This window comes from Pygocentrus nattereri, chromosome 2 (assembly GCF_015220715.1).
Source record: "Pygocentrus nattereri isolate fPygNat1 chromosome 2, fPygNat1.pri, whole genome shotgun sequence".
In the NCBI taxonomy this organism is placed as follows: Eukaryota; Metazoa; Chordata; class Actinopteri; order Characiformes; family Serrasalmidae; genus Pygocentrus; species Pygocentrus nattereri.
The window spans coordinates 7,650,994-7,703,581 of NC_051212.1; the positions used below are offsets into that span (position 1 = coordinate 7,650,994).

Below are 52,588 nucleotides of genomic sequence, written 5' to 3' on the forward strand. Positions count from 1 at the left end.
CTATACTATATTATACACATTATATTGTACCAAGAGTCTTTGAGCAAGACTCCCAACACTGCCTTCACCTACCTGTAAAAAATGAGCAAATTCTGAGTCGCTCTGGATAGGAGCGTCTGCCAAATGCTATGATAGGTCCAGTGTGATAATACACCACTGGATCCATTGAACATAAGAATAAGTTCAGTGAACTTCAATGAACTTTACAGTCCCCAGATCTGAATCCAGCAGAGCGCCGTTCAGACGTGGCAGAACAGGAGATTCACAGCAATGTTCATCTGATGAGACTGACACACAGATTAGAGAGAAATCTGTATTTCCTGATAAGATTGATTTTGTTTTTTATTTAAATAAAAGTTATGAGTCTGTTATTATTTAAAAAGAAAAACCAAAAGGATCAGAAATGAAGAAGTCTTTACAGTCTGTTTTGCTCTGGTTTATTAAGGGGGCCGATATTTGAGGAGGGCACGGTACGGAGGAGCCTGCAGAGAAAGTTCTACTGTGTATAAATCCTCAGGAAAACTGCATCAAAACACTTGATGGAGCTTTGAGAATTTCAGTAAATCTGTTTATTTCTTTTGTAGAGCTTAATTTGACATTTAATACAGCTTCATTGAAACTTGAGCGTTTCATGCTTTAAACAGACTGAAATAAAAACAGACAACATGAACACAGAGCTCATGCTAACACACACATTTCCTCGATTTGTTTATTGTTTCCAACTGAACTTAAAAGTCAGCTCAAGCTTATTGATTAAACACTTAGATTTGAGAGTTTAGATGTTTAAAATGTTATTTCATTGGGATTTTGGAGTAAATTTATAATAACTTTAAGCATTTACACAAATCAAAAAGACGCAGAGCTTCATCTTCATATAAAAGACTGAGATTCCCACATCAAGTTCATCAAACTGAAGCTGATATTTTGAGCTTTATGATCATTTCAGTTCATTAAAAGGAGATCTGTGATAAACAGTGTTATAACACTGTTCAACTGACTTACAGAGTTCTCCAAAATGAGTGAATCAAAAATCGTCTATTAATTTATTAGCTTGTTAATTAATTCATTAATTACATAATGTTATAAAGAGTTTAAAACTCTCTATTTATGCTCTGAAATGTTTCAAATGACAGATTTGTTTCTGACAAAAATGATTTATTAAAGAAGTTCACCTCATTTCTGAAGTTTAACAGGTGTGATGATCAGCGGTGCTGAGTTTTTACCTCCATAACTGAGAGAGGGACTGAATAATGGATAGAGTTTCTCAGTGAAAGACTGACCAGTGAAAGAGTAGATATGAGACCTGGACTCAACATCATAGAAGGAGACCAGACCCTCCTCATAATCCACAAACACCCCCACCTTCTGGGGAGCCTGTTTCAGGGAGAGGGGGACAGAAGGAGTGCCCAGAGCTTTATATTCAGTCTCATTTCTCAGCCACACAGTCCAGTATCCATCCTCAGGACTCAGTCTAATCTCCCCCTTCCTGTTACTGGACTCTGTGGTCACTCCTAAATCCCAGTTAGTCTTCCCGCTGACCTGAACCTCATAGTAAAACCTCCCTGAGGAGAACCCCTCCTTTCCCAGCACATTGACACAACAATCAAACCACTTTGGTTTATCAGGGAGATTCTGTCGTTTGTCTCCATCTCTCACTTGTTTCCCGTCATCAGACAGGATGAGTTGAGGATGAGCTGAATCAGGATCCAGAGTCACGTCCACTGAGAGAGAAACACACAGTTTAACCCATTTTAACACTAACCATACTCACACTAATGCAGACTCATATATTTTACTCAATAATATTATGTATCAGTGAGAATCCACACACCTGCATATTGTTGAATTCTCTTCATTTCTGTGTTAGAAGAATAAAGGATGACATCATTTGTTATTAGAATCTATATTGAGCTAAATTAAATGCCTCATTAGTATCGACTACAAACCAGCATTTCATATTAATACTAAGTGACAGTGCAGTGATGCCATGGATGGGAATTTTAAAAGATTAAAAATCTCATAATTAAATATTTAAATGCCGGATTTACACAAACATTCATTTCTGGTATTTGTATCTTGATGAAGTCCTGAATTTTTCTTCTCAGTGTCTCTCCTCTTTAGCTCAGTGATTTCCTGCTCCAGCTCTTTAATGAACTCTTCAGCCTGCCTCTCTGCTGCTTTCTGCTTCTCCTCCATCACCTCAAGCAGCTCCGCATGGCTTCTCTCAATGCAGCGCAGCAGAGCTCTGAAGACCTCCACACTGTCTGCTTTCTCCTTCTCTGAGCTTTTCTAACAGGAGACAATAATGACATTGTTAAGAAAGCAGCTTTCGTACATTAAATGTATTCAATTTACTTTACATTATATGAATCAGCCTAAAACAGTAATAGGGAACAATAAAGAACATAAACACTTACAGAAAGAGATAAATGAGAGTAAAACTGGGAAATTTAATATAAAAGTAATTACTGAAATTAAAACATGGCAACAGAACCATTAGTTGACTTCTAAGTATTCAAGCATTCAAAAGGACAAACACTGATACTGTAGCGTGTTTGAGAGACGTTTCTGTCATGATAGGTTTTGGTTTTGTGTTTCCTGGCATTTATTCACTGAGTTCAGTTTGATTAAGGACTCTTATTGAAGTTGGGCGGAGCTGGGAACCCCCCCCGGAGGGTGTATGTGTGGGCCAAGGGGGAAAGAGGCAGATGTGAGCTGGTGCAGAGAACGAAATGTTAGGCAGACGAAAGCTTCACTGATGTCTGGCGTAGCTGAGGCCACCAACAGCTGGAAAGTAAAGCACCATGACTGGTGTGTCTGTTTTAACAGCAGTGAACACTACAATACTCTGTGATTATCACCAGTGGTGGACAGTAATGAAACAAATGCAATTAGTTTCTGTACTTTAGTATTTTTGGTGTATCTGTACTGAAGTTTCTCCATTTCTGGGTGACGTTTTCCTTTCACTCCACTACATTTCAGAGTCTAATATCCGACTTTTTCCTCCTACATTTTGAGAAATCTGTCGTTCCTTTTGGTTTCTGTGTGTATAAAAACGTAACATGTCAAAACGAAAGAAGCGCAAAGCCAGAGCATCAATTAGGGCCCAGCGGTCACTTTGTTTAGAGCTGGTTTTGACCTGTTGGTCATACCGACCCAGTGCAGCACATAGTTCAACGTCAGCGCAGCAGCGGAAAACTTTGGGAGAGTCTGTTCAACATAAATGATGAACTAACCTAACTTCGTGTAAATAGAGCACAATATAGAAATATGTCCACATATGCAGTCGAGACTGACGCGGCTTTTTTCTGAATTTCTACAAACACCATTTCATTTTATAGTAAATGAGTTTGGGCTGGTTTATGTTTATGAACAGAGGCCTACAGATCAACATAGTAAAGGAGCTCATCTGTGATCCTGAGTTTAAAGCCAGTTTTTATTCAATTTAAACGTGGAACTAAGTTGAACTAAGTTGAATTAAGTGAATTAATCTTTTAGTACTTTTACTTTGATACTTAAGTACATTTGAAGCCAAATACTTTCGTACTTTTACTCAAGTGGAGGTCACTAGCAACATTTACCAACGCTGTACTTTTACTAAGACCTGATATAAATTCAGCTCAGACTCACTTTATTGAGCTCTACAGACTGTTTGATGTCCTCAATCTTCTTCAGTCGGTCCTGGATCATCTGCTGAACTTCAGCCTGTGTCTTTCCCAGCTGAGTCTATAAAAAAGGACAAAATATAACAAAACCACTCATTCATTTAAACTCAAACACAACAGAACAGAGGGAACATTTCTCTAAATGTTCCTCACCTTCATCTCTCCACTCTCCTCCTCTATAGGAACAGTCCTGTGAGTCTTGTGGTTTCCTTCAGTGCAGAACTGACACACACACATCTGGTCATCTCTACAGAACAGCTCCAGGGGTCTCTCATGTTTCTGGCAGATATAGTTCTCCAGGTTCTCCACAGGGTCCATCAGCTTGTGCTTCTTTAATACAGTGACTCTGTGATGAGGATCCAGATGAGTCTTGCAGTAAGAGGCCATGCATGTCAGGCAGGACTTCAGAGCTGCACTTCTCTTTTCACAGTAGTCACAGAGCACCTGAGGTTTGGCAGGTTTCTCTGGAGCTCTGCTGGATTTGACCTGAACTGACTTCTTGAACTGAGCAGCCAGTCCAGAGATGAAGGTGTTCACAGACAGTTCAGGTCTTGTTGGAAATTCTGTCTTACAGACTGGACACTGGCAGCATGAACTGCTGTCCCAGCACTCTTTGAGACAGACCCTGCAGAAGTTGTGTCCACATGAAGTGGTGACCGGATCAGTGAACACATCCAGACAGATGGAGCACTGGAGCTGATCTTCAGACAGGAGACTGCTGGAGGAAGCCATGACTAACAGAGGAGATGACAATTCATGACAATTCTTAGTGGTTCAATAAACACTACTGTGTATTTCTTTTAACTGGATGTCGACAGAAAAAGACTTGTTCTCATGAAATGTGGATCTTCAATCAGTCACATCCATCTGACTGATGAGCTTCATGTTCTATCTGTCAATCATGAATCTGTAGCTGAACAAACGATCACAGCTTCTGCTGTAAAACACGGACCAAACTGACAAACCCTGACCGACAGTGACGGACAGAAATGATCTGAACAGCTGGATGTGTTTTCAGTAACAGACAGTAAGAAACTTAGACTCATTACCACTTTCACTTTCTCTCCTTTGGTCTGTTTTTCTGCTTCTTCAGAGTTTATCTGTAGAGTTTCACTGAGTTTCCTGGCTGGAGAACCTTCAGACTGGAACCTGTGTCCAGCTGGAAGAACTGGATTCTGTTTATGAAGTTCCCTTTACTTTCGTTTCTCCTGAGTGACGTCATGTGAACTCACCTGCTTTATCACGACGACGGTTTGATGCACATGCAGGTTTTGACCAGCAGGTGGCAGATATTTACCATCTGACTTACACAGGAGAGGAAATAGTGCTGGAAATCCCTACTTAAGTAAAAACACAGTCACTGAAGTGATAATTTACTTCATGATTTAGTTCAGTACAAGTGAAAATAATAATAAAGGACATTATAAAGTAAATAAGTAAGGAAAGTCAGAGTAAATAAGCAGTTTATTGGAAAACTACTTGAATAATAGAGTTAATCTTTTTAGATTTTTAATCACAACCTGGAATATTTCTGAGTCGTCTCGGCTACATCCGAGAAAATAATGTGTACCATCAAAACTAAAGCAAGACATGATATAAACATGAGAAACCAATTCTGAGCGCTGAGAGAGATCTCAGTACACTCTGCTAGTGACAGTTACAGTCTCTCTGTGAACTGCATCAGGAACAAGGGTTCCATTACCTGATTGTTTAGATCCTGATCTGCTAGTTACACATTATGACGAAACACTGTCACATATTTTAAATCACCTGGCACCTCTAAGAACACGCTTGGTTACATTTTCTCAGCCTGCTCCCTGGTCTACTGCTGAGCTACGCAAGCTGAAAGCTGTTGGGCGTCAGCTTGAACGTCTTGCTAATAGAACTGGCCTGACTGTGCGTGCTCTTGCTTACAGTGATCATGTTTTGTTTTATAAGGAAAAACTACAGGAAGCTAAAACACTTTATTATTCTAATGTTATTCATGGTGCCCACGGTAACCCTAGAGCTCTCTTTTCAACGGTCAATAAGTTATAGAGCCCTGTGAAAAGTTTTCCCATGGTTCCCTCAGCTGAACTCTGCTCTCCTTTCATGAACTTCTTCAATCTGTTTGAGGTCTTTCAATCAGGATTTAGGAGGAATCACAGCACAGAAACTGCTCTTGTTAGGGTTGTCAATGATTTGCTGATGTCACCAAGGACTGCTGAGTCTGCTTGTCCTATTGGACCTTACTGCAACATTTGATACAGTGTGTCATAGCCTTTTACTAACTCGTCTCAAACATATATTTGGCATAACTGATTCTGCATTTGCTTGGCTCCAATCATATCTTTCTGGTAGGCAGCAGTTTGTTTCAATGGGAGGTTTTTGATCTGACACATGCTCTTTGTCACATGGTGTGCCCCAGGGCTCTGTTCTTAGGTCCCTGCTTTTTATTTTGTACAATATTCCTCTTGGTAACATCATTAGACATCATGGGCTGCAGTTTCACTGTTTTGCCGATGATTCAGATTCAGATTCAGATTCCTTTATTGATCCCAGGGGGAAATTGCATTTGTTACAGTTGCAGCCATTTATGTAAAAATAAACACTTTACAAATAATTTTAGACAATATAGAGAATTTACATTCATATGAACAGTTTGGTATTGAGTTTTGTGAATCACACACTGAGAGAGGATTTATAGAGTTTGATGGCCACAGGTAAGAATGACTTCCTGTGGCGCTCTGTGGTGCATTTTGGTAGAGACATAAACTCGGTTGAGCAGGTAGATGATGGCGTCTTCAACTCCCAGGCGGGGCTGATACGCAAACTGGAGAGGATCTAGAAAAGGATGGACTATGGGTCGGAGCTGATCCAAGACGAGCCTCTCCATGGTCTTCATGACATGAGACGTCAGTGCCACTGGCCTGTAGTCCTTGGCGTCACTGGGTCGTGGCGTCTTTGGGACAGGAACAATGCAGGATGTCTTCCACATCATGGGGACCCTCTGGAGACTCAGGCTCAAGTTAAAGACATGTTGAAGTACTCCACAAAGTTGGGTGGCACAGGCTTTAAGCACCCTGGGTGGAACCCCATCAGGGCTTGCAGCCTCGTTTGTGTGGAGTCTCTTCTGTTGTTTTCTCACCTGGTCAGCAATGAGACACACTGTAGAGGTGGTGGGTGGGGGAGGGATGGAGGTGTGAAAGGGGCTTTCACAAGAGGGGGGCAGGCTATCAGGAGGGGGAGGGGGGATGAGTGGTATGGTCTGCTGAGGACTGGCAGCAGAGGAGTCAGGCTGGGGGTGGACAGAGCCTGCCGTGTCAAATCTGTTAAAGAACAGATTTAGCTTGTTTGCCCCATCCACACTGACCTCTACTCCTCTGTTGTTGCTAGACCTGAAGCTGGTGACGGTCCTCATTCCATTCCAGACCTCCCTCATATTGTTTTGCTGGAGTTTCCACTCCAGCTTCTTCCTATATTTGTCCTTTGCCTCCTTGAAAGCTGTCCTCAGTTCCCTCTGGATCGTTCTCACCTCCACCCTGTCTCCAGCTCTGAAGGCCCTCTTCTTCTTGTTGAGGAGAGCCTTATTGTCCTCTGTTACCCACGGCTTGTTGTTTGGGTAACATTTAACAGTCCTGGTTGGGACAGTGGAGTCCACACAGAAGTTAATGTAGTCCGTGATACACTCTGAGAGCCCGTCAATGTCCTCTCCGTGCGGCAAGAGCTGAGGTGAACCAAGTTGTGCTCTGACCTACCCAGAGGGGGAAGGGGGGAGCAAATGTATGCGTCCTTAACATTAGCATACAGCAGGTCCAGTGTTCTTTCCTCTCTGGTGGGACAGTCCACATACTGAGTGAAGTGTGGTAGTGCCTTGGCCATAGCGACCTTGGCCATGGTTAAAGTCACCTGATATGGCGGTAAAGGCACTCGGGTGTAGCGTTTCGAGATGTGCTGTAGTTGAATAAATGACGTCACTTGCCGATGTCGGGTTGGCAGAGGGGGGAATGTAGACAGTCACGATGATGGCATGCGAATACTTGCGTGGTAAATAATATGGCCTGAGTCCGACAGCCAACAGCTCAATGTCCGGGCAACAGGTACGTTCCTTGATGTCCAGATATACATTTGTACAAAGCCTTCTCACAGCTTGCCACCTAATGCCTTGCTGAATTGCTTAACCGACGTGAGGGCTTGGCTGGTGGAGAACTTCCTGAGCCTGAATAATGAAAAATCTGAAGCCATCATAGTAGCTTCTCCTGCAACAGTCAGGAGGCTTAGTGACACTACTGTCTGTATCCCTGGTTTTGTTGTCTCTACCTCTACACAAGTGAGAAATCTTGGAGTAATTTTTGATTCTACATTATCGTTTGAATCACACATTAACAACACATGTAGGACAGCCTTTTACCATCTTAAAAACATTTCTAGGATTCGCTCTTTCCTCACTTTCACTGCTGCTGACACCATAGTCCGTGCATTTATAACTTCTAGGCTTGACTACAGCAATGCTCTGCTGTCTGGCCTCCCTGCTTGGGTTTTGAGCAGGCTGCAATATGTGCAGAACTCTGCTGCTAGGGTGCTGACCCATACACGATCTTGGGAGCATATTACTCCAGTCCTTAGTCGTCTCCACTGGCTCCCAGTGAACTACCGTATACAGTACAAATGACTTGTGTTGGTGTTTAAATCCCTGCATGACCTTGCCCCATCTTACCTAAGAAGTCTACTTCAATCTTATACTCCAGTGCGTACTCTTCAGTCCTCTATCCTCCACTTGCTTGAGGTCCCACATTTTAAGATAAGCACCATTGGTAATAGACCATTCTGTGTCACAGGTCCAAAGCTGTGGAATGGTCTTCCTCATGAACTGCAAGCTTGTTCATCTGTTGATGGTTTTAAATCCCGAGTCAAAACTTTTTAAACTAGCATATGGTTGATTCTATGTGTTTGTGTTAAGGTTTTGTATGTGTCTATGTATGTTTGTTCATGTTCTTACTTTTTTATCTACCTTCTTTTTTTCTTTTATTATTTATTGTACAGTGTCCTTGGGTTTCTTGAAAAGGGCTTTTAAATAAAAATGTATTATTATTATTATTATTATTATTATTATTAAACTACATGCTTTTCATGGTCGGGTGATTATATGAGCCGTCCGAGTTTTTCTGCTTCAATAGTTTGGAATCTCTGAAATGAATTTAAGAGACAAAATAACAGGTTTATTACTCAAACAATGATAATGTGATTACGAATGACAGCCCTGCTGCCCATCAGCTCTCTGACCGTCAGCTTCCACTAACAGGTGTGAACGTCTACACACAGTCACATTCACAGCCTTCAGTCTGGACGAATTCACTGATACTGTTTAGTACATTTCCCCCATTTAAAACATTAACAACAACAGCAGTTTATCCAGTTTAGATCTTAGACCCTCTGGCGTGAGCGAGTTCAGAGTCAGGCTGTGTTCTGTGATGAACTGACAGAACACCGTCTCTGATGCTGTGGTACTGTCTGTACGATGAGGTCGAGGAGTCAAAGTGTTGTGGTGTTTACTGCTATTAAGAAGACACAGTTCACTGCACAAACTGTTGGGCTTTATTTTAGGATGAATTCTAATCAAGTAGAAACACCTGATTTTACTTCTTTAACCTCCCTGGAATGATTCTCTACAGCTCTGCTCAGCTCTACATGCTGAACTGGATTATTCCAGACTGCTTCATCCACCATCTGCTCAGCTCTAACAGCTCTGTTCAGTCCTGTGGGGGCTCTGATGTGTAGGAATAAAGGTATGCAGCTCTGTACAAACACTGGGAGCTTTTCTTTTAGCTCCCATTCAGAGAAAAACAACATTAAACAGAATCTATTCAAACGTTACTGAGCTAAAAGCAGCAGCTCCTCGATTCAGCTGTTCACTTCTTTACAGACACAGACAAGAAACGTCTATCAGTGTTTAATCATTTAAACACAGAGCTGAGTTCAGTTAAACCTGCTCTACAAACTTTCCTTCACTCATAATCACAAACTGTCATTAGTCATATATAACTCAACACAGCTGTACAGATGTTCCACATAAAGACCATCAAGATGAATCAGACTGGCGTGTGTTCTGTTTCTCTCTCATAGGTGATTAATGAAGACATGAAACTATGAACTGTTAGCACATATTATTATTATTATTATTATTATTATTAATATTATTATTGGTTTAATATGTTTGTTGTCCTTGCTGTGCTGTTTATATGGGAGGTTTCCACTGAACTCTGTATTACTGTTTATCTGAATCCAGACATTTGTAGCTTACAGCTCCACAAAATAGAGTTATAACAGGCTTCCACCACCAGACGACGCCAAACATTAACATCTAGAGATTCTTATATTTACTCTTAGAAAAGATTCTACTTCAAGGATTCTTTTAAGGCTGGTGGAGGTGGGGTAATGGTTTATAGACACAATTGTATATAGCGTGTATATAGGTTGTGTATAGCGTAGCAGGTAACATCTCTGCCTTCCACACTGCAGGCTGGGATTCAAACCCCATCTGGGTAAACACCCTGCACTATACCAATAAGAGTCCTTGGGCAAGACTCCCAACACCGCCTTCACCGACTTGTGTAGGTCTGTAAGTCTGTAAGTCGCTCCGGATAAAAGCGTCTGCCAAATGCCGCAAACATAAACAATTCATGCATCTTCTCATGACTACTTCCAGTGTGATAATGCACCTTGGCATCAGGTCATCTTGAACTGGATCCACTGAACATAAGAATAAGTTCAGTGAACTTCAATGATCTTCACATTCCCCAGATCTGAATCCAGCAGAGCGCCGTTCAGACGTGGCAGAACAGGAGATTCACAGCAATGTTCAGCTGACGAGTCTGCAACACTTACATGATGCAAACATGTTATTTCAGCAAAGGGAGGCTGCACAAAGAATTAAACGAAGAGGTGCCGATGACTGTGACACACAGATTAGAGAGAAATCTGTATTTCCTGATACGATTGATTTTGTTTTTTATTTCAATAAAAGTTATAAGTCTGCTATTTAAAAAGAAAAACCAAAAGGATCAGAAATGAAGAAGTCTTTACAGTCTGTTTTGCTCTGGTTTATTAAGGGGGGCCAATATTTGAGGAGGGCACGGTACGGAGGAGCCTGCAGAGAAAGTTCTACTGTGTATAAATCCTCAGGAAAACTGCACTGACATCAAAACACTTGATGGAGCTTTGAGAAGTTCAGTAGATCTGTTTATTTCTTTTGTAGAGCTTAATTTGACATTTAATACAGCTTCATTTAAACTTGAGCGTTTCATGCTTTAAACAGACTGAAATAAAAACAGACAACATGAACACAGAGCTCATGCTAACACACACATTTCCTCGATTTGTTTATTGTTTCCAACTGAACTTAAAAGTCAGCTCAAGCTTATTTATTAAACACTTAGATTTGAGAGTTTAGATGTTTAAAATGTTATTTTATTGGGATTTGGAGTAAAATTATAATAACTTTAAGTATTTACACGAATCAAAAAGATGCAGAGCTTCATCTTCATATAAAAGACTGAGATTCCCACATCAAGTTCATCAAACTGAAGCTGATATTTTGAGCTTCATGATCATTTCAGTTCATTAAAAGGAGATCTGTGATAAACAGTGTTATAACACTGTTCAACTGACTTACAGAGTTCTCCAAAATGAGTGAATCAAAAATCGTCTATTAATTTATTAGCTTGTTAATTAATTCATTAATTACATTATGTTATAAAGAGTTTAAAACTCTCTATTTATGCTCTGAAATGTTTCAAATGACAGATTTGTTTCTGACAAAAATGTTTTATTAAAGAAGTTCACCTCATTTCTGATGTTTAACAGGTGTGATGATCAGCGGTGCTGAGTTTTTACCTCCTTCATTGAGAGAGGGACTGAATAATGGATAGAGTTTCTCAGTGAAAGACTGACCAGTGAAAGAGTAGATATGAGACCTGGACTCAACATCATAGAAGGAGACCAGACCCTCCTCATAATCCACAAACACCCCCACCTTCTGAGGAGTCTGTTTCAGGGAGAGAGGAACACGAGGAGAGTCCAGAGCTTTATATTCAGTCTCATTTCTCAGCCATACAGTCCAGTATCCATTCTCAGGACTCAGTATAATCTTCCCCTTCCTGCTACTGGACTCTCTGGTCACTCCTAAATCCCACTCAGTCTTCCCTCTGACGTGAACCTCATAGTAAAATCTCCCTGAGGAGAACCCCTCATTTCCCAGCACATTGACACAACGATCAAACCTCTCTGGTTTATCAGGGAGATTCTGTCGTTTGTCTCCGTGTCTCACTTCTGTCCCGTCATCAGACAGGATGAGGAAGGGATGAGCTGAATCAGGATCCAGAGTCACGTCCACTGAGAGAGAAACACACAGTTTAACCCATTTTAACACTAACCATACTCACACTAATGCAGACTCATATATTTTACTCAATAATATTATGTATCAGTGAGAATCCACACACCTGCATATTGTTGAATTCTCTTCATTTCTGTGTTAGAAGAATAAAGGATGACATCATTTGTTATTAGAATTTATATTGAGCTAAATTAAATGCCTCATTAGTATCGACTACAAACCAGCATTTCATATTAACACTAAGTGACAGTGCAGTGATGTCATGGATGGGAATTTTAAAGGATTAAAAATCTAATAATTAATTATTTAAATGCCTGATTTACACAAACATTCATTTCTGGTATTTGTATCTTGATGAAGTCCTGAATTTTTCTTCCTACCAATATTTTTTTTCTGCTGAACATCAAAATGTTTTAATAACCAGTAAATACTCACCATGCTCATCAACCTTCTCCATCTCCTTACTGAGCTCTTCCTGAAGCGGAGTCAGAGCTCTCCTCAGAGGCTCCACCCTCAGATGAGAGTTAATCCTGACCTCAGTCCAGTTCTTGGTGGGTGGAGGGCTGCAGAGGGACGGGTAAACCTACAGTCCAGCAGGAGAGAGGAGAAACCCCTCAGCATGGGCAGCGCTGTCCTGTGACGGACTGCATTACTATGGAGAAACAGAGGGACTCTGACCTGTAGGAGGTGGAGGTGGTCCTCAGTGTGGGAGAGCTGCTCCAGCTCAGTGTCTCTCCTCTTTAGCTCAGTGATTTCCTGCTCCAGCTCTTTAATGATCTCTTCAGCCTGCCTCTCTGCTGCTTTCTGCTTCTCCTCCATCACCTCAAGCAGCTCCGCCTGGCTTCTCTCAATGCAGCGCAGCAGAGCTCTGAAGACCTCCACACTGTCTGCTTTCTCCTTCTCTGAGCTTTTCTAGCAGGAGACAGTAATGACATTGTTAATAAAGCAGCTTTCGTACATTAAATGTATTCAATTTACTTTACATTATATGAATCAGCCTAAAACAGTAATAGAGAACAATAAAGAACATAAACACTTACAGAAAGAGATAAATGAGAGTAAAACTGGGAAATTTAATATAAAAGTAATTACTGAAATTAAAACATGGCAATAAAAGAAAAGATAGAAAACAGAACCATTAGTTGACTTCTAAGTATTCAAGCATTCAAAAGGACAAACACTGATACTGTAGCGTGTTTGAGAGACGTTTCTGTCATGATAGGTTTTGGTTTTGTGTTTCCTGGCATTTATTCACTGAGTTCAGTTTGATTAAGGACTCTTATTGAAGTTGGGCGGAGCTAGGAACCCCCCGGAGGGTGTATGTGTGGGCCGAGGGGGAAAGAGGCAGATGTGAGCTGGTGCAGAGAACGAAATGTTAGGCAGACGAAAGCTTCACTGATGTCTGGCGTAGCTGAGGCCACCAACAGCTGGAAAGTAAAGCACCATGACTGGTGTGTCTGTTTTAACAGCAGTGAACACTACAATACTCTGTGATTATCACCAGTGGTGGACAGTAATGAAACAAATGTAATTAGTTTCTGTACTTTAGTGTTTTTGGTGTATCTGTACTGAAGTTTCTCCATTCTGGGTGACTTTTTCCTTTCACCCCACTACATTTCAGAGTCTAATATCTGACTTTTTCCTCCTACATTTTGAGAAATCTGTCGTTCCTTTTGGTTTCTGTGTGTATAAAAACGTAACATGTCAAAACGAAAGAAGCGCAAAGCCAGAGCATCAATCAGGGCCCAGTGGTCACTTTGTTTAGAGCTGGTTTTGACCTGTTCGTCATACCGACCCAGTGCAGCACACGGTTCAACATCAGCGCAGCAGCGTAAAACTTTGGGAGAGTCTGTTCAACATAAATGATGAACTAACCTAACTTTGTGTAAATAGAGCACAATATAGAAATATGTCCACATATGCAGTCGAGACTGACGCGGCTTTTTTCAGAATTTCTACAAACACCATTTCATTTTATAGTAAATTAGTTTGGGCTGGTTTATGTTTATGAACAGAGGCCTACAGATCAACATAGTAAAGGAGCTCATCTGTGATCCTGAGTTTAAAGCCAGTTTTTATTAAACTTAAACGTGGAACTAAGTTGAATTAAGTTAATTAATCTTTTAGTACTTTTACTTTGATACTTAAGTACATTTGAAGACAAATACTTTTGTACTTTTACTCAAGTGGTGGTCTAAAGGGAGGAACTTCTACTTTTACTGGAGTAAAAAGTAAAATTGTGTATCTCTACTTTAACTCCAGTACATGATTTGTTTACTTTGTCCACCTCTGCTTATCACTAGTCACACCTGCTACGCTATATCACATATAGCTTGTGTATAGCGTACCAGGTACCACATCTGCCTTCCACACTGCAGGCTGGGATTCAATCCCCGCCTGCGTAAACACCCTGCACTATACCAATAAGAGTCCTTGGGCAAGACTCCCAACACTGCCTTCACCTACTTCTGCATAAATGATCAAGCTGTAAGTCACTCCGGATAAAAGCGTCTGCCAAATGTCGTAAACAAAAACAATTCATGCATCTTCTCATGACTACTTCCAGTGTGACCCCGAGTTTAAAGCCAGTTTTATTTAAATTGGAACTAAGTTGAATTAAGTTAATTAATCTTTTAGTACTTTTACTTTTGATACTTAAGTACATTTGGACCCAAATACTTTTGTACTTTAACTCAAGTGGAGGTCTAAAGGGAGGAACTTCTACTTTTACTGGAGTAAAAAGTAAAATTGTGTATCTCTACTTTAACTCCAGTACATAATTTGTTTACTTTGTCCACCTCTGCTTATCACTGTCTGTCTGACGTCACTAGCAACATATACCAACGCTGTACTTTTACTAAGACCTGATATAAATTCAGCTCAGACTCACTTTATTGAGCTCTACAGACTGTTTGATGTCCTCAATCTTCTTCAGTCGGTCCTGGATCATCTGCTGAACTTCAGCCTGTGTCTTTCCCAGCTGAGTCTATAAAAAAGGACAAAATATAACAAAACCACTCATTCATTTAAACCCAAACACAACAGAACAGAGGGAACATTTCTCTAAATGTTCCTCACCTTCTTCTCTCCACTCTCCTCCTCTATGGGGACAGTGCTGTGAGTCTTGTGGTCTGTCTCAGTGCAGAACTGACACACACACGTCTGGTCGTCTCTACAGAACAGCTCCAGGGGCATCTCATGTTTCTGGCAGATGTAGTTCTCCAGGTTCTCCACAGGGACCATCAGTTTGTGTTTCTTTAATACAGCGACTCTCTGATGAGGTTCCAGATGAGTCTTGCAGTAAGAGGCCATACAGGTCAGGCAGGACTTCAGAGCTGCACTTCTCTTTTCACAGTAGTCACAGAGCACCTGAGGTTTGGCAGGTTTCTCTGGAGCTCTGCTGGATTTGACCTGAACTGACTTCTTGAACTGAGCAGCCAGTCCAGAGATGAAGGTGTTCACAGACAGTTCAGGTCTTGTTGGATATTCTGCCTTACAGACTGGACACTGGCAGCGTGAACTGCTGTCCCAGCACTCTTTGAGACAGACCCTGCAGAAGTTGTGTCCACATGGAGTGGTGACCGGAACAGTGAACACATCCAGACAGATGGAGCACTGGAGCTGATCTTCAGACAGGAGACTGCTGGAGGAAGCCATGACTGACAGAGGAGATGACAATTCATGACAATTCTTAGTGGTTTAATAAACACTACTGTGTATTTCTTTTAACTGGATGTCGTCAGAAAAAGACTTGTTCTCATGAAATGTGTATCTTCAATCATTCACATTCATCTGACTGATGAGCTTCACATTCTACCCGTCAATCATGAATCTGTAGCTGAACAAACGATCACAGCTTCTGCTGTAAAACACGGACCAAACTGACAAACCCTGACCGACAGTGACGGACAGAAATGATCTGAACAGCTGTATTTTCAGTAACAGACAGTAAGAAACTTAGACTCATTACCACTTTCACTTTCTCTCCTTTGGTCTGCTTTTCTTCGTCTTCAGAGTTGATCTGTAGAGTTTCACTGAGTTTCCTGGCTGGAGAACCTTCAGACTGGAACCTGTGTCCTGCTGGAAGAACTGGATTCTGTTTATGAAGCTCCCTTTACTTTCGTTTCTCCTGAGTGACGTCATGTGAACTCACCTGCTTTATCACGACGACGGTTTGATGCACTTGCAGGTTTTGACCAGCAGGTGGCAGATATTTACCATCTGACTTACACAGGAGAGGAAATAGTGCTGGAAATCTCTACTTAAGTAAAAACACAGTCACTGAAGTAATGATTTACTTCATGATTTAGTTCAGTACAAGTGAAAATAATAATAAAGGACATTATAAAGTAAATAAGTAAGGAAAGTCAGAGTAAATAAGCAGTTTATTGGAAAACTACTTGAATAATAGAGTTAATCTTTTTAGATTTTTAATCACAACCTGGAATATTTCTGAGTCGTCTCGGCTACATCCGAGAAAATAATGTGTACCATCAAAACTAAAGCAAGACATGATATAAACATGAGAAACCAATTCTGAGCGCTGAGAGAGATCTCAGTACACTCTGCTAGTGACAGTTACAGTCTCTCTGTGAACTGCATCAGGAACAAGAGTTACATTACCTGATTGTTTAGATCCTGATCTGCTAGTTACACATTATGACGAAACACTGTCACATATTTTAAATCACCTGGCACCTCTAAGAACACGCTTGGTTACATTTTCTCAGCCTGCTCCCTGGTATACTGCTGAGCTACGCAAGCTGAAAGCTGTTGGGCGTCAGCTTGAACGTCTTGCTAATAGAACTGGCCTGACTGTGCGTGCTCTTGCTTACAGTGATCATGTTTTGTTTTATAAGGAAAAACTACAGGAAGCTAAAACACTTTATCATTCTAATGTTATTCATGGTGCCCACGGTAACCCTAGAGCTCACTTTTCAACGGTCAATAAGTTATAGAGCCCTGTGAAAAGTTTCCCCATGGTTCCCTCAGCTGAACTCTGCTCTCCTTTCATGAACTTCTTCAATCATAAAATACACACAGTTTACTCTCAGTTTCAGCCTACGGCAGCTACCCCAAACATTCCACAACTATTTTCTCAGTTCAGCAGCAGTTATTTTTCTACGTTCAATACTGTAAACTAACAGTATGTTTCACAGATGATTAATTCCTCAAGGGCAACTACATGTCAGTTAGATCCTTAGCTCAGGAATGGTCCCAGCTTCTCTGAAAGTGGCAGCTATTACTCGAGTTCTCAAGAAGCCTGGCTTAGATCCTGAGAATCTCGCAAATTTTAGGCCCATCTCTAATCTCCCATTCCTTGCTAAACTGTTGAAGCGTACAGTAGCTGCTCAGTTAACAGCACATATTGTATCATGTGATCTGTTTGAGGTCTTTAAATCAGGATTTAGGAGGAATCACAGCACAGAAACTGCTCTTGTTAGGGTTGTCATTGATTTGCTGATGTCAGCCGACCAAGGACTGCTGAGTCTGCTTGTTCTATTGGACCTTACTGCAACATTTGATACAGTGTGTCATAGCCTTTTACTAACTCGTCTCAAACATATATTTGGCATAATTGATACTGCATTTGCTTGGCTCCAATCATATCTTTCTGGTAGGCAGCAGTTTGTTTCAATGGGAGGTTTTCGATCTGACACATGCTCTTTGTCACATGGTGTGCCCCAGGGCTCTGTTCTTGGGTCCCTGCTTTTTATTTTGTACATATTAATGTACATTATTGTACATTACGTTATTGGTAACATCATTAGACATCATGTGCTGCAGTTTCACTGTTTTGCCGATGATTCAGATTCAGATTCAGGTTCCTTTATTGATCCCAGGGGGAAATTGCATTTGTTACAGTTCCAGGCATTTATGTAAAAATAAACACTTTACTAATAATTTAAGACAATATAGAGAAATTACAGTATGTACACCAGATTTAAGTACTTAAGAATATAGTAAGGTGGCGTTGATTGTGATAGTAATGTGAAACATCAGGTATAAAGCAATTACAATTATTTAAATGATTTAAATTAAGTTAGTGACCCTCTGAGTTATTGCACACACAATTGTTATTATTGTACATATGAACAGTTTGGTATTGAGTTTTGTGAATCACACACTGAGGGAGCAGTTATAGAGTTTGATGGCCACAGGTAAGAATGACTTCCTGTGGCGCTCTGTGGTGCATTTTGGTAGAGACATAAACTCGGTTGAGCAGGTAGATGATGGCGTCTTCAACTCCCAGGCGGGGCTGATAGGCAAACTGGAGGGGATCTAGAAAAAGCTGGACTATGGGTCGGAGCTGATCCAAGACGAGCCTCTCCATGGTCTTCATGACATGAGACGTCAGTGCCACTGGCCTGTAGTCCTTGGCGTCACTGGGTCGTGGCGTCTTTGGGACAGGAACAATGCAGGATGTCTTCCACATCATGGGGACCCTCTGGAGACTCAGGCTCAAGTTGAAGACATGTTGAAGTACTCCACAAAGTTGGGTGGCACAGGCTTTAAGCACCCTGGGTGGAACCCCATCAGGGCTTGCAGCCTCGTTTGTGTGGAGTCTCTTCAGTTGTCTTCTCACCTGGTCAGCAATGAGACACACTGTAGAGGTGGTGGGTGGGGGAGGGATGGAGGTGTGAGAGGGGCTTTCACAAGAGGGGGGCAGGCTATCAGGAGTGGGAGGGGGGATGAGTGGTATGGTCTGCTGAGGACTGGCAGCAGAGGAGTCAGGCTGGCGGGGGACAGAGCCTGCCGTGTCAAATCTGTTAAAGAACAGATTTAGCTTGTTGGCCCCATCCACACTGACCTCTACTCCTCTGTTTTTGCTAGACCTGAAGCTGGTGATGGTCCTCATTGCATTCCAGACCTCCCTCATGTTGTTTTGCTGGAGTTTCCACTCCAGCTTCCTCCTATATTTGTCCTTTGCCTCCTTGATAGCTGTCCTCAGTTCCCTCTGGATCGTTCTCACCTCCACCCTGTCTCCAGCTCTGAAGGCTCTCTTTTTCTTGTTGAGGAGAGCCTTAATGTCCTTTGTTACCCACGGCTTGTTGTTTGGGTAACATTTAACAGTCCTGGTTGGGACAGTGGAGTCCACACAGAAGTTAATGTAGTCCGTGATACACTCTGAGAGCCCGTCAATGTCCTCTCCGTGCAGCAGGAGCTGAGGTGAACCAAGTTGTGCTCTGACCTACCCAGAGGGGGAAGGGGGGAGCAACTGTATGCGTCCTTAACATTAGCATAATGCAGGTCCAGTGTTCTTTCCTCTCTGGTGGGACAGTCCACATACTGAGTGAAGTGTGGTAGTGCCTTGGCCATAGCGACCTTGGCCATGGTTAAAGTCACCTGATATGGCGATAAAGGCACTCGGGTGTAGCGTTTGGACACATGCTGTTGTTGAATAAATGACGTCACTTGCCGATGTCGGGTTGGCAGAGGGGGGAATGTAGACAGTCACGATGATGGCATGCGAATACTTGCGTGGTAAATAATATGGCCTGAGTCCGACAGCCAACAGCTCAATGTCCGAGAAACAGGTACGTTCCTTGATGTCCAGATATACATTTGTACAAAGCCTTCTCACAGCTTGTCACCTAATGCCTTGCTGAACTCTTTAACCGACGTGAGGGCTTGGCTGGTGGAGAACTTCCTGAGCCTGAATAATGAAAAATCTGAAGCCATCATAGTAGCTTCTCCTGCAACAGTCAGGAGGCTTAGTGACACTACTGTCTGTATCCCTGGTTTTGTTGTCTCTACCTCTACACAAGTGAGAAATCTTGGAGTAATTTTTGATTCTACATTATCGTTTGAATCACACATTAACAACACATGTAGGACAGCCTTTTACCATCTTAAAACATTTCTAGGATTCGCCCTTTCCTCTCTTTCACTGCTGCTCAGACCATAGTCCGTGCATTTATAACTTCTGGGCTTGACTACTGCAATGCTCTGCTGTCTGGCCTCCCTGCTTGGGTTTTGAGCAGGCTGCAATATGTGCAGAACTCAGCTGCTAGGGTGCTGACCCATACACGATCTTGGGAGCATATTACTCCAGTCCTTAGTCGTCTCCACTGGCTCCCAGTGAACTACCGTATACAGTACAAATGACTTGTGTTGGTGTTTAAATCCCTGCATGACCTTGCCCCATCTTACCTAAGAAGTCTACTTCAATCTTATAGTCCAGTGCGTACTCTTCAGTCCTCTAGCCTCCACTTGCTTGAGGTCCCACATTTTAAGCTAAGCACCATTGGTAATAGACCATTCTGTGTCGCGGGTCCAAAGCTGTGGAATGGTCTTCCTCATGAACTGCAAGCTTGTTCATCTGTTGATGGTTTTAAATCCCGAGTCAAAACTTTTTAAACTAGCATATGGTTGATTCTATGTGTTTGTGTTAAGGTTTTGTATGTGTCTATGTATGTTTGTTCATGTTCTTACTTTTTTATCTACCTTCTTTTTTTCTTTTATTATTTATTGTACAGTGTCTTTGGGTTTCTTGAAAAGGGCTTTTAAATAAAAATGTATTATTATTATTATTATTATTATTATTATTAAACTACATGCTTTTCATGGTCGGGTGATTATATGAGCCGTCCGAGTTTTTCTGCTTCAATAGTTTGGAATCTCTGAAATGACTTTAAGAGACAAAATAACAGGTTTATTACTCAAACAATGATAATGTGATTACGAATGACAGCCCTGCTGCCCTTCAGCTCTCTGACCGTCAGCTTCCACTAACAGGTGTGAACGTCTACACACAGTCACATTCACAGCCTTCAATCTGGACGAATTCACTGATACTGTTTAGTACATTTCCCCCATTTAAAACACTAACAACAACAGCAGTTTATCCAGTTTAGATCTTAGACCCTCTGGCGTGAGCGAGTTCAGAGTCAGGCTGTGTTCTGTGATGAACTGACAGAACACCGTCTCTGATGCTGTGGTACTGTCTGTACGATGAGGTCGAGGAGTCGATGTGTTGTGGTGTTTACTGCTATTAAGAAGACACAGTTCACTGCACAAACTGTTGGGTTTTATTTTAGGATGAATTCTAATCAAGTAGAAACACCTGATTTTACTTCTTTAACCTCCCTGGAATGATTCTCTACAGCTCTGCTCAGCTCTACATGCTGAACTGGATTATTCCAGACTACTTCATCCACCATCTGCTCAGCTCTAACAGCTCTGTTCAGTCCTGTGGGGGCTCTGATGTGTAGGAATAAAGGTACGCAGCTCTGTACAAACACTGGGAGCTTTTCTTTTAGCTCCAATTCAGAGAAAAACAACATTAAACAGAATCTATTCAAACGTTACTGAGCTAAAAGCAGCAGCTCCTCGATTCAGCTGTTCACTTCTTTACAGACACAGACAAGAAACGTCTATCAGTGTTTAATCATTTAAACACAGAGCTGAATTCAGTTAAACCTGCTCTACAAACTTTCCTTCAATCATAATCACAAACTGTCATTAGTCATATATAACTCAACACAGCTGTACAGATGTTCCACATAAAGACCATCAAGATGAATAAGACTGGCGTGTGTTCTGTTTCTCTCTCATAGGTGATTAATGAAGACATGAAACTATGAACTGTTAGCACATATTATTATTATTATTATTATTATTATTATTATTAATATTATTATTGGTTTAATCTGTTTGTTGTCCTTGCTGTGCTGTTTATATGGGAGGTTTCCACTGAACTCTGTATTACTTTTTATCTGAATCCAGACATTTCTAGCTTACAGCTCCACAAAATAGAGTTATAACAGGCTTCCACCACCAGACAACGCCAAACATTAACATCTAGAGATTCTTATATTTACTCTTAGAAAAGATTCTACTTCAAGGATTCTTTTAAGGCTGGTGGAGGTGGGGTAATGGTTTATAGACACAGTTGTATATAGCGTGTATATAGGTTGTGTATAGCGTAGCAGGTAACATCTCTGCCTTCCACACTGCAGGCTGGGATTCAATCCCCACCTGGGTAAACACCCTGCACTATACCAATAAGAGTCCTTGGGCAAGACTCCCAACACTGCCTTCACCTACTTGCGTAGGTCTGTAAGTCTGTAAGTCGCTCCAGATAAAAGTGTCTGCCAAATGCCGTAAACATAAACAATTCATGCATCTTCTCATGACTACTTCCAGTGTGATAATGCACCTTGGCATCAGGTCATCTTGAACTGGATCCACTGAACATAAGAATAAGTTCAGTGAACTTTAATGACCTTCACAGTCCCCAGATCTGAATCCAGCAGAGCGCCGTTCAGACGTGGTAGAACAGGAGATTCACAGCAATGTTCAGCTGACGAGTCTGCAACACTTACATGATGCAAACATGTTATTTCAGCAAAGGGAGGCTGCACAAAGAATTAAACGAAGAGGTGCCGATGACTGTGACACACAGATTAGAGAGAAATCTGTATTTCCTGATACGATTGATTTTGTTTTTTATTTCAATAAAAGTTATAAGTCTGCTATTTAAAAAGAAAAACTAAAAGGATCAGAAATGAAGAAGTCTTTACAGTCTGTTTTGCTCTGGTTTATGAAGGGGGGCCAATATTTGAGGAGGGCACGGTACGGAGGAGCCTGCAGAGAAAGTTCTACTGTGTATAAATCCTCAGGAAAACTGCACTGACATCAAAACACTTGATGGAGCTTTGAGAAGTTCAGTAGATCTGTTTATTTCTTTTGTAGAGCTTAATTTGACATTTAATACAGCTTCATTGAAACTTGAGCGTTTCATGCTTTAAACAGACTGAAATAAAAACAGACAACATGAACACAGAGCTCATGCTAACACACACATTTCCTCGATTTGTTTATTGTTTCCAACTGAACTTAAAAGTCAGCTCAAGCTTATTGATTAAACACTTAGATTTGAGAGTTTAGATGTTTAAAATGTTATTTTAATAGGATTTGGAGTAAAATTATAATAAATTTAAGCATTTACACGAATCAAAAAGATGCAGAGCTTCATATTCATATAAAAGACTGAGATTCCCACATCAAGTTCATCAAACTGAAGCTGATATTTTGAGCTTCATGATCATTTCAGTTCATTAAAAGGAGATCTGTGATAAACAGTGTTATAACACTGTTCAACTGACTTACTGAGTTCTCCAAAATGAGTGAATCAAAAATCGTCTATTAATTTATTAGCTTGTTAATTAATTCATTAATTACATAATGTTATAAAGAGTTTAAAACTATTTATGCTCTGAAATGTTTCAAATGACAGATTTGTTTCTGACAAAAATATTTTATTAAAGAAGTTCACCTGATTTCTGAAGTTTAACAGGTGTGATGATCAGCGGTGCTGAGTTTTTACCTCCTTCATTGAGGGAGGGACTAAAGTATGGATAGAGTTTCTCAGTGAAAGACTGACCAGTGAAAGAGTAAATATGAGACCTGGACTCAACATCATAGAAGGAGACCAGACCCTCCTCATAATCCACAAACACCCCCACCTTCTGAGGAGTCTGTTTCAGGGAGAGGGGGACAGTAGGAAAATCCAGAGCCTCATATTCAGTCTCATTTCTTAGACACACAGTCCAGTATCCATCCTCAGGACAGGCAATAATCTGTCCCTTCCTGCTACTGGACTCTGTGGTCACTCCTAAATCCCACTCAGTCTTCCCACTGACCTGAACCTCATAGTAAAATCTCCCTGAGGAGAACCCCTCCTGTCCCAGCACATTGACACAATAATCAAACCTCTCTGGTTTATCAGGGAGATTCTGTCGTTTGTCTCCATCTCTCACTTGTTTCCCGTCATCAGACAGGATGAGTTGAGGATGAGCTGAATCAGGATCCAGAGTCACGTCCACTGAGAGAGAAACACACAGTTTAACCCATTTTAACACTAACCATACTCACACTAATGCAGACTCATATATTTTACTCAATAATATTATGTATCAGTGAGAATCCACACACCTGCATATTGTTGAATTCTCTTCATTTCTGTGTTAGAAGAATAAAGGATGACATCATTTGTTATTAGAATCTATATTGAGCTAAATTAAATGCCTCATTAGTATCGACTACAAACCAGCATTTCATATTAACACTAAGTGTCAGTGCAGTGATGTCATGGATGGGAATTTTAAAAGATTAAACATCTAATAATTAAATATTTAAATGCCGGATTTACACAAACATTCATTTCTGGTATTTGTATCTTGATGAAGTCCTGAATTTTTCTTCCTACCAATATTTTTTTTCTGCTGAACATCAAAATGTTTTAATAACCTGTAAAGACTTACTGATCTCAGGAATCTTCTCCATCTCCTTACTGAGCTCTTCCTGAAGCTGAGTCAGAGCTCTCCTCAGAGGCTCCACCCTCAGATGAGAGTTAATCCTGACCTCAGTCCAGTTCTTGGTGGGTGGAGGGCTGCAGAGGGACGGGTAAACCTACAGTCCAGCAGGAGAGAGGAGAAACCCCTCAGCATGGGTAGCGCTGTCCTGTGATGGACTGCATTACTATGGAGAAACAGAGGGACTCTGACCTGTAGGAGGTGGAGGTGGTCCTCAGTGTGGGAGAGCTGCTCCAGCTCAGTGTCTCTCCTCTTTAGCTCAGTGATTTCCTGCTCCAGCTCTTTAATGAACTCTTCAGCCTGCTTCTCTGCTGCTTTCTGCTTCTCCTCCATCACCTCAAGCAGCTCTGCTTGGCTTCTCTCAATGCAGCGCAGCAGAGCTCTGAAGACCTCCACACTGTCTGCTTTCTCCTTCTCTGTGCTTTTCTAACAGGAGACAGTAATGACATTGTTAATAAAGCAGCTTTCGTACATTAAATGTATTCAATTTACTTTACATTATATGAATCCGCCTAAAACAGTAATAGAGAACAATATGAACATAAACACTTACAGAAAGAGATAAATGAGAGTAAAACTGGGATTTTTAATATAAAAGTAATTACTGAAATTAAAACATGGCAGTAAAAGAAAAGAAAGAAAACAGAACCATTAGTTGACTTCTAAGTATTCAAGCATTCAAAAGGACAAACACTGATTCTGTAGAGTGTTTGAGAGACGTTTCTGTCATGATAGGTTTTGGTTTTGTGTTTCCTGGCATTTATTCACTGAGTTTAATTTGATTAAGGACTCTTATTGAAGTTGGGCAGAGCTAGGAACCCCCCGGAGGGTGTATGTGTGGGCCGAGGGGGAAAGAGGCAGATGTGAGCTGATGCAGAGAACGAAATGTTAGGCAGACGAAAGCTTCACTGATGTCTGGCGTAGCTGAGGCCACCAACAGCTGGAAAGTAAAGCACCATGACTGGTGAGTCTGTTTTAACAGCAGTGAACACTACAATACTCTGTGATTATCACCAGTGGTGGACAGTAATGAAACAAATGTAATTAGTTTCTGTACTTTAGTATTTTTGGTGTATCTGTACTGAAGTTTCTCCATTCTGGGCGACTTTTTCCTTTCACTCCACTACATTTCAGAGTCTAATATCCGACTTTTTCCTCCTACATTTTGAGAAATCTGTCGTTCCTTTTGGTTTCTGTGTGTATAAAAACGTAACATGTCAAAACGAAAGAAGCGCAAAGCCAGAGCATCAATCAGGGCCCAGTGGTCACTTTGTTTAGAGCTGGTTTTGACCTGTTGTTGTTTACACAGCAGCGTAAAACTTTGGGAGAGTCTGTTCAACATAAATGATGAACTAACCTAACTTTGTGTAAATAGAGCACAATATAGAAATATGTCCAAATATGCAGTCGAGACTGACGCAGCTTTTTTCTGAATTTCTACAAACACCATTTCATTTTATAGTAAATTAGTTTGGGCTGGTTTATGTTTATGAACAGAGGCCTACAAATCAACATAGTAAAGGAGCTCATCTGTGATCCTGTTTAAGCTCATATTTAAGACCTGATATAAATTCAGCTCAGACTCACTTTATTGAGCTCTACAGACTGTTTGATGTCCTCAATCTTCTTCAGTCGGTCCTGGATCATCTGCTGAACTTCAGCCTGGGTCTTTCCCAGCTGAGTCTATAAAAAAGGACAAAATATAACAAAACCACTCATTCATTTAAACCCAATCACAAGAGAACAGAGGGAACATTTCTCTAAATGTTCCTCACCTTCTGCTCTCCACTCTCCTCCTCTATAGGAACAGTGCTGTGAGTCTTGTGGTCTGTCTCAGTGCAGAACTGACACACACACGTCTGGTCGTGTCTACAGAACAGCTCCAGGGGTCTCTTATGTTTCTGGCAGATATAGTTTTCCAGGTTCTCCACAGGGTCCATCAGCTTGTGCTTCCTCAATACAGTGACTCTCTGATGAGGATCCAGATGAGTCTTGCAGTAAGAGGCCATACAGGTCAGGCAGGACTTCAGAGCTGCACTTCTCTTTTCACAGTAGTCACAGAGCACCTGAGATTTGGCAGGTTCCTCTGGAGCTTTGCTGGATTTGACCTGAACTGACTTCTTGAACTGAGCTGCCAGTCCAGAGATGAAGGTGTTCACAGACAGTTCAGGTCTTGTTGGAAATTCTGTCTTACAGACTGGACACTGGCAGCGTGAACTGCTGTCCCAGCACTCTTTGAGACAGACCCTGCAGAAGTTGTGTCCACATGGAGTAGAGACTGGATCAGTGAACACATCCAGACAGATGGAGCACTGGAGCTGATCTTCAGACAGGAGACTGCTGGAGGAAGCCATGACTGACAGAGGAGATGACAATTCATGACAATTCTTAGTGGTTTAATAAACACTACTGTGTATTTCTTTTAACTGGATGTCGTCAGAAAAAGACTTGTTCTCATGAAATGTGGATCTTCAATCAGTCACATTCATCTGACTGATGAGCTTCACGTTCTACCCGTCAATCATGAATCTGTAGCTGAACAAACGATCACAGCTTCTGCTGTAAAACACGGACCAAACTGACAAACCCTGACCGACAGTGACGGACAGAAATGATCTGAACAGCTGGATGTGTTTTCAGTAACAGACAGTAAGAAACTTAGACTCATTACCACTTTCACTTTCTCTCCTTTGGTCTGCTTTTCTGCTTCTTCACAGTTTATCTGTAGAGTTTCACTGAGTTTCCTGGCTGGAGAAGCTTCAGACTGGAACCTGTGTCCTGCTGGAAGAACTGGATTCTGTTTATGAAGCTCCCTTTACTGTCGTTTCTTCTGAGTGACGTCATGTGAACTCACCTGCTTTATCACGACGGTTTGATGCACTTGCAGGTTTTGACCAGCAGGTGGCAGATATTTACCATCTGACTTACACAGAAGAGGAAATAGTGCTGGAAATTACATTTACATTTACATTTATGGCATTTAGCAGACGCTCTTATCCAGAGCGACTTACAAAAGTGCTTGTCATTACTTCAGAATATCTCATGTTAATAAAGGTCGACATAATTTTAAAGAGCTTTGCTCTAAATTGCTACCTGAAGTTATCTATGCCTTGAGACCTAAAACAAATACAACAAGTAGAAAAATACCTTCAACTCAACACAGAGTCTACACAACACTAAACCTGCTGAAAAAAAGTTTGTAATAAAATACAGTGAACAATAAAAGAGGTGAAGATCTTTAATAGACAGTGTTAGTGATTAGATAAGTGTAGTGTAAAGAGATGGGTCTTCAGACGTTGTTTAAAGACAGCAAGTGATTCTGCTGTTCGGACACTTAGGGGAAGTTCATTCCACCACCTTGGTGCCAGGACAGAGAACAGTCTGGAGGCATGTTTTCCTTGTGATCTGCAAGATGGTGGGTCAAGTCGAGCCGTACTTGAAAAACGAAGGTCTCTGGGTACGGATCTAGCTTTCACCATTGATCTCAAGTAGGAAGGAGCTGGACCATCTTTGGCTTTGTAGGCCAACATCAGGGTTTTATATCTGATGCAAGCTGCTACAGGAAGCCAATGAAGGGAACGCAGCAGTGGAGTGACATGGCTGAATTTAGGAAGGTTGAAGACAAGTCGAGCTGCAGCATTCTGGATCAGTTGCAGGGGCCTGATGGTACGCATTGGAAGACCAGCCAGAAGGGAGTTACAGTAATCTAGTCTAGAAATGACTAAAGACTGAACGAGTACCTGTGTGGCCTCTCTAGAGAGAAAAGGTCGAATTCTCCGGATGTTGTAAAGGAGAAATCTGCATGACCGTGTCAGGTTAGCAACATGAGCCGTGAAAGAGAGCTGGTCATCTACAACTACTCCAAGACTACGGGCTTCTGTAGATGGAGTAATCAGGGTGTTCTCAAAGGGAATTGAGAGATCACACCGAATACCAGAAGATCCCGGGATGTAAAGCATCTCCGTCTTGCTTGGGTTCAGCTTGAGGTGGTGGGTTGTCATCCACGATGCAACGTCTGCCAGACATGCTGAGATCCGAGTCGAGACCTGTGTGTCATTAGGAGGAAAGGAAAGGATGAGTAGTGTGTCATCAGCATAGCAGTGATATGAAAAGCCGTGAGAAGAAATAACATGTCCGAGTGAGCGGGTATAGAGAGAAAATAGGAGAGGACCCAGGACGGAACCTTGAGGAACACCAGTGGAGAGGTTGCATGGAGTGCATGTTGAGCCCCTCCATGTTACCTGGTAGGAGCGCCCCTCTAGGTAGGACTCAAACCACTTCCATGCTGTTCCTGAAATGCCAAGGCCAGAAAGGATAGACAGAAGAATCTTGTGATTGACAGTGTCAAAGGCTGCAGAGAGGTCGAGAAGAATCAGAACTGATGACAGTCCAGCTGACCTTGCTGCATGGAGTTTCTCTGAAACTGCGATGAGTGCAGTCTCAGTAGAGTGGGCTGGTTTGAACCCGGATTGGTTGGGGTCCTGTAGCTGGTTTTCAGAGAGAAAGACAGATAGTTGGTTGTAAACAGCACGTTCAAGAATTTTAGAGAGGAAGGAAAGGAGAGATACCGGCCGGTAATTGTTGATGTCGGTGCCATCGAGACTCTGCTTCTTTAGGATGGGGACCACCCTAGCTGCCTTGAAAGAGGATGGAACCATTCCAGATGACAGGGAGCTGTTGATGATGGAGGAAATGAAGGGAAGAAGTTCATGAGAGATAGACTGGAGCAGTGTAGATGGGATGGGATCCAGGGGACAGGTGGTAGGGTTACAAGATGTTAGTAGTTTATGTACATCCTCATTTGAAAGAGAAGAAAAGCAGGTAAGAGTTTTAGGAGAGAGTGAGTGGTGGCATACAGTGGTTGGAGTCAGAGAAAAGGAGTCACAGTAACTGTAGGAAATCCCTACTTAAGTAAAACCACAGTCACTGAAGTGATAATTTACTTCATGATTTAGTTCAGTACAAGTGAAAATAATAATAAAGGACATTATAAAGTAAATAAGTAAGGAAAGTCAGAGTAAATAAGCAGTTTATTGGAAAACTACTTGAATAATAGAGTTAATCTTTTTAGATTTTTAATCACAACCTGGAATATTTCTGAGTCGTCTCGGCTACATCCGAGAAAATAATGTGTACCATCAAAACTAAAGCAAGACATGAATAAAACATGAGAAACCAGTTCTGAGCGCTGAGAGAGATCTCAGTACACTCTGCTAGTGACAGTTACAGTCTCTCAGTGAACTGCATCAGGAACAAGGGTTACCTTAAACTACATGCTTTTCATGGTCGGGTGATTATATGAGGCATCCGAGTTTTTCTGCTTCAATAGTTTGGAAACTCTGAAATGACTTTAAGAGACAAAATAACAGGTTTATTACTCAAACAATGATAATGTGATTACGAATGACAGCCCTGCTGCCCATCAGCTCTCTGACCGTCAGCTTCCACTAACAGGTGTGAACGTCTACACACAGACACATTCACAGCCTTCAATCTGGACGAATTCACTGATACTGTTTAGTACATTTCCCCCATTTAAAACATTAACAACAACAGCAGTTTATCCAGTTTAGATCTTAGACCCTCTGGCGTGAGCGAGTTCAGAGTCAGGCTGTGTTCTGTGATGAACTGACAGAACACCGTCTCTGATGCTGTGGTACTGTCTGTACGATGAGGTCGAGGAGTCAATGTGTTGTGGTGTTTACTGCTATTAAGAAGACACAGTTCACTGCACAAACTGTTGGGCTTTATTTTAGGATGAATTCTAATCAAGTAGAAACACCTGATTTTACTTCTTTAACCTCCCTGGAATGATTCTCTACAGCTCTGCTCAGCTCTACATGCTGAACTGGATTATTCCAGACTGCTTCATCCACCATCTGCTCAGCTCTAACAGCTCTGGTCAGTCCTGTGGGGGCTCTGATGTGTAGGAATAAAGGTACGCAGCTCTGTAGAAACACTGGGAGCTTTTCTTTTAGCTCCCATTCAGAGAAAAACAATATTAAACAGAATCTATTCAAACATTACTGAGCTAAAAGCAGCAGCTCCTCGATTCAGCTGTTCACTTCTTTACAGACACAGACAAGAAACGTCTATCAGTGTTTAATCATTCAGTTAAACCTGCTCTACAAACTTTCCTTCACTCATAATCACAAACTGTCATTAGTCATGTATAACTCAACACAGCTGTACAGATGTTCCACATAAACAGCATGAAGAAATCAGGTGTGTGTTCTGTTTCTCTCTCTTAGGTGATTAATGAAGACATGAAACTATGAACTGTTAGCACATATTATTATTATTATTATTATTATTATTATTATTATTATTGGTTTAATCTGTTTGTTGTCTTTGCTGTACTGTTTTTATGGGAGGTTTCCACTGAACTCTGAATTACTGTTTATCTGAATACAGACATTTCTAGCTTACAGCTCCACAAAATAGAGTTATTACAGGCTTCCACCACCAGAGGGCGCCAAACTTTAACATTAAACCTTAAAAAGATTCTACTTCAAGGATCCTTTGACGATTTGTCAAACGATGACATGTGACATTGAGAATTTGTCAGAAACGGCATGAACCCACAGATCCAGTCTGGCTTGTGGGAACAGTTCAGGCTGGTGGAGGTGGGGTAATGGTTTATAGACACAGTTGTATATAGTGTGTATATAGGTTGTGTATAGCGTAGCAGGTAACATCTCTGCCTTCCACACTGCAGGCTGGGATTCAATCCCCATGTGGGTAAACACCCTGCACTATACCAATAAGAGTCCTTGGGCAAGACTGCCCAACACCGCCTTCACCGACTTGTGTAGGTCTGTAAGTCTGTAAGTCGCTCCAGATAAAAGCGTCTGCCAAATGCCACAAACATAAACAATTCATGCATCTTCTCATGACTACTTCCAGTGTGATAATGCACCTTGGCATCAGGTCATCTTGAACTGGATCCACTGAACATAAGAATAAGTTCAGTGAACTTTAATAACCTTCACAGTCCCCAGATCTGAATCCAGCAGAGCGCCGTTCAGACGTGGCAGAACAGGAGATTCACAGCAATGTTCAGCTGACGAGTCTGCAACACTTACATGATGCAAACATGTTATTTCAGCAAAGGGAGGCTGCACAAAGAATTAAACAAAGAGGTGCCGATGACTGTGACACACAGATTAGAGAGAAATCTGTATTTCCTGATAAGATTGATTTTGGTTTTTATTTAAATAAAAGTTATAAGTCTGTTAATATTTAAAAAGAAAAACCAAAAGGATCAGAAATGAAGAAGTCTTTACAGTCTGTTTTGCTCTGGTTCATTAAGGGGGCCGATATTTGAGGAGGGCACGGTACGGAGGAGCCTGCAGAGAAAGTTCTACTGTGTATAAATCTTCAGGAAAACTGCACTGACATCAAAACATGGAGCTTTGAGAAGTTCAGTAGATCTGTTTATTTCTTTTGTAGAGCTTAATTTGACATTTAATACAGCTTCATTGAAACTTGAGCGTTTCATGCTTTAAACAGACTGAAATAAAAACAGACAACATGAACACAGAGCTCATGCTAACACACACATTTCCTCGATTTGTTTATTGTTTCCAACTGAACTTAAAAGTCAGCTCAAGCTTATTGATTAAACACTTAGATTTGAGAGTTTAGATGTTTAAAATGTTATTTTAATGGGATTTGGAGTAAATTTATAATAACTTTAAGCATTTACACGAATCAAAAAGACGCAGAGCTTCATTTTCATATAATAGACTGAGATTCCCACATCAAGTTCATCAAACTGAAGCTGATATTTTGAGCTTTATGATCATTTCAGTTCATTAAAAGGAGATCTGTGATAAACAGTGTTATAACACTGTTCAACTGACTTACAGAGTTCTCCAAAATGAGTGAATCAAAAATCATCTATTAATTTATTAGCTTCTTAATTAATTCATTAATTACATAATGTTATAAAGAGTTTAAAACTCTCAATTTATGCTCTGAAACATTTCAAATGACAGATTTGTTTCTGACAAAAATGTTTTATTAAAGAAGTTCACCTCATTTCTGATGTTTAACAGGTGTGATGATCAGCGGTGCTGAGTTTTTAACTCCTTCACTGAGACAGGGACTAAAGTATGGATAGAGTTTCTCAGTGAAAGACTGACCAGTGAAAGAGTAGATATGACACCTGGACTCAACACCATAGAAGGAGACCAGACCCTCCTCATAATCCACAAACACCCCCACCTTCTGGGGAGCCTGTTTCAGGGAGAGGGGAACACGAGGAGAGTCCAGAGCTTTATATTCAGTCTCATTTCTCAGCCACACTGTCCAGTATCCATCTTCAGGACTGGCTGTAATCTGTCCCTTCCTGTTACTGGACTCTGTGACCACTCCTAAATCCCAGTTAGTCTTCCCGCTGACCTGAACCTCATAGTAAAATCTCCCTGAGGAGAACCCCTCCTTTCCCAGCACACAGGGACAATAATCAAACCTCTTTGGTTTATCAGGGAGATTCTGTCGTTTGTCTCCGTGTCTCACTTGTTTCCCGTCATCAGACAGGATGAGGAAGGGATTTGCTGAATCAGGATCCAGAGTCACGTCCACTGAGAGAGAAACACACAGTTTAACCCATTTTAACACTAACCATACTCACACTAATGCAGACTCATATAGTTTACTCAATAATATTATGTATCAGTGAGAATCCACACACCTGCATATTGTTGAATTCTCTTCATTTCTGTGTTAGAATAATAAAGGATGACATCATTTGTTATTAGAATCTATATTGAGCTAAATTAAATGCCTCATTAGTATCGACTAGAAACCAGCATTTCATATTAATACTAAGTGACAGTGCAGTGATGTCATGGATGGGAATTTTAAAAGATTAAAAATCTATTAATTAAATATTTAAATGCCAGATTTACACAAACATTCATTTCTGGTATTTGTATCTTGATGAAGTCCTGAATTTTTCTTCCTACCAATATTTTTTTCCGCTGAACATCAAAATGTTTTAATAACCAGTAAATACTCACCATGCTCATCAACCTTCTCCATCTCCTTACTGAGCTCTTCCTGAAGCTGAGTCAGAGCTCTCCTCAGAGTCTCCACCCTCAGATGAGTGTTAATCCTGATGTCAGTCCAGTTCTTGGTGGGTGGAGGGCTGCAGAGGGATGGGTAAACCTACAGTCCAGCAGGAGAGAGGAGAAACCCCTCAGGATGGGCAGCGCTGTCCTGTGATGGACTGCATTACTATGGAGAAACAGAGGGACTCTGACCTGTAGGAGGTGGAGGTGGTCCTCAGTGTGGGAGAGCTGCTCCAGCTCAGTGTCTCTCCTCTTTAGCTCAGTGATTTCCTGCTCCAGCTCTTTAATGAACTCTTCAGCCTGCCTCTCTGCTGCTTTCTGCTTCTCCTCCATCACCTCAAGTAGCTCCGCCTGGCTTCTCTCAATGCAGCGTAGCAGAGCTCTGAAGACCTGCACACGGTCTGCTTTCTCCTTCTCTGAACTTTTCTAACAGGGGACAATAGGAGTAACATTACTTTTGCAACTCCATTGAAATACGGCTTAAAGCGCTTAATGGAAACCTAGTATGTGAGAACAGCAGAATAATGAAGGAAGTAAAACTCTGAACAAGTAAAAGAAAAAATATATTAAATTTTAATCAAACAAAACAATAAAACAAACAAATATATAAAGAAAAGGAAAAATAAACAAAACCATGTGCAATGGTACTTTTGTGCAGTAGACCCAATGAGATCACTTTCAGTTTCATACCTGTTCATTTTCAGAACTGCTGCTTGTCTCATTTCTGATACCAGACAAACAGTAAACCAGCCCTGTCGTATGCTGTCGTATGAGGATGTAATTATCTTTTCATGATGACTTAACTAGACATGGATTACTTAACTGGGCAGATCACAATGTTATTATTACTATGTTTTCATTTAACGACACAAACGGATGTATTTTGTTTGGTTTATATTATGTTGGCTTTAGGTGGTGATTCTAAATGAGTTGGAAAGAAGGAGGGATGGAGAAGAACAAAGGTACAAAGTTTGATTATTTAGTGGTATGTTTTACAAAAGACAGTAGAAATGATAACATATTAATATTAATATAAAAAATCAATGATAAGGACTGTAATTAAATATTATGAAATATGAATTATTTTCATTTTTTCTTCTACTTTTTATTAATCTAATCTCAGTCTTGACTCCGACTCAACTCTAGTGGTCTTGACTACAGCTCAGCCTGCACACTGTATATATTAGATTTGTAGATGAAAATGAGATTTTTTTTGTTGAAAAACTCACTTTATTCACTTGTACAGAGTGTTTGATTTCCTCAATCTTCTTCAGTCGGTTTTGGATCATCTGCTGAACTTCTACCTGTGCCTTCAGCAGCTGAGTCTATGATGAAGAAATAAATTATAAGCTCTCATTCAGTTAGACTATTTTTATTAAAAGGACTGAACAGGAGACAAAGTTACCAATTCTTTCTAAATGTCTCTCACCTTCTTCTCTCCACTCTCCTCCTCTATAGGAACAGTGCTGTGAGTCTTGTGGTCTCCTTCAGTGCAGAACTGACACACACACGTCTGGTCATCTCTACAGAACAACTCCAGGGGTCTCTTATGTTTCTGGCAGATGTAGTCCTCCAGGTTCTCCACAGGGTCCATCAGTTTGTGTTTCTTCAGTTTAACTGCAGTTTTATGAGGCGTCAGATGTGTCTCACAGTAAGAGACTCCACAGTCCAGACAGGACTTTACAGCCTCCAGCTTCTCCTCACTGCAGGACTCACACAGAACCTTTGTAGGTTTGGAGGGTCGTTTCTCTGGAGCTCTGCTGGATTTGACCTGAACTGACTTCTTGAACTGAGCAGCCAGTCAAGAGATGAACGTGTTCACAGACAGTTCAGGTCTTGTTGGGAATTCTGTCTTACAGACTGGACACTGGCAGCGTGAACTGCTGTCCCAGCACTCTTTGAGATAGACCCTGCAGTAGTTGTGTCCACATGGAGTAGAGACTGGATCAGTGAACACATCCAGACAAATGGAGCACTGGAGCTCATCTTCAGACAGGAGACTGCTGGAGGAAGCCATGACTGACAGAGAAGAGACACAGAGAGGTGATTAGAAACCACAAAAGATGTCCTGGACGTTGAAGGTCCACCCTTCTAACTTCACAGGTTGAGTGAAGAACAAAATATGAAAAGACGATGTGAAATGAAAATGTGATGAAAACCCTTTTCATGGTTTTGCATAACTGGAATGTGTTTGAGCAGGAAGGCCATGATGTTCTCATTAATCACCATCATTCATCTGGCTGATCAGCCTCACACTGTTCCTATTAACCGTGCTCTACATCCTCCTCTGTGTGGTGAGCGCTCTCTCTGTCTGCTCTGATTCTCTGTAGCTGAACAGTAACAGCACCACATGTGAAAACACAGGTGACAGATTCCAGCTTTCTGAGCAGTTTAATAAAGTAAGCAGTAGTTAGAGGTAGAAATGTGCTGAAAAGCAGCTCTTAGAAATTACCAGGTTCTCTTTTTCTCTCTTGGCCTGGTTTTCTGCTCCTTCAGTTCCTCAGCAGAGGCTTTAAGTCCTTTAAGAAACTTTAAACTGAAGGTCGTGTCCTGCTGAAATGATCTGGATTCTATTTATAAAACAGTTTTGCTCAACTTTCGTTTCTCGCAGTGACGTCATGAGGCCATGCCCACTTCGCCATGACGTTGGTCTGTTGCACTTCCAGGTTTTGGCCACCAGGGGGCAGAAGTTCACCAACTGACTTACAGCACACACACACATATATATATATATGTACATATATATATATGTACATGTATAAGTTCTGACGGAGGTGTGAGTTGAAGATCAATCTGACAGGTTCTTCTGCTAGACGTTCCCAGCAAACCCTCACTATGCGTTTGGGCTTGCCTGGTCTGACCGGCATCTTCCCCCACCACCTGATCCAACTCACCACCAGGTGGTGATCAGTTGACAGCTCAGCTCCTCTCTTTACCCGAGTGTCCAAAACACATGGCCGCAAGTCCGATGACACGACTACAAAGTCAATCATTGAACTGCGGCCTAGGGTGTCCTGGTGCCATGTGCACTTATGGACATCCTTGTGTTCAAACATGGTGTTCGTGATGGACAAACTGTGGTTTGCACAGAAGTCCAAAAACTGAACACCACTCGGGTTCAGATCAGAGAGGCCATTCCTCCCAATCACACCCCTCCAGGTCTCACTGTCATTGCCCACGTGAGCGTTGAAGTCCCCCAGTAGGACAATAGAGTCTCCAGGAGGAGCACTTTCAAGCACCCTTCCCAAGGACTCTAAGAAGGCTGGGTACTCTGAACTGCTGTTCGGTGCATAAGCACAGACAACAGTCAGGACCCGTTCCCCAACCCGAAGGCGTAGGGAAGCTACCCTCTCGTCCACCGGAGAAAACCCCAACATACAGGCACCGAGTCGAGGGGCTATGAGAAAGCCCACACCTGCCCGCCGCCTCTCACCATGGGCAACTCCAGAAAAGAATAAAGTCCAGCCCCTCTCAAGGAGATTGGACCCAGAGCCCAAGCTGTGTGTTGAGGTGAGCCCGACTATATCTAGCCGGTATCTCTCAACCTCGCGCACCAACTCAGGCTCCTTCCCCGCCAGTGATGTAACGTTCCAAGTTCCAAAAGCCAGTTTCAGCAACCGAGGATCAGAACGCCAAGGCCCACGCCTTCGGACACTGCCCGATCCACAACGCACCGAACCCCTACTACTGCCCCTCCCATTGGTGGTGGGTCGATGGGAGGGGGGACTCATGTATCTCCTTCGGGCTGGGCCCGGCCGGGCACCATGAGTAAATGCCCGGCCACCAGACGCTCGCTGGCGAGCCCCTCCCCCAGGCCTGGCTCCAGGGTGGGGCCCCGGTAACCCTGTTCCGGGCAGGGTACACAAGTCCTGTTTTTCTGTCTTCATAGGGGTTATTATGGATCACACTTTGTCTGACCTGTCACCTAGGACCAGTTTGCCATGGGAGACCCTACCAGGAGCTTTTGCTCCAGACAACATAGCTCCTAAGATCATTCAAGCACGCAAACCCCTCCACCACGATAAGGTGGTGATCCAAGGAGAGGTTTTTTCTTTGACCAGATATTGGGGGAGGTGGGGGACATTGACTCAGAATGGGCCATGTTCCGTTCCTCCATTGCTGAAGCGGCTGACTGTAGCTGTGGCTGTAAGGTAGTTGGTGCCTGTCGGGGCGGTAATCCTCGAACCCGGTGGTGGACACCCCAGGTGAGAGATGCCGTCAAGCTGAAGAAGGAGTCTTACCGGGCATGGTTGGCCTGTGGGACACCAGAGGCAGCTGGCAGGTATCGACAGGCCAAGTGATCTGCGGCTTCAGTTGTTGCCAAGGCAAAAACCCGTGTATGGGAGGAGTTTGGTGAGGCCTTGGAAACTGACTTTAAGTCGGCTCCGAAAAGATTCTGGCAAACCGTCAGGCGACTCAGAAGGGGAAAGCAGTGTGCCACTAGCACTGTATATAGTGGAGATGGTGTGCTGCTGACTTCGACTGAAGACGTCATTGGGCGGTGGAAGGAATACTTTGAGGACCTTCTCAATCCCACCGACACGTTCTCCAGTGAGGAGGCTGAGTCTGGGGACATGGGAATAGGCTTGTCCATTACTGAGGCCGAAGTCGCTAAGGTAGTTAAGAAGCTCCTTGGTGGCAAGGCTCCAGGGGTGGATGAGATCCGCCCTGAGTTCCTCAAGGCTCTGGATGTTGTGGGGCTGTCTTGGCTGACACGCCTTTTCAACATTGCGTGGACATCGGGGGCGGTGCCACTGGATTGGCAGACTGGGGTGGTGGTGCCTCTTTTTAAAAAAGGGGACCGGAGGGTGTGTTCCAACTACAGGGGAATCACACTCCTCAGCCTCCCTGGCAAGGTCTATGCAGGGGTACTGGAGAAGAGAGTCCGGCTTATAGTCGAACCTCGGATCCAGGAGGAACAGTGCGGGTTCCGCCCTGGTCGTGGAACACTGGACCAACTCTTCACCCTCTCCAGGATTCTGGAGGGTTCATGGCAGTTTGCCCAACCAGTCCACATGTGCTTTGTGGATCTGGAGAAGGCATTCGACTGTGTTCCCCGGGGTATTCTGTGGGAGGTGCTTCGGGAGTACGGGGTACATGGCTCTTTGCTACGAGCCATTCAGGCCCTGTACAAACAAAGCTGGAGTTTGGTTCGCATAGCCGGCAGTAAGTCAGACTCGTTCCCAGTGAGAGTTGGACTCCGTCAGGGCTGCCCTTTGTAACCGATTCTATTCATAATTTTTATGGATAGAATTTCTAGGCGCAGTCAAGGGATGGAGGGTGTCCGGTTTGGTGACCTCAGGGTCACATCACTGCTGTTCGCAGATGATGTGGTCCTATTGGGGACATCAGGCCGCGAACTTCAGCTTTCGCTGGATCGGTTTGCAGCCGAGTGTGAAGCGGCTGGGATGAGAATCAGTACCTCTAAATCCGAGACCATGGTTCTCAGGCGGAAAAGGGTGGAGAGCCCTCTCTGGGTCAGGGATAGGCTCTTGCCTCAAGTGGAGGAGTTCAAGTATCTCGGGGTCTTGTTCACGAGTGATGGTACAAGGGAGCGGGAGATTGACAGGCGGATTGGTGCTGGGTCAGCAGTGATGCGGGCTCTTTACCGGTCTGTTGTGGTAAAGAAAGAGCTGAGCCATAAGGCAAGGCTCTCGATTTACCGGTCGATCTACGTTCCCACCCTCACCTATGGTCATGAGCTTTGGGTAATGACCGAAAGAATAAGATCGCGAATACAAGCGGCCGAAATGAGTTTCCTCCGCAGGGTGTCTGGACTCTCCCTTAGAGATAGGGTGAGAAGTTCAGTCATCCGGGAAGGACTCGGAGTAGAGCCGCTGCTTCTTCACGTCGAGAGGAGCCAGCTAAGGTGGTTCGGGCATCTGGTTAGGATGCCTCCTGGACGCCTCCCTCGGGAGGTGTCACAGGCGAGTCCACCTGGGAGGAGACCCCGGGGAAGACCCAGGACACGCTGGCGCGACTATATCGCCCAGCTGGCCTGGGAGCGCCTCGGAATCCCCCTTGGAGAGCTGGTGGAAGTGGCTGGGGAAAGGGAGGTCTGGGCTTCATTGCTTAGGATGCTGCCCCCGCGACCCGAACCCCGGACAAGCGGAAGATAATGGATGGATGGATGGATATATATATATATGTAACCCAGTCGAATTTCCCAATTATTGAATTCATTTATTTATTTTGTTCCATAGGACATTCTAGAAAATCTCACACACCTTAATTCACTGATTTCCCTTCAGATGTATATGTACAGTTGTGATCAAATTTATTCAACCCCCACTGAAATAAAGTGTTTTGGCCAGTTTGACATTGATATTGATCATTTCAGTCATCTTATTTACAATTATATCAAAGAGGCACTTATAAATTAGACAAATATAACATAACATTTATGATGAAATAACCACAAATGTCTTTTCTGTGCTCACATCATTATCAGTTTTATTCAACCCCCTAGTGACATTATTTTTTAGTACTTAGTACAACATCCTTTTCCATTTATGAAATCTTTCAAGCGTGAAACATAGCTTGACACAAGTGTCTTGCAGCGACCTATGGGTATCTTAGCCCATTCTTCATGGGCAAAAGCCTCCAGTTCAGTCACATTCTTAGGCTTGCGCGCTGCAACTGCCTTCTTTAGGTCCCACCAGAGGTTCTCAATTGGATTTAAGTCTGGTGACTGCGATGGCCACTCTAGAATGTTCCAGCCTTTCATCTTTAACCATGCTCTAGTGGACTTGGATGTGTGCTTCAGGTCATTGTCCTGTTGGAAGGTCCAACGTCTCACAAGCCGCAGGTTTGTGACTGACTCCATCACATTTTCCTCCAAGATCTCCTGGTACTGAAGGGAATTCATGGTACCCTGCACCCGTTGAAGCTTTCCTGTACCATTAGAAGCAAAACAGCCCCAAAGCATACTGCAGTAGACTTTTCTTGTTCTTTGGAGTCAGCAAGGGGGTGCGCCTGGGAGTTCTGGCATGGAGGTGTTCGTTATGCAGTGCGCGCCTTATTGTCTGAGCTGAAACTTTGGTGCCCACATCTGACAGGTCTTTTTTCAGTTCCTTAGCAGTCATGCAGGGATTTTTCTCCACATTACGCTTCAGGTAGCGCACAGCAGTCGCGGTCAGGATCTTCTTTCTGCCACGACCAGGTAGCGTTTCCAATGTGCCCTTTAACTTGAACTTGCGAATGATACTTCCGATAGTGTCTCTTGGAATATTTAACAACTTCGCAATCTTCTTATATCCACTGCCATTTTTGTGAAGAGAAATAACCTCTTCTCGTGTCTTCTGGGACCATTCTCTTGCCTTCACCATGCTTGTAAACACACCAGTAGATGTCTAGAAGGAGCTGCGTATCACAGTCCTTTTAAATCTGCCTAATTGGTGCTCATTATGCTTGATTGCTGCTCGTTGACATCCACAGGTGGTTTTAATACCTGATTGAAAACACTGGAATGAACCTCTGTTCTTAAGAGTGGTAGTCGTAAAGGGGTTGAATAATTGTGTCAATGAAGAAATCACAAAAAGGCCATTTAATACTTTTTGACAAAAACAAGTGATGCTATTTTAGTTGCATTTAGTTCTTTAACAAGTCCTTGTAAGATTTAATTATGAACGCAATTACAAATGTGCACTGAATTCCATAAAACCCTTCACAGCATTGGGGGCTGAATAAATTTGATCACAACTGTATGTGTGTGTGTGTGTGTGTGTGTGTGTGTGTGTTTGTGGTTGTGCTAGGTGATTGGTTCTGTCATCTGTCAATAAAAAAGTCTGACTTGTGGGCGGGACTAGGAGCTGCATGGAGAACGGAAAGAGAGAGAGTGAGCTAAGCCAGTTCAACCACACGGTAACGCAGCTAGTTCGGGTTTCAAATACTGATGGGATTTTCGGCTCTATTTTGAGATGCGGCTCTAATGGCTCTTCTTACTGTGGAGAGCCGGCTCTTTCGGCTCCCAAACGGCTCCCCATATATATATTTTTACATTATTAACTAATTAATAGCTTAAACCTAGTTTTATAACATTTTGTTTCATTATTGACATTGTTAAGCACTTGTGATGAGTAGAAATGCTGCATAACAATGCTTTATAAATAAAACTTTTATTATAACCAATTATTAAATTATCACAAAATAGCACCACTTCCACAAAAATAACTTGAAATAAATGAAACAGTTATACATACAATCACCCACCACAATACGAAAAAGTATTAAAGCAGCTTCATAGCAAAAAAGGTGCCACAATACAAATATCATGTGAACAACACAAGTTTTGAACCACTAGAGATAAAGAACTCACTGTATTAAATCACTCAAAGACTTACAGATTGGCATTGAGAAACACCAGGTGTCTAAGCTTGGCGGGGCTGATCCTGTTCCTTCTCTCAGTTATGATCTGTCCAGTTTTAGAGAAGATCCTCTCTGAGGGGACGGATGTTGCCACTATGCACAGTCTACGTTCCATCACATGAGAGAGATGTGGATAGATCAGTGTCCTTGTCTCCCACCAGCTCAGTGGGTCAGCACTGCGCTGGAAAAGAGGCTCCTCAAGGTAGGACCTCACCTCCAGAATAGCATCAGCTGTAGGATTCCTGGTTGCAGTGTCTCTGCTTGCCCGCTCCTCAAAAAACCTCCAAACAGCCGATGCTTGAGGCTCCTCCAGCTCACGTGCTGCTGCTGCCTCCTCTCCTCCATGACCCCCTTGCAGGTGAGATGACTGCCCATACCTTAATGCTGCTGTAGTTATTCTTTGGAGAGCTTCGTCGACTGCTTGTTTGTCATTAAAGGCCACCTTTTTGAAACGGGGGTCAAGGATGGTGGTTTCGGACAGAATTGTGTTGTACTCCATCCGGTGGAATTTTTTGTCCATGCTAGAACAGAGAGAATTCACCAACTCCTTCACGCTCTCTGTGGTTACTCTGCTCTGATGCTCTACTGTCACTCTCTGAAGACCCCTACACAGTATCAGCATTCTGGAGGCGGTAACATACCTGAAAAAAGAAGCATCAAAATATTATATTTTATATAATATTTATTTATATAGCCTATTTAGCAATAGTATTTTGTTTCATTTCTAAATTGCTTTACATAATAATAATTTTTTTTATTTATTAGTATTATTTTCAACCATTTCTAAACCTGTTTGTCAAATAAATAATTTAACAAATAAAAAAATATTACAATGATAATAACATCATAATAAAGTTTAATAGGTATCATAGTAAAGTTCAATGAGATGATGTTTGAACACTTTGGATTAGATATACAACCTTTGGATTAGATATACAGCCTGTTAAACTGAAGTTGACTACTATGATTGGAAGAAGCATGACAGTGAACAGCGAGCGAGTTATGGGCCTTAGAGTAAGAGGGTACAGTTCAGCAGTTTACATTGATCTTCCCTGTTCATATAGTAAAAACTGTATTCCTGTTAACCGTGAACACATCCCCACCTGTGAGACAGCTAAACAGTGGAGCCATCTGCGCACAATTGCAGCAAAGATTCCTTCTTTGCTGGAAAGTGAAGTGGGCCTTTTGATAGGCTATAACTGCTCAAGAGCTTTGGCACCTAGGGAAGTGATATTGGGTGGAAATGAGGAACCGTATGCTGTACGGACAGACTTGGGGTGGAGTATCGTAGGACATTCATGTCCACGTTCTGACTCCTTGAGTCATGTTAGTGTATGTCATAAAGTGGTGGTTAAAGAGTCTCCATGCATTGTACCAATAGATGTTATTCACGTACTTGAATCTGATTTTAAGGATATTCAAGGTGATGAGAGAACTGTTTCACAAGAAGATCTTTTCTTTCTTCACAAGTTGAAGAATAACATTGTTAAGAATAACTATGGTCACTATGAACTGCCCTTGCCTTTCAAAGAAAGACCGAAATTGCCTGACAATAAGCCGCTTGCCCTTAGTAGACTTGTACATCTCAAAAGGAAGCTCCTGAGAGATGAGAAGTACAAGGAACATTATATCGAGTTCATGAATGAAATTATTGAAAAGAAGGATGCTGAAGAAGTTGTAGATGGAGGAAAGCTGGGAGAAAAATGGTATATTCCCCATCATGGAGTTTATAATGCCAAGAAGCCAGACAAGCTGAGAGTAGTTTTCGATTGTTCAGCTAAGTATGAAGGAATTTGTCTAAATGATCATCTCCTTACTGGCCCTGACCTAATTAACAACTTGACAGGGATTCTTATTCGCTTTCGTTATTCAGCAGGGATGCTACAGTACCTCTCTGCGCTGATCTCCACTGTGACCTGGTCGAAGGGCTCCAGGACACTGCAGGCCTCTTGCAGAGCCTCCCACTCCTCTTGGCTGAGAGGAAACCACAGGTGCATTGATGACTGACAATGTTGCGATAACCGCATCCTTTGATTTGAGCATTCGCTGGATCATATGGAATGTAGAATTCCAGCGGGTGACACACTCCTGTTTGAGCTTAAGCTCTACCATAGACATCTGTCGCTGGGTGGATTTAAGCTTTTGGGTGGCTGCTGTGCTTCGGTGGAAAAATTCCACTATTGCCTTCACTTTGTCCACAGTGGGCTTCATAGCCCTCAGAGCATTTCTTACAAATAGATTAATGGTGTGTGCTAGGCATGGATGGTGTGTCCCTTTCAACAGCTGGATGGCTCTCGTAATGTTGGCTGCATTGTCTGTGACGCAGCATACCACTTTGTGTTCCACCCCCCACTCTCTTGCAACTCGGAGGAGCTCTTCAGCCAAGTTTTCAGAGGTGTGTCTGTCACTAAACTCAAAGCAGTCTAGCAGAGATGACACCATACTGTAGTTTTCAATGAAGTGGCAGGTGACAGACATAAAAGATGTGGTGGCGCGGGATGTCCAGCAGTCAGTGGTCAAGCATACAGCTGAGGCTCTCTTCACCCTTTCTTGCAAAGATGCCCTTGCTGCCTCATATAGGCCTGGGATTATTTTTTGGGACAGGGTTTTTCGGCTGGGGACGACATACATGGGATTGAGGGCATGGCTGTAACTCCTAAATCCGACATCCTCTACAATTGAAAAGGGCTGGAAATCACGTGCCTCCATCTTGGCAAGCTCCTCGTCAATTGCATTCTGTCTTGCTGGAGTTAGAGACTTCTGCAGGAATTGCTTGATTGAGCTGTGGGTTGTAGATGCAGGAGGGTGGGATCCAGGCTGGGATGTAGGAATGGGGGCAGACGTTGTGGCAGCTGAAGAAGCAGTTAGAGTTGATATAATTGCACCTGAAGAAGTAGTTGCAGTTGATGCACTTGCACTGTCAGAAGGTTCCCTTTCTGGTCTCGACTCCTCCAGCAATACTGATGAGTGTGATGTCCTCATGTGCCTGTGCAAGTTGTTTGTCGAGCCTGCTCTATATGAAATGCTGACTTTGCACAGTCTGCACTCTGCCCTGGAGCTCGACGTTGCATTAAAATGAGTCCAAATCTTGCTACGTTTTCTGTCACTCATTTTCACACCTAGGCCTATTGTGTCCTCACACAGACTCCCCTTCTTTCTGCCGTGCTTCTTGACCGCTGTATGTGAGTGAGTGTCTGTATTAACACCTGCCCACGAACGCAAAACAGCGTGGCCACTTGCCTGCCGTTTCCACAAAAAAGTGGAGATAAACTTTTTTTTCAGTGTTTCCCCGTTACCTTATTAATTGAAAGCTGCGTGTGATTGATCAGATGTGTGGAGCACACGCTTGACATGCGGGCAGTGGAGACATTAAGGCACCGACTGAGGACTGTAGCAGTGGCAGAAGCAGAGCAAGACGCGCAAGGAGAGGAGGAGGGGAGAGACAGGAGGCACCGAAGGACAAAAAAACGACGTTGGAAAAAAAACTGTCGGCTCTGTGGCACTTGCAGAGCACAAGCGCAGCGACAGGGAGGCGGAGAGACAGCGAGATACTGAAGGAAAAAAACGGCTCCCAAATAGGATCTTAAATGGGAGCCGGTTCCAATCGTTCACTTCAAAGAGCCGACTCTTAGAGCCGGATCGTTTGCGAACGACACATCACTAAAAGTGAGGGCTGTAAGCGGCTGCCTGGACGGTTCACCATTTGCACGACCCTCGCTCTCAGCCGGATCTGCTGTCGGCCTGTTCCTACGCCCACCTGCTCGCACCAGAGACCCCCAACTTTCGCTAGAGGTCGTGAATACTGTGCTTGTGTAACCCACTCAAAATATTAATCATCAAATAAGTTGTAATCCACTCTAAAAAAAATTAACCTCCTCAGAAAATGATAGTAAACTACATTAATTAAAAAGAAAAGAAATAGATGAATAATAATTATAAATAAATAAATAAAGGGAAAAGATTATGGGGGTAGTTTACGCTGCTGCGCATGCTCAGTGAGTCCGGGGTGAACCCAGCAGATTGGAGGGAGAGGAGAGAGCTCGTCAGCCAAAACACAGGTTTCATCCACATAACCTCACTAATACCCTGATTTTATGCTAGGAAAGCAGGTTAAAGCATATTTGGTACAGTATTTTGGAGGTTCTGTAACTTTTAAACGGTGCTGTTATGCTGTTTTATCAAGGTTTCTAGCGGCAGTGCGGGCTGCTGCTTCGCTGGCTGTAGGCTAAGCTGCTAACAGACATGTTGGTATTTTGTGCAGAAGTTACGTGTTAATGTTAATAATGCAGAGTGTTAGTCGTAAAATAATGAATATTTCTTGGTTATTGCTCATGCATATATCTGAGATGTGTGTATTTTTTAGAGAATTTGGTAAATAAGCACACTACAATGTAAGCTAGCGGTGTTTTGTATGTATTTGTTTATATTGCTTTATGCTGTTAACAGTTAAGAGTCTGTACTGTACGATTTACTGTACTAATGAGTTTTGGTGATTTAGCTGTATGTTTATTAAGTAGTGTAAAGCAGTTCGGCGGTAAAGTTTTTTTTTTTTTTGAACAGAAAGGCCTAAAGACTAATTTTTTTTTGTATTTCGGTACAAAAGGACTGCATTAAGGTGAACCCCACCCACATTGACGTTCAGTTCATTGCATTGGTACATTGACAGTAAAAACAAAAGTTCCTACCACGGTGTGCTTGGGCCTGATATTTCTTTATTCAGACTCTGTGGTAGTACATTGCTATCGGACCCACATAAAACAAGTTTCTCGTTAATCCCTTATTGTACATACAAGGTGGTTTAGACCTTGTGTACTAGGTTACACTTGCACCCCAGAAAGTTTTGTGTTGCTTACATTAAGTAAGTGAAGTGGTTATAAATGTTTTGAGCCTCAACGCGCTACGAACTGCGATCCAGGCCTGCAACGTTTTGTTTTCGTACATGTCTGAGTGAGTGTGAGTCCAATGTTCAGATATGTAATATTGTCATTTATGGAGTAACTAGTTAAGTGTATTGGATCACAGCTGTGAATTTGATTTTGGGTTTCAGATAGTTGGTAATTAGTACCATGGATACATATATAACATTCTACCTTTTGAGGTTTGGACAGTAATATTCATCTGAAGTATATTTCATTTTCTTTAAAACTGTGAAAATGCAGCTCTTCTAATTCATACTATTGTCACAGTACAAGTTGGCTCCGACATAAAACTTATTGTTTTGGTTCTCTGTGTTCTCATCTGATCTAGCTTTTGTTTTAGATACAGCTAGAGCACCACTAAATACAAAATCTCCTTTTAGTACTTTACTACTCCATTTTATATGTTGTGTTCATATAGGTCTTCAGACTAAGGAACATTATATGAAGCACTAAAATTTTATTGGGGTGGGAGAGAAAAGGGAGACATCCGGTGGCATTTTGAGTTGAATTTCATTAGAGCCTACTAAGTCCATTTCATTTCGTTTACATCAAACAAATTGTAACATATCGTGTTCATCACCCCTAGTAAATGGGACCCAGGGCGCTGCCTTTATTTCACAGAGAGTTAGGCAGGGTGTTATATATATATATATATATATATATATATATATATATATATATATATGAAGCGTATGGGTTAAGAATGGGATTCCACTCAAGTTCATATGTGTGTGAAGGCAGACGAATACTTTTGGAAATATAATGTACTTGTCAATGGTCTAAACTCTGAAAAGGTTGTCTCGATATGTTATCAAAGTTATACACTATGAATTAAAAGAAGAAAAAGATACGTTTTAGGTTATACACAACAATAAAATTAATAAACTAAGTAGTGTTGCTTACAGATTATATAAATTTTGACAATCAAGCTGACAATGCATCAAGTTTCCCTAGGTTCTTCATAAGCACATGTCCTTACGGTGCTGCTGTAGGGTTTGTAGCTGCATCCAGGCAAGGATTTGTAGCTGCATCCAGGCAAGGGTTTGTAGCTGCATCCAGGCGAGGATTTGTAGCTGCATCCAGGCGAGGGTTTGTAGCTGCATCCAAGCGAGGGTTTGTAGCTGCCTGGTATACCTTATGGAGCAAAGGGGAGTTTCTAACCTCCCAGACTCCAGACTCCCAAGGTAACATTCTTAATAGCTGTAAAACTTGTTGGCAACTTAATCCTGTTTTATGGCTTCTACCTCAGGCTTTGTGGAACCACAGCTTGTAGTTTGGGTCATGTGGAAAATTCTTCTGAACAGCAGTGCCTTTGGCTCAACCAGATGGTGGTGTTGGCTACACTTTTCTGGAAACAATGTTGTACAAAATACATTCCTACTGTTTAACGTTGTATACCTAAATTGTGCTGCTAGTATTTCAGTGAGGTAGTTCAATAGTAAAAACTGTTCCAGAGCAGGTTAAACTCAGTGAAAACAATTTTAAATATGCTAAATATAACAGCCTGAAATCTGAAACACAATAGACTTTGACTACTTTGAAGAGCTTAATAATAATAAGTGACTGAATTTTAGAGCAGATGTTCCATAAAAAGAACATGAAGAAATTAGGTGTGTGTTCTGTTTCTTTCTCTCTTAGGTCATTAATGAAGGCATGACACTGAATTGAAAATGATTTATCATTATTATTATTATTATTATTATTATGGGCTCCATGTTCCATTTCTAGCTTACAGCTCCACCAACCAGAGTTATTACAGCCTTCCACCAACAGATGGCGCCAACCATTAAAATCTACTGAGTCTTATATTTACTCTTAAAAAAGATGCTACTTCAAGGATTCTTTGACGATTTGTCAACAATGACATGACATTCAGCGTTTGTCCAAAACAGCATGAATCCACAGATCCAGTCTGGCTTGTGGGAACAGTTCAAGCTGGTGGAGGTGGGGTAATGGTTTATAGACACAATTGTATATAACGTGTATATAGGTTGTGTATAGCGTAGTGGGATGAACCTTCATGCTGTAGGCTGGGGGTCAATCCATAGGGTAAACACCCTATACTGTACTGTACTATACTATACAACCTATACTATACTATACTATACTATACTATACTATACACTCTATACTATACACTCTATACTATAGCAAGAGTCTTTGGGCAAGACTCCCAACACTGCCTTCACCTACCTAAGTCTGTTTATATTTAAAAAGAAAAACCAAAAGGATCAGAAATGAAGAAGTCTTTACAGTCTGTTTTGCTCTGGTTTATTAAGGGGCCGATATTTGAGGAGGGCATGGTACGGAGGAGCCTGCAGAGAAAGTTCTACTGTGTATAAATCCTCAGGAAAACTGCACTGACATCAAAACACTTGATGGAGCTTTGAGAAGATCAGTAGATCTGTTTATTTCTTTTGTAGAGCTTAATTTGACATTTAATACAGCTTCATTGAAACTTGAGCGTTTCATGCTTTAAACAGACTGAAATAAAAACAGACAACATGAACACAGAGCTCATGCTAACACACACATTTCCGCGATTTGTTTATTGTTTCCAACTGAACTTAAAAGTCAGCTCAAGCTTATTGATTAAACACTTAGATTTGAGAGTTTAGATGTTTAAAATGTTATTTTATTGGGATTTGGAGTAAATTTATAATAACTTTAAGCATTTACACGAATCAAAAAGACGCAGAGCTTCATCTTCATATAAAAGACTGAGATTCCCACATCAAGTTCATCAAACTGAAGCTGATATTTTGAGCTTTATGATCATTTCAGTTCATTAAAAGGAGATCTGTGATAAACAGTGTTATAACACTGTTCAACTGACTTACAGAGTTCTCCAAAATGAGTGAATCAAAAATCGTCTATTAATTTATTAGCTTGTTAATTAATTCATTAATTACATTATGTTATAAAGAGTTTAAAACTCTCTATTTATGCTCTCAAATGTTTCAAATGACAGATTTGTTTCTGACAAAAATGTTTTATTAAAGAAGTTCACCTCATTTCTGATGTTTAACAGGTGTGATGATCAGCGGTGCTGAGTTTTTACCTCTATTATCGAGAGAGGGACTAAAGTATGGATAGAGTTTCTCAGTGAAAGACTGACCAGTGAAAGAGTAGATATGAGACCTGGACTCAACATCAAAGAAGGAGACCAGACCCTGCTCATAATCCACAAACACTCCCACCTTCTGGGGAGTCTGTTTCAGGGAGAGGGGAACACGCTGAGAGTCCACAGCCTCATATTCAGTCTCATTTCTTAGAAACACAATCCAGTATCCTTTCTCAGGACAGGCCATAATCTGTCCTTTCCTGTCACTAGACTCTGTGGTCACTCCTAAATCCCAGTCAGTCTTCCCTCTGACCTGAACCTCATAGTAAAATCTCCCTAAGGAGAACCCCTCCTTTCCCAGCACACAGACACAATAATCAAACCTCTCTGGTTTATCAGGGAGATTCTGTCGTTTGTCTCCAACTCTCACTTGTTTCCCGTCATCAGACAGGATGAGTTGAGGATGAGCTGAATCAGGATCCAGAGTCACGTCCACTGAGAGAGAAACACACAGTTTAACCCATTTTAACACTAACCATACTCACACTAATGCAGACTCATATATTTTACTCAATAATATTATGTATCAGTGAGAATCCACACACCTGCATATTGTTGAATTCTCTTCATTTCTGTGTTAGAAGAATAAAGGATGACATCATTTGTTATTAGAATCTATATTGAGCAAAATTAAATGCCTCATTAGTATCGACTATAAACCAGCATTTAATATTAACACTAAGTGACAGTGCAGTGATGTCATGGATGGGAATTTTAAAAGATTGAAAATCTCATAATTAAATATTTAAATGCCGGATTTACACAAACATTCATTTCTGGTATTTGTATCTTGATGAAGTCCTGAATTTTTCTTCCTACCAATATTATTTTTCTGCTGAACATCAAAATGTCTGATCAGTAAATACTCACCAATCTCTTCAAGCTTCTCCATTTCCTTACTGAGTTCTCCCTGAAGCTGAGTCAGAGCTCTCCTCAGAGGCTCCACCCTCAGATGAGAGTTAATCCTGACCTCAGTCCAGTTCTTGGTGGGTGGAGGGCTGCAGAGGGACGGGTAAACCTACAATCCAGCAGGAGTGAGGAGAAACCCCTCAGGATGGGCAGCGCTGTCCTGTGATGGACTGCATTACTATGGAGAAACAGAGGGACTCTGACCTGTATGAGGTGGAGGTGGTCCTCAGTGTGGGAGAGCTGCTCCAGCTCAGTGTCTCTCCTCTTTAGCTCAGTGATTTCCTGCTCCAGCCCTTTAATGAACTCTTCAGCCTGCCTCTCTGCTGCTTTCTGCTTCTCCTCCATCACCTCAAGCAGCTCCGTCTGGCTTCTCTCAATGCAGCGCAGCAGAGCTCTGAAGACCTCCACACGGTCTGCTTTCTCCTTCTCTGAGCTTTTCTAACAGGGGACAATAGGAGTAACATTACTTTTGCAACTCCATTGAAATACGGCTTAAAGCGCTTAATGGAAACCTAGTATGTGAGAACAGCAGAATAATGAAGGAAGTAAAACTCTGAACAAGTAAAAGAAAAAATATATTAAATTTTAATCAAACAAAACAATAAAACAAACAAATATATAAAGAAAAGGAAAAATAAACAAAACCATGTGCAATGGTACTTTTGTGCAGTAGACCCAATGAGATCACTTTCAGTTTCATACCTGTTCATTTTCAGAACTGCTGCTTGTCTCATTTCTGATACCAGACAAACAGTAAACCAGCCCTGTCGTATGCTGTCGTATGAGGATGTAATTATCTTTTCATGATGACTTAACTAGACATGGATTACTTAACTGGGCAGATCACAATGTTATTATTACTATGTTTTCATTTAACGACACAAACGGATGTATTTTGTTTGGTTTATATTATGTTGGCTTTAGGTGGTGATTCTAAATGAGTTGGAAAGAAGGAGGGATGGAGAAGAACAAAGGTACAAAGTTTGATTATTTAGTGGTATGTTTTACAAAAGACATTAGAAATTATAACATATTAATACTAATATTAAAAACATGGATAATCAATGATAAGGACTGTAATTAAATATTATGAAATAGAAATTATTTTCATTTTTTCTTCTACTTTTTATTAATCTAATCTCAGTCTTGACTCAGAGTCGACTCTAGTGGTCTTGACTACAGCTCAGCCTGCACACTGTATATATTAGATTTTTAGATGAAAATGAGATTTTTTTTTGTTGAAAAACTCACTTTATTCACTTCTACAGACTGTTTGATTTCCTCAATCTTCTTCAGTCGGTTTTGGATCATCTGCTGAACTTCTGCCTGTGCCTTCAGCAGCTGAGTCTATGATGAAGAAATAAATTGTAAGCTCTCATTCAGTTAGACGATTTTTATTGAAAGGACTGAACAGGAGACAAAGTTACCAATTCTTTCTAAATGTCTCTCACCTTCCTCTCTCCACTTTCCTCCTCTATAGGAACAGTGCTGTGAGTCTTGTGGTCTGTCTCAGTGCAGAACTGACACACACACTTCTGGTCATCTCTACAGAACAACTCCAGGGGTCTCTCATGTTTCTGGCAGATGTAGTCCTCCAGGTTCTCCACAGGGTCCATCAGTTTGTGTTTCTTCAGTTTAGCTGCAGTTTTATGAGGCGTCAGATGAGTCTCACAGTAAGAGACTCCACAGTCCAGACAGGACTTTACAGCCTCCAGCTTCTCCTCACTGCAGAGGTCACACAGAACATTTGTAGGTTTGGAGGGTTGTTTCTCTGGAGCTCTGCTGGATTTGACCTGAACTGACTTCTTGAACTGAGCAGCCAGTGCAGAGATG

At 41.9% G+C, this 52,588-nt stretch overlaps 5 protein-coding genes and 1 pseudogene across 6 annotated transcripts in view; all 6 read right to left on the bottom strand.

The window, feature by feature from the left end:
• Positions 1-489: 489 nt before the first annotated feature.
• Positions 490-4,844, bottom strand: LOC119261561 (nuclear factor 7, brain-like). The gene is made up of 6 exons (XM_037533228.1): positions 4,715-4,844; positions 3,819-4,399; positions 3,631-3,726; positions 2,049-2,289; positions 1,832-1,897; positions 490-1,721 (listed from the first exon to the last, which is right to left on the bottom strand). The coding sequence occupies exons 2-6, from the start codon at positions 4,395-4,397 to the stop codon at positions 1,174-1,176; spliced, it is 1,530 nt and encodes a 509-aa protein (XP_037389125.1). The 5' UTR covers positions 4,398-4,399; positions 4,715-4,844; the 3' UTR covers positions 490-1,173.
• A 6,026-nt stretch (positions 4,845-10,870) lies between these two features.
• On the bottom strand, positions 10,871-16,152 carry LOC108415729 (E3 ubiquitin-protein ligase TRIM39-like). Its single transcript, XM_037533943.1, has 7 exons — positions 16,010-16,152; positions 15,118-15,698; positions 14,930-15,025; positions 12,718-12,951; positions 12,475-12,622; positions 12,146-12,172; positions 10,871-12,035 (listed from the first exon to the last, which is right to left on the bottom strand). Exons 2-7 carry the CDS (start codon positions 15,694-15,696, stop codon positions 11,488-11,490), a joined length of 1,632 nt encoding a protein of 543 aa, XP_037389840.1. The 5' UTR covers positions 15,697-15,698; positions 16,010-16,152; the 3' UTR covers positions 10,871-11,487.
• A 7,121-nt stretch (positions 16,153-23,273) lies between these two features.
• On the bottom strand, positions 23,274-27,147 carry LOC108415728 (E3 ubiquitin-protein ligase TRIM39-like). The gene is made up of 7 exons (XM_037533878.1): positions 27,031-27,147; positions 26,135-26,715; positions 25,947-26,042; positions 24,552-24,785; positions 24,309-24,456; positions 23,980-24,006; positions 23,274-23,869 (listed from the first exon to the last, which is right to left on the bottom strand). The coding sequence occupies exons 2-7, from the start codon at positions 26,711-26,713 to the stop codon at positions 23,307-23,309; spliced, it is 1,647 nt and encodes a 548-aa protein (XP_037389775.1). The 5' UTR covers positions 26,714-26,715; positions 27,031-27,147; the 3' UTR covers positions 23,274-23,306.
• A 4,967-nt stretch (positions 27,148-32,114) lies between these two features.
• On the bottom strand, positions 32,115-35,964 carry LOC119262356 (annotated as a pseudogene).
• A 5,810-nt stretch (positions 35,965-41,774) lies between these two features.
• Positions 41,775-44,785, bottom strand: LOC119262220 (E3 SUMO-protein ligase ZBED1-like). Its single transcript, XM_037533255.1, has 3 exons — positions 43,694-44,785; positions 43,350-43,402; positions 41,775-42,444 (listed from the first exon to the last, which is right to left on the bottom strand). Exons 1-3 carry the CDS (start codon positions 44,783-44,785, stop codon positions 41,775-41,777), a joined length of 1,815 nt encoding a protein of 604 aa, XP_037389152.1.
• A 4,471-nt stretch (positions 44,786-49,256) lies between these two features.
• LOC108415258 (E3 ubiquitin-protein ligase TRIM39-like) overlaps positions 49,257-52,588 on the bottom strand; it is a 4,089-nt gene continuing 757 nt past the window's right edge. For both annotated transcript variants that reach the window (XM_037533868.1, XM_037533866.1), the window contains exons 2-7: positions 52,207-52,588; positions 52,007-52,102; positions 50,960-51,193; positions 50,717-50,864; positions 50,392-50,418; positions 49,257-50,281 (exon numbers count right to left, since the gene is read on the bottom strand). The exon at positions 52,207-52,588 is cut by the window's right edge and continues 208 nt beyond it. In XM_037533868.1, the coding sequence (XP_037389765.1) occupies positions 49,734-50,281; positions 50,392-50,418; positions 50,717-50,864; positions 50,960-51,193; positions 52,007-52,102; positions 52,207-52,588 (1,435 nt within the window). In that variant the 3' untranslated portion in view covers positions 49,257-49,733. The remainder of the gene's footprint in view (positions 50,282-50,391; positions 50,419-50,716; positions 50,865-50,959; positions 51,194-52,006; positions 52,103-52,206) is intronic.

Excerpts from the sequence above, each read along its gene's own strand:
- LOC119261561 (XM_037533228.1), bottom strand. The coding sequence starts at position 4,397 with ATGGCTTCCTCCAGCAGTCTCCTGTCTGAAGATCAGCTCCAGTGCTCC. Across the intron at positions 3,727-3,818 it reads AGGAGAGTGGAGAGATGAAG|ACTCAGCTGGGAAAGACACA; the intron begins GTGAGGAACATT and ends CCTTTTTTATAG. Across the intron at positions 1,898-2,048 it reads TACCAGAAATGAATGTTTGT|TAATAACAAATGATGTCATC; the intron begins GTAAATCCGGCA and ends CAATATAGATTC.
- LOC108415729 (XM_037533943.1), bottom strand. The coding sequence starts at position 15,696 with ATGGCTTCCTCCAGCAGTCTCCTGTCTGAAGATCAGCTCCAGTGCTCC. Across the intron at positions 15,026-15,117 it reads AGGAGAGTGGAGAGAAGAAG|ACTCAGCTGGGAAAGACACA; the intron begins GTGAGGAACATT and ends CCTTTTTTATAG. Across the intron at positions 12,623-12,717 it reads ACCACCTCCACCTCCTACAG|GTTTACCCGTCCCTCTGCAG; the intron begins GTCAGAGTCCCT and ends GCTGGACTGTAG.
- LOC108415728 (XM_037533878.1), bottom strand. The coding sequence starts at position 26,713 with ATGGCTTCCTCCAGCAGTCTCCTGTCTGAAGATCAGCTCCAGTGCTCC. Across the intron at positions 24,786-25,946 it reads AGTCTGTAGAGCTCAATAAA|AAAAGCACAGAGAAGGAGAA; the intron begins GTGAGTCTGAGC and ends GTCTCCTGTTAG. Across the intron at positions 24,457-24,551 it reads ACCACCTCCACCTCCTACAG|GTTTACCCGTCCCTCTGCAG; the intron begins GTCAGAGTCCCT and ends GCTGGACTGTAG.
- LOC119262220 (XM_037533255.1), bottom strand. The coding sequence starts at position 44,785 with ATGAGGACATCACACTCATCAGTATTGCTGGAGGAGTCGAGACCAGAA. Across the intron at positions 43,403-43,693 it reads GTGGAGATCAGCGCAGAGAG|GAGCTTCCTTTTGAGATGTA; the intron begins GTACTGTAGCAT and ends CTCATCTCTCAG. Across the intron at positions 42,445-43,349 it reads GGCAAGCGGCTTATTGTCAG|GTATGTTACCGCCTCCAGAA; the intron begins GCAATTTCGGTC and ends TTCTTTTTTCAG.